Raw genomic sequence first — 72,089 nt, 5'->3', positions numbered from 1 at the left:
CTCTTTATGCTCCCAACCTCCGCCAGATGGCGTTCCTGAAAAAAGTCATAAAAAAGCGAAAGGTCTTTAACAAGGCCACCTATTACTGTGTGGTGACTTCAGCTTAGTTCCTGACAACAAAATGGACACAACTTCAGGGCCGAAGAGACATGAATCTCCTCTCTCACGTATAGATCTATTCGTAGCAGATAAATGATTATTACGAAAAATTTCAGCTTCAACAATCCACACTGTCACCTGGTCTGACCATTCTCCCATCAGCATTACATTATCAACCAAGCCATCTCAACGCCATTCGTATATATAGCGAGCTAACAATGTCCTCCTACAGGAACCCACCTACGGTACATCCCTCTTCCAAAGTCTAGAGAATTTTTTCTCCCTCAACTCAAATTCAGTAGCTGACCCTGCGACAGTGTGGACCGCTCACGAGGCGGTAATCAGAGGTGTGTTTATTCAATTAGGATCACGAGCAAAGAGAAGGAGGACACAGAAAATAGACAAAATTACAGCAGCCTTAACAACATCAGAAACTCTAAATAAAAAGAACCCCTTACCATCTCTTCAGTCAAAAATCTTACTAAGACAGGAACTACTTTCCATATTGTTAGACTCGTATGAAAAAAAAAACCAAGAGGAAAATGAAAGCCAAACTATACTCCACCGGGAATAAAGCCAACAAAGCCATGGCTTTGCGAGTCAATGGATGTCACCTTAAGTCCAAAATACACTACCTTTTCCAACCATTCACCAACGAAAAAATACTTAAAATACATCACAGACACATTAAGTCTGTATTTGTATAGTATATTGTATAGTAACCTATACAATATTCAAGATAATCAAAAAACACACCCACCCTCTCAAGAGGAAATCTAGAACTTCCTCAACCACATTAAACTAAACTACCATCATTGTCACAACAACAGCTCTCCACCCTCAATGATCCTTTTACCATCCCTGAGATCTTACAAGTAATATATGAACTGCCAGCCTCCAAATCTCCAGGCTGGCAAGAAGACCTTAACAAATTGGCTAATTTTGAATTCTCTTGGATGGGCAGACTGGTAAAGTTCAAGATGATGCCTCTTCCCCAACTCCTTTACCTCTTTAGAACGTTGCCTATCCCAATCCCATCCAGTTACTTTAAATCATTACTAGCCATATTCATATGGCAAGGGAAAAAAATCACGCTGCGCTCATGTGAAGCTTATAAAACACAGATTTGCAGGTGGAACTGGCTACATAGACTTCTATGACTACTACCTCACTTTGCTACGATCCCAGCTTAGGGAATGGTTTTTCCCCTCCCCTCCCCTACTACAATCCAGGGCAATCTTGAGGTGACCTATACCCTGAGACACTCACTGTACTCCTGGCTCACTAGTTTTTCTCTAGGAGCATGATCACCCACACATATGCCCCCCCCCTGTGAAGGCTTCGATCAAAGCATGTCCCTAACACACTCAGCACACTCCTCACACCGATACCCTTGAAATACCAATTAAAACTTTACATCACCTTATGGATTCAATATCTTTCACATCCTGGCTATCGAGAGGCATACCATACCTTAATGACCTCTTTGAGCTCAACACCCTCAAACCCTTCTCAACCCTTCAAAATAATTTTCTCCTCCCCAACTCAGATCTCTACAAATCAATCCATGTAAAGCACTGTATTTCTACATTTCCCACATGGCCATGTAATATTCCTTCCCCAGCCTGGATTTTCTTCACTGCCAGTACCCCCCTATGCAAAGGTATTTCGCTCTTTTACGCCCTCCTTCAACTAAGTCAGCCCCATTCCTTAGGTGGGAACAAGATCTGGGAAGTACATTCACTATCAAACAATGGACCATGGCCTGTAACTCCACAAATAAAGTCTCTACCTGCTCTACCCTTTGGGAACTCACCATCAAATTGACCCTCAGATGGTACCTCACTACCGCCAAAATATCAAAATTTGGGGGATCCTCAAATGATCTCTGCTGGAGAGACTGTGGCCATAAAGGAAACATTCTCCATACTTTCTGGGATTGCCCTAAACTAAAAATGTTCTGGACAACCATTTTCAAACTCATATCTGAAACATCTGACAAACATATTCCTCAAACACCCAGCCTAGCGCTTCCATCCTTAGAAATAGAAACCCTTCCACACACAACGCAATATATCACCACTCATATTTTATTGGCAGCTAAACTTTGTATAACTAGGAAATGGAAAGACCCCACCCCACCTACTACCTGGGAAGTAATTGACCTAATTCAACTCCACTACTCATATGAACAAATAACAGCCCTCCACTCAAACAGGGTAGATCAATTTACTCATAAGTGGCATCCATTGGTTCAGTGGAAAGCTTAAAATCTTTGATTTGATTTACACCGTATGTTGTACTCTGAAGAATGTCTAATGTTACTCCCTTTTCTTTTCTTTGTTATACTTCTTTGATATACTACATGTTGAACTATTTGTACTGGTATGCTTTGTAAAATCATTACTGTTATTTTTTATCTTTAATTGTAAAAAAACCACATAAATATTTATTGAAAAAAAAAGAAACTAAATGTCATTCAGTTAGGTTCTTCATTAGGATATGCGTTTAAAAGTTTCAACCTGTTAAGCTGAATGTATTCCTTTGAATTCCCAAAGTTTACATGTTTTCCATAGACTGAAATATTTCCTTATAATTTTTGTCTCACAACGTGTACATGTACCCTTCTATTTTCCTATTGTTATCGGTTACATACCATATGATTCCATATTAATGGTATATTGTATTGTATTGATATATTAAAATCACAAAACATTCTTAAAAAAGAGTTTAAAAGTTAGCCTTCTGCATTATTTCTGAGTAAAGCGGAAAAACACCTTGTAAAGACTAATACAGTATCCACGCTCTCTCCTCATTGGCTCCCTGGCTGTGATTGACAGCAGTGGGAGCCAATGTCTCAGCCAATGAGGAGGGAGGGTCCCCATCCAGCCAAGACTATTGTGAACATCGCTGGATCGAAGGAGGCTCAGGTAAGGATTCGGGGGCTGAGGGAGGGCTGCACACAGAAGGTTTTTACCTTCATACATAGAATGCATAAAGGTACAAAAACCTTCAGCCTTCAGAACCACTTTAAGCTTCAGTGGAAGCTGATTTGCTTTCTATGCAGATGCAGACCAGATCTTGCACCCTCCATGTAATGGATCAATCGGCACCCCTGACTGGGTACCTCCTCCATTGATGGATGCTCCTAGTGCTTCCTGAGGGCTCCAAGCACTCCACCAGACACCATAACCACCCTCAGACCCCACTAACCTCCGCAGCTTGGTTGGGGGTTTCACCGTCTCCTACCCACCCTGGACCTACGACAAGGCTCCACGTTCCCATGGGTGACACTCTCTTTCCCCAGAGAGAGCAGCAGGAACAAGTTCTTACACCACCAGTGATGGGTAATACTGTCACACTCTAGCTTTAGTAAATGAACCCCATTGTATACTATTCCAGACCCTCCAGACTTGAGTTATCATTCTGATGAAGTGTATATTGTTCATTGAAACATGTATCCCTTTATTACCATCATAGGCATATGGAGACTCGCTTCTGTAAAAATAGATTAAAGTAATTGATTAATATATAATTTCATTTGCTGGAAGGAATCCATATTTTGGGCAGATTTTGTTATGATCACTTTGCAAAGTGAATTTTCCCTTAACTTAGAAATTAAGTGATTGTAAAGTCTCCTTTTTTTTTTTTTTTTTTTTTTTTAAATAACAAACATGTTATACTTACCCCCTCTGTGAAGTTGGTTTTGCACAGAGCAGCCTGGATCCTCCACTTCTTGGGTCCCTCTTCCCTGCTCCTGGCCCCTCCCTTCTGTCAAGTTCCCCCACAGCAAGCAGCTTGCTATGGGGGCACCCGAGCTGAGCTGCAACTCCATGTGTCCATTCAGACACGGAGCTGTGGTTCAGCCCCACTCCTTCTCTCTTCTAATTGGCTAACTGACTTTGATTTGACAGCCGCGGGAGCCAATAGCACTGCGGCTGTGTCTCAGCCAATCAGGAGAGAGAGTCCCGGAAGGCCCGAGGGACTCGTGGACATTACTGGACAGAGATGGGGCTCAGGTAAGTATTAGGGGTGCTGAGGGGGGCTGCTGCACACAGAAGGCTTTTTATCTTAATGCCTACAATGCGTTAAGATAAAAAAACTTTCTGACTTTACAACTCATTTAAGTTAAATCTATGTGAAAAATTATATATATATATATATATACATATATATATATATATATATATATATATATATATATATATATATATATATATATATACACACACAGTATCTCACAAAAGTGAGTACAACCCTCACATTTCTGTAAATATATTGTTATATCTTTTCATGTGACAACACTGAAGAAATGACACTTTGCTATAACGTAAAGTAGTGAGTGTACAGCTTGTATCCCACATGGAAGAAAAATATATTTAAAATATATTTAAAAAAAACTTTTTTTATTTTTCCCAAATTTATTGGAAATATATTTGAAATGCTACAATTTTGGCCATATTCAATATATTTCTATATTTTTTTTCCCTAAATATATTGGAAATATATTTTTCTTCCATATGGGATAACAGTGTGAATTTGCTGTCCCCTCAAAATAACTCAACACACAGCCATTAATATCTAAACCGCTGGCAACAAAAGTGAGTACACCCCTAAGTGACAATGTCCAAATTGGACCCAAAGTGTCAATATTTTGTGTGGCCACCATTATTTTCCAGCACTGCCTTAGCCCTTCCTCTTGGGCATGGAGTTCACCAGAGCTTCACAGGTTGCCTCTGGAGTCCTCTCCCACTCCTCCATTATGATATCACAGAGCTGGTGGATTTTAGGGACCTTATGGTCCTCCACCTTCCATTTGAGGATGCCCCACAGATGCTCAATAAGGTTTAGGTCTGGAGACATGCTTGGCCAGTCCATCACCTTTACCCTCAGCTTCTTTAGCAAGGCAGTGGTCGTCTTGGAGGTGTGTTTTGGGTCGTTATCATGTTGGAATACTGCCCTGTGGCCCAGTCTCTGAAGGGAAGGGATCATGCTCCGATTCTGTATGACACAGTACATGTTGGCATTCATGGATGGTTCCCTCAATGAACTGTAGCTCCCCAATGCCGGCAGCACTCATGCAGCCCTAGACCATGACACTCCACCACCATGCTTGACTGTAGGCAAGACATACTTGTCTTTGTTCTCCTCACCTGGTTGCCGCCACATACAGTTGACACCATCTGAACCAAATAAGTTTATCTTGGTCTCATTAGACCACAGCAATTAAACTGATAACACTTAGTGGCGCTCTGTTTTTTGTTTTTATTTTCATTAGACCACCGGACATGGTTTCAGTAATCCATGTCCTTAGTATGCTTGTCTTCAGCAAACTGTTTGCAGGCTTTCTTGTTCATCATCTTTAGAAGAGGCTTCCTTCTGGGACAACAGCCGTGAAGATCACTTTGATGCAGTGTGCGGCATATAGGCTGAGTACTGACAGGCTGACCCATCACTCCTTCAACCTCTACAGCAATGCTGGCAGCACTCATACATCTATTTCCCAAAAGACAACCTCTGGATATGATGCTGACCACATGCACTCAACCTCTTAGGTCGACCATGGCGAGGCCTGTTCTGAGTGGAACTTGTGCTGTTAAACCGCTGTACGGTCTTGGCCACTGTGCTTAAGCTCAGGTTCAGGGTCTTGGCAATCTTCTTAGGGCCTAGACCTTTATGTAGAGCAACAATCAATTTTTCAGATCCTCAGAGAGTTTTTTGGCATAAGGTGCCATGTTGAACTTCCAGTGACCAGTATGAGCGAGTGAGAGCGATAACACCAAATTTACCACACCTGCTCCCCATTCACGCCTGAGACCTTCTAACACTAACGAGTCACATGACACCAGGGAGGGAAACTGGCTAAGGGATAGGGGTGTACTCACTTTTGTTGCCATCGGTTTAGACATGAATGGCTGTGTGTTGAGTTATTTTGAGGGGGCATCAAATTTACACTGTTATACAAGCTGTACACTCACTACTTTACATTGTAGCAAAGTGTCATTTCTTCAGTGTTGTCACATGAAAAGATATAATAAAATATGTACAGAAAAGGAAAGGGGTGCACTTACTTTTGTGAGATACTATATATATATATATATATATATATATATATATATATATATATATATATATATATATATATATACCGTATATATATTTTTCTTTATGATATTTAAAGATGCTATAGAAAACCAAAAATTGATGTTGGAAATTTTATTGGAGGGGTTGCCACCATACAGTTGTATGTATGGTGCATTGTATTTTCTACTGCAAAGTACTTACCCCTATAATATAGCAATTTACCAATAACATTTTTAACAAGCAGAGAAGACATATTGAGCTGTGCAATTTGTTTCCATGGCAAAAGCTTTGTAAACATAAAAGTATACCTACAATGTTTGTCACTGACCTCTGGTGAAAATCCATATGTGGTTACAATTTTACTGATATATAATGAAAAACACAAAAAGTATTAAATTACAGTTGTATATTGATTATTCAAATTGTGCATTGATGAATAAATTAATAAATGGTACAAATTAGAGAAAGGGATGTTCATTTTCTATTGCCAGAAGATATAAAAATATCTAACAGAAAAGTGTCTATCCTCACAAATCTAAAACTCACAAATATATATCTTTATACACATCTATATATAAGAAGCTTTCATTATTCTACAGAGAATATTCCATATCCCTCTGTGTTTATTTACACGCTTACAAATAAAAATGTCCCATAAACTAATTAATTTTGCTTGAGGTGATTTGAAAAAAAAAAAAAAAAAAAGAAAGAAAGAAAGAAAGAAAGGCAATTGATTTACAACAATAGAATTTTGGCAAACTTTATTGAATAATTTTTGTTCTGTGGTTAAGGAGATAGACAATTCCAGTTACTTCTTTAACCACTTGACCTCTGAAAGGTTTTACCCCTTTTTTTTTTGTGTGTAAATATTTTTTTTTTAAATTAAATGCATACAATGTAAGCGAACAAATGTACGAATACGGTAGTGCATTAACATAGTATAGGCTCAATGTTAATACAGAAAGTAGAGGCTGAACATAGCCTGGATCAGGGGAATTGGGAAAAATCAAGGGTCGGGATAGGGTTAGGTAAGGTAAGATAAGGATGTGGCACAGATATCAATATCAGTAATATACAATACAACATTAGAGCTTGGTTATGCAAGAGCCCAGAAGTTCCAGTGGTAATTGAAAGATTGTAGTTTCAGCTGGTTAATGGCAATAGCTTTTTCAAATTGATAATTTATCTTTAGCAAGGTAACAACATCCGATAAATTCGGAGCATCAGGTGTTTTCCACCTACGCAGAACAACTGCTCTAGCTGCAAGCAGGACATGCATGACCCATGGTCTGAACGTGACAAGTATTTCATCTATTCCCAGATGTAGCAATGCTAAAGCTGGAGATGGTGCCATCAAACACCCCGTGTGCGAGGACATATAAGAGAATACCTGGTTCCAGAAACTTCACAGTGAAGGGCATGACCATAGTGTGTGGAGCAAAGTGCCCACTTGGGAGCAATTCCTCCAGAACAATTGGGAATATCTTGGGGAGAAACCCGCCAAGCGAAAAGGGGTATAGTACCACCTATTCGTTAACTTGAGGGCCATTTCCCAGTGAGTGGCACAGTGGGAGTATTTATGTATCGCACTAAGCGCTTTCTTCTACTTGGTAACGGAGAAGGCCTTAGCTAGATCTTTGTCCCATTTGAACATGTGTGTAGTCTTGTGGAATGTCACATTGTCTAGTAATATATTGTAGTAATCTGACAGCTTGGGGGGCTTTTGTAAGGTCTTCGTGAATAGATCCCATATTTTCCCGTCAACTAGTATTTTGCACAGAGGGTTAGACAGAAGAAAATGTGTTACTCAAAGAATGTGATAAAAAGAATGGTACGGGAGAGCATATTTGTGAATCAAGTCGGAGACCGGGACCAACGAACCGGCACTGTAGAAGGAGTCAATGGACACAAGACCCCAGCGATGTAATTGGTGTATGGGGAGGTCAGGTACATGCGATTGAAGGATGGAGATCGGTAAGTTGATCTCAGGTAGAACATCCCTTAAATTAAGTGGAGCCGGAGAGCGACGCCACACCCTTAGGGAGGCTTGCATGGTAGGGGGGAAAGCTTGGAGATCCCATGCCTTCCACTTGTCGCTTAGGAGCAGGACCTTAAGGTCCAAGGTGGGTGCGATATCTCTCTCCAGGTCCACCCAGATCGGGTGCTCAGACGTGTGAAACCAGTGCCGTAATTGAGCTAGGATAGTGGCCCAATAATATGTTGGGATGTCCGGAATGGAGGCCCCCCCAAACTGTTTCTTCCGAACCAAGGTCGAGAAGGCGCAGCGTGGACGCTTACCCTCCCATATGTACGTCGTCATGGATCTAGATAGTTTAAGAAGGTGTGTCATTGGAAAATGGATAGGGAGTGCCCTGAATAAGTACAGTAGTTGGGGCAAAATAAACATTTTATACGCCGCCACCCTACCGCTCCAAGAGAGCCACAAGGGGCGCATACGGGAGATATCCGCGCTGATTTTTGTGCGAATTCTGGTCATGTTGGTCGACAACAGTCTAGCAGGATTAGCAGGAAGGTCTATTCCTAGGTAGTGAATACTATCCGAAGACCAAGGAATCGGGATAGATTGTGCGAGGGACTCTTGGGACCTGGAGGGGACTCCTATGTTGAGGACTGTGGATTTAGACACGTTCAGTTTGTAGTAAGATACCTTACTATATGCCTGAAGTGTGACATATGCGGCTGGGAGGGAAATGTGCGGTTGGGTAAGCATTAGGATAATATCATCCACGAATAGATTTATTTTGTGATGATATGATGGGAGAGGAAAGCCCATTATGTTAGGGTTGGATCGAATGGCCTCCGCCAGGGGTTCAATGACCAAATTAAAAATCGATGGCGAAAGGGGGCATCCCTGGCGGGTGCCATTCGTTATGTGGAACAGTTTAGATAGTGTACCCGAGGTATATACTTGTGCTGACGGAGATGAGTACAACGCCGTGATAGCGGATAGTATGGGGCCCTGAAAACCAAACTTTAATAACGTGGCTCGCATGTACCCCCAGTGGACCCTATCAAATGCTTTTTCGGCATCTAAGGTGAGTAGCACTGATGGAGTCTTGGATGTGTGGGCCAAATGCATGATCCCCAATATTCTCCTAGTAGCGTCTGACGTTTGTCTGCCTGCTGTGAACCCCATCTGGTCCCTATGTATAAGGGATGGCAGTATAGTTTGTAAACGTCTGGCTAGGATACGTGCGTAGATTTTAGCGTCGGAATTAAGTAAAGATATGGGGCGGAAGTTAGCGGGAGTAGTTGGGTCCTTACCTGGCTTAGGCAAAGTGACAATATGAGCTCCTAGTATGTCAGGTGGAAGCGAGGACACTTCCATGGCCTTATTGAACACCGCCGTTAGAGTGGGACTCGTAAGATGTGATGTCAATTGGTAGAATTCATTAGAGAAGCCATCCGGCCCAGGCGATTTACCCTTAGGCAGGGTAGAAATGCTAGATTGGACTTCAGTTAATAATATTGGCGAGTTCAGCGAGTGCAATTGGAATTCAGTAAGAGATGGCAGGGATACGGCTGCGAGAAATTGGTCAATTTCTGCCGCCGTGGGTTGATGTTCGTTTGGGTCTGAAAGATTTTACCCCTTCACGACCAGGGCTTTTTTTGCTGTTCCGCACTGTGCTACTTTAGCTGGCAATTGATAGGTCATGTAACACTGTACGCGGATTAAACTTATATCATTTTTTTCACACCAATAGAGTGGTTATTTGGTGGTACTTAATTACTGCTGGGTATTTTATTTTTTATTATAAAAATAAAAAAAGACCAAAAATTTTGAAAAAAAATATTTTGTACTTTCTGTTATAAAACATATCCAATAAAATAACATGTCCTCATAATTGTAGGTCAAAATGTATTCTGCTACATGTCCAACCAAAGTGTGTTTTTGGGGACCCCATATTTTTGGAGACACTAGTATAATTTTGATCGTGATCAAAATACTAATCCGTACAGACACTATACTAGCAATGCTGGTGATCAGCAATGTATAATGTGACTGGGATAGTGTGTGGGCAATCTGTGGCTAACTGACACTGGTTAAGGCAGTTATTAAGGGGTTAACTGTGTGCCTAACAAGTGCAATGTGTGTAATGTGTGCTGCTTTTACTTACAGATCTGGCTGCTTTTTCTCCCTGCAATTCAGGGAGAAGAAACAACCAGATCACTGTTCTGTGTATACAGAGTTCTTTGTTTTTGTAAACACAGAACTCTGTGTAGTGATTGGCCACATCCAATCAGCAGGATTCAGCCAAAATCATTGGCATGACAAATGCTTGCTGTGTCCAATCACAGCATGGGTCAGCAGGTCATGCGCCCAAAAAAACAGGAAATACCTGGCCTGGCTGTATCACCCGCTGACAGTAAAATGAAATGTTGTTTTTTTTTATGATTGTTGTATTGTCATTTTTGAAAAATTATAATAAAGAGATATTGAAATATAAAATTTAATGTTGGAGGGCGGCAACTGGGTAAGCTTACTGCTAAGTCGGTGGAACTGCTGCCATGTTGCAAAAGAACAGGTTTTTTACAGTTTAAAAAAGAAAAATCTTAGCTGACTTCATATAAAAATGCATAGTTTTTGTTTTTGTTTTTTTTTTTACATAATATTAGATTACAAAAAAGCTTACATAGCTATTTTATATATTATAGAGTTTTCTATGACATGCTGTCAAAAATAATAAATCGGGGCTATCAGAATAAAATTTCAAGATAAAATAATTTTATTTAAAAATAAATATATTTCTACTTTTACTAAGCTATTGCTTCCTTATAGTCAAAATTTAAAGGATAAGTTCACCTTTTGGGAAAAAAAAAAATAATAAATGCAAATATTTTTGCAGGGAAAAAACATGTGCATTTATTTTTTTTTTTTTTTCCCGAAGGAGCCTGGAAATTATTGCACCTGTGATCAGTGAATCAGGGGTACAATGTCAGGCTCTTGCAGGCAAGCCCTGCAGCTTTCATCCCATAACTTCATACAGGCTGACTGTTTACAAGCTATAGGGCTCGTGAATGAACTAAGAGAGTGCTCATCAGCAACCTCGCAGTTCATTTAGAACTTCAACCTGTCAGCCGTAATGGCTGATGGTAGTTGTAGTTAATGCCTTCACAGGAAACTGTGAATGAATGACACATCCGCGTGGGCGGAGCCCCACACAGCCATGCTGGTTTTGAATTGTGACAGTGCAAGGAGAAGATCCACGGCCTACTGTCATAATGAGGGGACAACTGGCTGCCAAAGCTGGAAAATGATACATGTTCCACCCTAAATACGGGAGGAACATGTAACATGTTCTAAAATGTTAACTAAAGCCCCGTACACACGTACCGATTGTCAGCCGAATGATCGGCCGTCTTTTGTCCAGGGCTGTCCTGTCAGTTGAAAAGTGCTAAAGACTGCACACAAATTTTTTCAGCCAACAACAGCCGACTGCAGAAGTGATGCCATGTGATGGTTAACTTTCCGTGTGTTTTTTCTTCCCTGAGCATGCCCAGTCTTGCTCATCTGCTGTTAGTCGGCCGAATTCTGTACTGACTGGCGAACAATCGGCCGTTCTGGTGACGGCCAACAAAAATTTTAAAGGCTGCACACCCGATTCTGTTCGGCCAAAAAGTCGCAGTCGGTTTTCGGAAGCATCATACTAACAAACCGACAATCGGCCGATCGTTCGGCAGCCGAATATTTACGGCCGACAATCGCTACGTGTGTACGGGCCTTTATCCTTTCACATCTTGAAACAGCGATGTTGCACGAGAGCCTCCACTGTCTGGGACTCTCCCTCCTCCTTGCCTGAGACAGCAGCTGCTGCCATTGTCTCCTGTTGCTCTCAATCAAAGTCAGTTAGCCAATGAGAAGAGAGGAGGTGGGGTCAAGTCATGGCTCTGTGTCTGAATGGACACACAGAGCTGCAGCTTGGCTCGGGTGCCCCCATAGCAAGCTGCTTGCTGTGGGGGCACTAGGCAGGAGGGAGGAGCCAAGAGCACTGGTGTGGGACCCGAGAAGAGGAGGATTGGGGCTGCTCTGTGCAAAACCATTACACAGAGCAGGTAAGTATGACATGTTTGTTCTTTTTAAACAAAAAATAACGAGGCCTTAATATCACTTTAAAGAGACCTTGGTACCAACTTATAAAATTGCAGGCTAAAACAAAACAAAAAAGTTGTTTATACGCTTAATTCCAGTCATTTCCTTTACATTAATTTCCATTTATTCACATGTAATATGAGTAAGCTCCAGTGGGTGGAGTGAAACACATTGAGGGTTTGGCCTGGCAGGGGTCCAGACTGAGGCTGCCACTTGTCCATATCCAGCAAGTCTTGTTCTGATGTGCGGCTCCTGGCATCTTCTGCTCTTGTCTGTCATTTTCTGGAGCCTGGGTGGGCTCCTTCCCAGCTAGCACTCCCAGCAGCAGGCACAGGACTACATTTCCTAGCAGCCTTAGTGGCTTACATATACAATGCCAAAATTAACTCTTCTGCGCTCAGGTGCTATGCTTAAGGGAAGAAACTGTGTCTTAGATTTTGTTGACAGCGCCTAGGATCTTGCTGCCCTCTCAGGACCATGGGTATCCACAAGTGCTAGAAAGACAATGAAAACAAGAGAAGGGCGCACCAACCTAGTGCAATTCCATTAAAAGGTTTATTGAAAGATAAAAAGCATCATGCATCATACTCACAAATGCATGTAGTAAATGCACTGCACAGGCATTTCAAAGCACTGTATAGACAGGTAGCCTCCAAGACATGGACATTTCCAATGCTGCAGGAAGGTCAGATGACATTCGTATTGGCTATGCTGATGCAATTCAAGGGAGAACCCTCTTCCTCAGAGCCAAAGACACAAATGACCCACTACACATATATACCTACAAACTGGAGCACCCTCATTAGTCAATCCTGCCCCTCAAACATCATCAGTGGAGTATATTATTCAATGGTCCAATTGCAGAGCAAAAATCATCATCTGTAACAGGATACACTATGCACTATGCCTTCAACATAATAATTTACAGTACAATTTACATGTGCCATATTAGTTTACATGTGATATATTAAGATACCAAGCATACTGTACATCTGTTCATATTAGGGCTATAGGCTCCCATCATTGTACCCACCATTACTTTCCTGGACAGTATCTCCGTTTCCTGAAAGGGTGGGTCCCATTAGTGCTGCCATTATTCACCAGCAAGTTTTAAATCATAAGTAGTGTGTGGCCACCTCAGCCACTATCCCAGGCTGCTTCAAACATTGTTGGCCTATACATCACTTCCATCATTCTAGAACCCACTTTAAACCCAGCGCGGGTAACTCATACCTCCATGCCTATAGTCATCACCGTCCTAGATGGATCAAAAATGTTCCTTTGGGCAAATTCTGCAAATTAATTTCAATATTTCTATATTGAGTTTTATGTAACAAACAAAGTTATCACCTTACACCAAGATAGAGTATAAGGTGAACACTTTGACAAATCGGAGACAAGTAACATAGAGAATCAACAATATAGTAGCAACATAACAGCAGCTTATAGTTCTATCATCATAAGTAATGCAAGGACTCTTAAGTTATTAGGGTTTGGATATAGGCAAATATAAAGGAAAGGGTTGCAGAATATTACAACATACAGAGATGAGATGATACAAACTTAACCAATAAGTGTTTTACCTTGAGTCTCATACCAATGTGCCCATGGCTGCCATAGAGGTGATATACATGAGTATGACCCATTTGTAGAGGCAAACATGTTTTCATAATGAAAATGAAGATGTGTAAAGTGGGGTACACACTAGTAGAAAATCTGCCGAAAATTCCCGTCCGAGGTAAAATCGTACGATTTTCGGCTAGTGTGTACACAATTTTCAGCAGCCGATGCTGACATTTTCAACAAGAAAAAAACGGAGGGACAAACACCAAAATTTTTATCGTCCATCCCCAGATGACCAATTTTCGTTTATGTGTATGTAGTATGTCCTTGAAAAATCGGATATGAAAGATTGCGCATGATCTGAAGTTGCTGATGACCCAGAAGTCTAGGAATAATGTCTCAAAAAAAAAAAGTCAGACGAGAAATTCCGTGAACATTATGCACTGTCAACTAAAAAAGGTTATGACCACTGACCATGAGAGAAAAAAATCTGAGGATATTTCGTCCGATTTTTGTCAAGTGTGCCTTATTCTAAGCCAGTGGTTCTTAACCTTGTTGGAGGTACTGAACCCCACCAGTTTCATATGCGCATTCACCGAACCCTTCTTAATTGGAAAAATAAAATATGATTTTTTCAAATTCAAAACATAGGTATATATTATTTTAGGTATATATGACCAGCGTGCCCCCTTTCAATGCACAGTGACCAGCGTGCCCCCTTTCAATGCACATTGACCAGCGTGCTCCCCTTTCAATGCACAGTGACCAGCGTGCCCCCTTTCAATGCACATTGACCAGCGTGCCCCCCTTTCAATGCCCAGTGACCAGTGTGCCCCCTTTCAATGCACAGTGACCAGCGTGCCCCCTTTCAATGCACAGTGACCAGCGTGCCCCCTTTCAATGCACAGAGACCAGCGTGCCCCCTTTCAATGCACAGAAACCAGCGTGCCCCCTTTCAATGCACAGAGACCAGCGTGCCCCCTTTCAATGCACAGAGACCAGCGTGCCCCCTTTCAATGCTCAGAGACCAGCATGCCCCCTTTCAATGCAGAGACCAGCGTGCCCCCTTTCAATGCAGAGACCAGCGTGCGGCATGCCCCCTTTAATGCAGAGATCATTCGCTATTGTCACACAATGGGTGGGCTCATGGCGCACTGCTCTGCGCCCTGGGTCCACCCTTTCCTACTAGAGTCAAATTGTAATAGGCGGGGAGTCGGGGGCTGTCTGGGAGGCGGAGGCCTGGAGGAGAAAGGGGTGACGTCACTGGTTGCTAGATGCTAAGCGGCTCTAGCCTAGCAACCAGTGCAGTGTGTGGGCTCCGGCCACCTCCCTGCAGAGAGAGAGCGCCGACAGAGGACAGAGAGAGCAGCAGAGCGGTCAGCGGATCAGGAGGATGATATACTGAATCCCACCACTGTGTGTGTCATCATGAATCATATGAGTCGGGTGTGCCTCCGCCGAACCCGCGAGGCTGACTCACCGAACCTCTGGGGTTTGATCGAACCCAGGTTAAGAACCACTGTTCTAAGCACTTCAGAGATTGTAGGAGGGGAGGCAGATTTCCAATTCCGTAATAGTGCCAGTCTGGCTGCCAATAAAACACGCGTAACTACACATTGTAAAGAGTGAGGTATATGCTCTAATCCTATGTTTAGAATGGCTAGGAGAGATAGAAATTGGTATGGATGTGATTGGCAATAGAATACTAATTATAGTGGGCCAGAATTTAGCCAGACATTTGCATGCCCATAATTGGTGAAACAATGTACCTATTTGGCCACATCCCCTTCTGCAAATGGTGGAGGAAAGGGGATAAAATTTGGAGATACAGTGGGGAGTTAGGTAGCAGCGTTGTTGTAATTTTTGTATTAATTCCCATAAGTTTACATTCCTAGTGGCCTTATAAATGGATTGAATGCATATTCCCATTGATTGTGTGTAAAAGTCGTCCCTAGGTCAAATGCCCAGGCTAAGAATGGGGGTGACTTTTAAAATGTAGTTTTATCCTATAATAGTGAGTAGAATAGTGATATCCCCCTTTCAGTTCCTTGCTTGTCTGGTAATAACGTGCAGAAGTGCATGGGAGGTGACAGAAGAATAAAGGGTTTTGATGGAAGTATGTTGCGATTTGTAGGTAGGTGTAGTAATCTTTGTGGTCTATCTGATATTTATTTTGTAGCTATGGAAAAGTTTTCAGGGACTAATTTATAAAAAGATCAAGAACCACAAAATTCCTTTGGGGATCCTGTGGTCCATTGAAATGTTAGGGATTATTAGATTACATACCGATACTGGTATGGGGAGGTTGGTCACCCGATCAGTATTTGGTAGGGTGTGCAGGAGTTTCCACACAGATAGTGATTCTAATATAGTGGGCGATGTTTGCAGTGCTTTTGTTGGTTTGACATAAGCTGATAGTAAAAAGGTTAGAAGATTCTTATTAGGTATTAATTCAGCCTCAATGTTTGCCCAAAGGGAAGTGGGTGGTTGGGCATTGGGCAAACCAACCTTTAATTTGGGCAAGTACAGTAGCTATATAATAATCTTTAATAATCTTCAATATGCCCAAGACCCCCCCCCCCTTCCGGTGTTTATTAGGCTTACTAAATGCCCAGTGAGCTTTTTCCCCCTCCAGAGATGTTGATTAAGTATGGATTGTAGGGAAGAAAAGTAGTGGTTAGGTACTGGTATTGGCATTGTTCGAAAAGGGTATAACAATTGAGGTAATATAAGCATTTTAAATGCTGCCAGTCTACCTGACCAAGAGAGTTTGTCAGGGGCTTACTGCTGTTTGCAGGCGCACTGGTAACCTTCCTGCCGCAAATCCGCGAATGCCAATGCGCATGCATGTACGCAAACGCTTGAGTGCATGCGTGCACAAATTACCATTGGTTCCAAACGGCCTTTTTAAATGCAGCAGCCACACTGAGCCTTTGCTGTTTGATCTTCGGCTTTTCTGTGTCTCCTGTGCCCATACCTGTTGTTTCCTGATCATCTGATTCAGCTTACCTTTGACCTTGATTACCTGCTGCCCGCCCTGACCCCGGCTCATCTTGACTACACTTCTGCCTTACCCTGATCTGTTTATCCGCTATTGGACTTGGACTTACTCTTCGCCTGGCTTGGGAATTCTGAGGACCGCGGCCTGGTGCTAGCACGTAGCCGAACCCATCTCCACCATCAGGAGCCCTGGTGAACAATGGCTAGCTCTTAGACCCTGTGCTTCAGGTTAACCTGTGTCTTCCTCCAAGGTGTCCCATCCCTGGATTCCGCATAGCATTCTGGGCTCTCTATCAGGTGAGAAATCCCTCTACGCATCAGGCTCTGCTATGTCGATCCTGACAGAGTTCTTGTTGAGATAGATGAGTTAGTGCAGCTTTTATCCTTGTAATGAAGGGTAGATCATTTTCTTTAAATATTTTTATTTCTTCAAAAGGCGGACAAAACGAAGTACAGAAATACAGCAAAAGATAGTAAATAGCATAAGGTGGCAATAAACACCAACATAAATATATCCAAAACAGTGCAATAACACATAATGTACAGTAAGGCTTAAAGGTGATCGTAGCAGAGCACTTGAGGTAAGGGTATAAGCCTCCAAGGCACAATAGGGAAGACACCGAGCAACAAGGCTTAGGCACTGCCAAGGTAGTAACATCCGATCCATCCTCACCTCATTTTCCTTTTTCCTCATGGGTTCCCCTTTTGGATAGTGTCCAAGAAGGAGCAAGAACCAGATCATTTTCTTTAAAGAGTAAATCAACTGATCAGGTGAGCACCACTCCTAAATCATTATTACCATTGCCTTTCCATGTTTAAGATCATTGGGATTGTAATTTTTGTTTAACATGGTGATCTATTCCAAGATCTAATATATAGGATTTAGTTGCATTCACTTTATAATAGGACACAGAGTTGAACAATTGTAAAGCTTTTTGTACTGCTGCCAGAGATGATTCTACCTTAGTGAGCATCAATATAACGTCATCAGCAAAAAGGCTGATAACGTTATTGCAATTCCCAATCTGAATTCCGGAAATATCAGGATGAGACCGAACATATGTGACTAACGGTTCAATGGATAAATTGAAAATGAGGTGCGAGAGTGGGCAGCCTTGGCCTGTGCCATTAGTAATTAAAAAACGGTTTTGACAACATGCCTGTTGTGTATACATGGGCAGAAGAACAGGTATACAAAGTTATTATTGCGGACATTATAGGCCCATCAAATCCAAATTTCATTAAAACTCTCGAAAGGTAAGTCCAATGTTTCCTGTCAAACACCTGTGTCTAATGCTAGAAACAGAGAAGACGTTTTCGATTTTTTGGCAAAATGGAGGACATTTATAACTCTTCTAGTGGTGTCTGATGTTTCTGTGCCTTTGTTAAACCCAGACTGATCTGGGTGTATCAGAGTGGGTAATATGTCAACCATTCTAAAGGCTAAGAGTTTGGCTTAAAGTTTTCGGTCTGCATTTAATAGGGAATATTGACAAAAATTTTAGGGAGTGGTGGGATCCTTCCCTGGTTTTGGCAGTTTAATAACGAGAGCATTGAGCATTTTGTGGGGAAAGTAAGAGGAGGCCACAGCAGAGTTAAAGATTACATTTCAAATAAGGGTTCAGTATGTATTTGAAAGTCTTGTACTATTACCCTACAAAGCCATCTGGCCCCGATCACTTGTTGTTGGGGTGCGAATCAATGGCTTTATAAATCTCTGTCAAAGGGAATGGTGTATCCTAACTGTCTAGCTGGATTGACGTTAATTTTGGCATGTGTAGTTGGGCCAGCAAGTTATCTATATCTGGTAGAGATGGTTGGTAAGTCAGTGGGTCGCTGTTGTAAGAGAGCTGTAGAAACGGCTGAATGTGTCCACCATCTCTTGTGACTGATGAACTTGTTGTCCGCTAACGGGATGAAGCAAATAGACGATTTTAGTTTTAGGTCTATATCCCTGCAAACGTCTGGCTAGGGATTTTCCAGATTTGTTGCCTGTTGCATAGTGCAGCATTTTCAAATGTCTAGTGCTGCTCTCCAAGTTGTTGAGCAGCAATAGGGTAGCTTATGTCTTAAATTGGTAAGTCAGGTACGTAAGGAATAGTCAGTGTTAGATTTCTTACCCTTCTTGCCCAGGTCAATTTTCAGCTTTTAGCGCTGTCACAATTTGAATGCCAATTACTCAGTCATGCAACACTGTACCCAAATGAAATTTTAATATTTTTTTTCACACAAGTAGATATTTATTTTGGTGATACAGATTATTTAAAAAAAAAAAAAAAATATATATATATATATATATATATATATATATATATACAGTATATATATATATATGTGAAAAAACTAATTTATACCCGCGCTTATGGAAAAAAAAATAACTAAATTATAAATCTCCAAGTGATCAAATGGTGTATAAATTCAGTGCAAAGAAATAATATATTTATAAATGAGCAGCTGCTGCGACACTAAGAAAATCTTAGGAATGATATACAACACAAATTTAAAGCAGCGCTAGCCCTTAAAATTGTATAAATAAATAAATAAATAAATGACACTAGGTATCTCCTAGGTAAAAAAAATGTGACACTCTCAAGTAAAAAATGTGGATATAAAATTTGGTTAAACAATTTTTAGAAACAACTATATATTAAATAATGTGAAAATTACAATATTTCAGTGCTAAAATACATATATAATTATAAAGAGCTGTGACATCGTGCTAAAGTCCATAAAAAATAACCCTTAGGTGATCAAAGTAAGGTGCTCCGGTGCCGGTTATACAATAAAAGTGCTCCAAGGTGAAAAGGTGCCCCTCTTGGTTCGCTACTCACCACAACGCCAATATTTAAGAGCCTCAACAGTATTGCAAATAAGCCTTGACACCAGGATAATTTCCTATGTACGCCTTTCACTGTATGTATGGGTCCGCTTGCGCATCCACCATTAAGAGAAATAAATGGCGTATATAGTGAAGTAAGTACGTAAGGTTTTATTTCTGCTTAGCAGCCAAATGCATACTTATAGCAAGTAAAAGATAATTAGGCATATACAAACAGTGCCTCGTGATTACGCCGCTCGGCGTGCGTTCCACGGACAGGAAGTGATGAACCGGAAATGACGTGCCGCTCCGTGCGTGACAGGAAGTGCGTCAACGCGTTTCGCCGTAAGTTTCGGCGTTTTCAAAAGGACTTACTTACGTACTTACTTCACTATATACGCCGTTTATTTCTCTTAATGGTGGATGCGCAAGCGGACCCATACATACAGTGAAAGGCGTACAGAGGAAATTATCCTGGTGTCAAGGCTTATTTGCAATACTGTTGAGGCTCTTAAATATTGGCGTTGTGGTGAGTAGCGAACCAAGAGGGGCACCTTTTCACCTTGGAGCACTTTTATTGTATAACCGGCACCGGAGCACCTTACTTTGATCACCTAAGGGTTATTTTTTATGGACTTTAGCACGATGTCACAGCTCTTTATAATTATATATGTATTTTAGCACTGAAATATTGTCATTTTCACATTATTTAATATATAGTTGTTTCTAAAAATTGTTTAACCAAATTTTATATCCACATTTTTTACTTGAGAGTGTCACATTTTTTTTACCTAGGAGATACCTAGTGTCATTTATTTATTTATTTATTTATACAATTTTAAGGGCTAGAGCTGCTTTAAATTTGTGTTGTATATATATATATATATATATATATATATATTTTGTTTCTGTTATAAAATCAGAGTATATTATTTAGTCTGTGTGAAAGTATAGTCTTCTTCAGCTTATGGCATATATTTTTGAAAATTAAATAATTCTGATGTACTGGCAGCCTTTCTCATTTATTGAGCCCCTAAAATACCAGTACAGTAAAAATACCCCACAAATTACCCCTTTTTTGAAAGTAGACAGTCTAAGGTATTTAGTAGGAAGCATGGCAAATTTTTTGAAGTTGTAATTTTTTTGTCACACTTTTTAGGAAAATGAAGAAATTGTATAAAATCAGTTTTTTTTACATACTGTCACCAGTGCAGTACAGCATTAGCAGCGTTGTGGTGGTCAGGTATACTGACTATTGAAGTATTAAAAAGAAAAAGATATTAAATCATTTTCGTTTTGCTTTTTCTAACTTTTTTTTTCTTTTTTAATATTTTTTTTTTCATCACAGTAGTTCAGTGTCACCATAGTCATAATTTATTTTGTTTACACTGTGATTGCTTATAGCAGTGATGTTCACTGCTATAAGCAATCCTTTTAAAAGTCATTCATTACAGCTTGCTTACTATTCATTTTTTTTAAAAAAAAAATATTTTACATTTTTTCTTTTTCTATGTATGCGAAAATCAATCCACTGGACAAAGTCTCTTAGATTCTCCAACAGGTTTCCTATTTGCTTTTATCAGTTCAATGCCCCAAACTCGAACTGGATTAATTGACCCATACAAAATATGCGTTTTCTTTGTAGTTTTACTTTATTCAACCTTATATTTTTAACAAAAAAATAATAAAACTCATATAGTGTAATACCTTCTAGGCATGAACTTTATTCTCCAATATGGTGCTCACATGTGTATAAATCAGCATGTTTTTCAAACCACCAAATGTGTCTCATGGCTTCTTCACTCCCCTTCAGTATACACTAAATTGTCAAAAGTATTGGGACACCTGCCTTTACACACACATGAACTTTAATGGCATCCCAGTCTCAGTCCGTAGGGTTCAATATTGAGTTGACCCAACCTTTGCAGCTATAACAGCTTCAACTCTTCAGGGAAGGCTGTCCATAAGGTTTAAGAGTGTGTCTATGGGAATGTTTGACCATTCTTCAAGAAGCGCATTTGCGAGGTCAGGCAGAAATGTGGTGTTGTGGAAATTTTATTAGGATTAGTGTGGACATTTTTCAGGGTGTGTCTTATTTAGATTGTCATTATGGCTCCTGTTGTCGGTTTGCTTGCAATACGCTCTGTAGAGTGTGTACGGGCGAACCGGAATTGAGGAAAGACTACTGAAAGTAAAAACCTTCCCTTAGATGTGTAGACGCGTACGCTCCACATAGACATCTCTGCCGGCAAACACTCCGTGCGCAAGTCTGTTTGCCGGTATAGATCTATGTGTATTGCAGTGCGGAGTCAATATCGTTTTAAAGTCTATCTGCCTTTATGAAGGGATACACACTCATGTCTTTCTACTGTGCCTGATCACCAAAGTGAAAACTGCATGGCTCTCTCCCTGCAGATAGCCTCACATCTATGGGAACAGTAGTATAATCCAATTATGCATTGTTCTCTGAAGCTTTGCTAAATGGGGATCACACTAGTAGTAGTGGCGGGAGTGCGTGATTGAGTTTGATCGGAACAGCGTTCACGGTTCTAAACGCTGGTTTCATTGTGCAGTTTTAGGCAGGAAGCCGTGCACACTATTTTTCTCATTCACGTTTGTGTACCCCACCCTTTTCTATTGTACATTAGAATGTATACAAGTGTGTCATTGGCTGATTCTATGTGAGTAACTTGTGTCATGTGACTGTACAATTGGAACTGATTGGCAGATGTAGTTTAGTCATCACTTCCTGTTGACAGTGGGCTAGAAGTCCTGGCTCACAGTCTCCGCTCTAATTGATCCCAAAGTTGTTCTATCGGGTTTAGCTCAGGACTCTGTGCAGGCCAGTCAAGTTCTTCTACCCCAAACTCCCTCATCCATATCTTTATGGACCCTGCTTTGTGCACTGGTCCAAAATATTTGGTGGAGAGGGGATTGTGGTGTGGGTTGTTTTTCAGTGGTTGGGCAATTTCCTGCTCCCAACTTTGTGTTAACAGTTTGGGTATGGCCCCTTCCCGTCCAACATCAGTGCCTGACTTAATTAATGTGCTTCTGGAAGAATGGTCAAACATTCCCATTGACACACTCCTAAACCTTGTGGACAGAATTCCAGAAGAGTTGAAGCTGTTATAGCTGCAAAGGCTGGGCCAACTCAATATTGAACCCTACAGAGTAAGACTGGGATGTCATTATAGTTCACCTAAGTGTAAGTCTACATTCACACCTGAGCGTAGCGTTTTTACCGCAATTTTTATCGCGTTTTTACCACGTTTTACAGGCTTTTTTACAGGCGTTTTTTGTGCAGGCGTTTTTAGATTGAATAGAGACCAATGGAAAACGCCTGTAATCTGCCCAAAAAGAAGCTCAAGTACTTTTTTGAGCATTTGGGCGTTTTGCTCACAGCGTCAAAATGCTCAGATGTGAACAGGGGCCATTGAAATGAATAGGATTTGTCTTGTTGGGCGTTTTGAGAGCTGATCCTAGAGCAGAAAAACTCCCCCAAAACGCCCCAAATTGCCTACATGTGAACGGAGCCTAAAGGCAGGTGTCCCAATACTTTTGGTAATATAGTATATTTGGGTACTGTAATCACAAATGAACAAAATAATCTGCACATGTCAATAACAAATGTTGTGGCTGGACGAGGTGCTTGGGAATCGTTATGGATAAATATAGATCAAGTGTTTTTATGTTTTACTTAGGACTTTTAGTTGGAAGATACTTGATTATAAATTAATTTCCTCAAAGCTTTCTTAATGTCTTCATTCCTCAAACTGTATATACAAGGATTTAGAAATGGAGTCAACACAGTGTATAGCAATGCTGTTGTCTTACTGAGGATATGTGTTTTTCCTTCATTTGGAATCATGTACGTAGCAATTAGTGTCCCATAATATAAAGACACAACTGTCAGGTGGGAGCTACACGTTGAAAAAGATTTCAGTCTTCCAGAAAAGGAGGATATTTTAAATATGGTTAAAACAATATACACATATGAAAATACTATAAGGAAGAATGGTAAGACAGCTGCAAGACCGCCCAACAAGATAGCTTCTATATGAGGCATAGACACATCTGAGCAAGAAAGTTCCATCAAAGGGTAAAAATCACAAAAAAAATGGTCAATTGTATTTGGCCTACAGAAATAGAGTTGAGTTATTCCATGTATCAGAATCAGTGCAACCAAACAGCCTAAGAGCCAAGAGGCAACAATTAATTGTATGCAAAGCATGTGGTTCATAATGGTGACATAATACAGAGGAGAACAAATGGCTAGGTAGCGGTCATAGGACATCATCGTCAGAATAAAACATTCAACTCCCTCCATAAAAATAAAAAAATATAGCTGAGTGATACATCCAGGAAAGGATATGAAGGCCCCTTGATGTAATACAATATCTATCATGAATGGGGAAATATCTGTGGTCAACAAGATATCCGCTATAGAGAGCTGAGTGAGGAAGAAGTACATGGGAGAGTGGAGAGTCTTGCTGATGGACACCAGTGTGATGATCAAAGAGTTGCCACATAATGCTACACAGTAGATGATAAGCAGAAAAATGAAGAGCAATACATTAAGTCTGCCCATGTCATGGAACCCCAGAAGGAAAATGACTGTGATGTTGTTCCTAGATGATGCCTTTGGGTTACAAACAAGCACACACAAAATAGTATTACAACCAATAATAACTTACTTTAGTTTTTGCTGCTAAGAACTGTGCTGGAATTGTTTGGTGTCGGGATTCTATAGCAAAAGCATGTGTGAGTAAAATAGTTTACATTCACTCCATCACATATTGATACAACCTTATCCTAACACATAGGGGTTAGTTAGTTAGTTAGTTAGTTAGTTAGTTAGTTAGTTAGTTAGTTAGTTAGTTAGTTAGTTAGTTAGTTAGTTCGTCCGTTCGTCCGTTCGTTCGTTCGTTCGTTCGTTCGTTCGTTTTAGTTTATTTTGAACAAGTAAAAAAATAGAAGCAATCATTCAATAGTAGAAAATCACAAAACAAAAAAAACGACTGACTTATTTAAAGTGGAGTTCCGGCCTATTTTGCAACTTTAGTGATTCCTTGAGTGCTCACTATGCTGATCAACAATTGGGCATTTTCAATTTTTTTCAGGGGTCCCTTACCTTATTTTCAGGGCATTTTTGATTGTACTTCCTCCTTCTCCCCCCTCTGTGGCCACGGCCACCGACATCACTTCCGCCTTTGCATTGCATCCTGGGAGCTGTTTATCATCACTCCCAGGAGGCTGGAATCAGGAAGAACTCCTAGAACACTCCCTGGAATCAGGAAGAACTCCTAGAACACTCCCTGGAATCAGGAAGAACTCCCAGAACACTCCCTGGAATCAGGAAGAAGGACACAGCAGATTACACTGCGGCTTCAGATGCCCACATCCAAGATGGCCGCGCCCAGATAGCGTTTTTAAAAGTAAGATTTTGACTAAAATCCAATATTATACACTTTGTAAGTATGAGAATAGCGGTTCTGTAAAGGACAATGGATTAGTATTATAGGCGTATCTTTAGTTGAAAAAGGTATTTGAGGCCGGAACTCCGCTTTAATCCTATCACAGGCGCTCTGTGATCATTCCAGAGAGAAGAACGGTCAGCTGTGTTTACAACAGCCGACTGTTCTTCTCTCTCTCAGCGGGGAACGATTGTGGGTGTCAGGCGGCAATCAGAGCCACCTGACCCATGCATCGGAGTCCGCCTGCCGCAGTATATATGCTGTGGGCGGTCCAGAGCCGGTTAAACTGGAAGTAAACTTCCTTCTTTTGCTTGGGACACTACACACATGGACTAAGGACATTGTTCTTGTGAGGAGTGCTGAGTAAGCAGTGCATACTTCCGATGTGCACCTCTTGTATATTTTACTAAATCTCTGCTTAGCATTTAAAATGTATAAAAAACTCCACCTATTTTCTGTCCATCATTCTGCTAAAATATATGGCTGCTAGAGTTTTAATATATCTAGCCCTGGAAGGATTTGCCCCCTTTCTAAACAGGCCCTATTTTGCGATTCGGCACTGCCTTACTTTAATGGACAATTGTGCGGTCGTGCGACACTGTACCTAAATAAAATTTAGGTTCTTTTTTCTCCACAAATAGAGATTTCTTTTGGTGGTATTTGATCACCTGTGCGATTTGTAATTTTTGCGCTATAAACAAAAAAATAGCGAAAATATTGAAAAAAAACAATATTTTTTTCACATTCTGCTATGTGACATTCCCAAAAAAAAAATTAAAAATCAAATTTATTTTCTGCTACATATTTTTGGTAAAAAAATTAGCAATAAGCGTATTTTTATTGGTTTGCACAAGAGTTATCGCGTTTACTAACTACAGGAAAGATTTCTGTCATTTTTATTTATTTATTTTTTTTTTTTACTAGTAATGGCGGCGATCTGCGATTTTGTGCGGGACTGCGACATTGCAGCGGACAGATCGGACCCCTGACTTACATTTTTAACACTTTTGGGGGGACCAGTGACATTACTACAGTAATCAGTGCTAAAATGATGCACTGTTACTGTAATAATGACACTGGCAGGGAAGGGGTTAACACTGTTGGTGATCAAGGGGTTAAATGTATGCCTCATGTTTACTGACGTGTGTGGGGGGAGGGAGTTCTGTGACAGAGGCAGAGATCGCAGGTTCAGCTATGCTGAATCCTGTGATCTCCTCCTGTCTGTCACTGAGAAGATCCGCCTGCTTTGTTTACATAAGCAGGCGGGTCTTCTCACAGTTTCTCTGAAGATCGGGAAGGGAAGCGGCAATCACCGCCTCTCCTCCTCCGGCCCGACTCCTACTGTGTCTAAACACAGCAGGAGCGTGCCTCACTATGACTAGGAGTCCAGCGAAGTAGGTATACATCGCTGGACCCAGGGGAGCCGCACTGCCGCCGTAATATTACTGTGAGCATTCGGCAAGTGGTTAATAAATGTAACAAAAAAAATTCTAATTTTGCTTCTTTGCCTGAGCTGCACTTATTAGACCCTTCATTCATCAATCTTGCCAGGTTCACTAATGCAGACTACATAACATATCTTCAAGTTATAGAGATGAGGAAAAGAGAACTTTTTCTGTAGTTCCAACCAGGGCTTTTTTTTCTCAGAAAATAGGTGCAGGAACTCAACCACGACCCCACCCCCACACAAAACCCCCGACACATACACCCTCAACACTGCATCAAATAGTGGGTATGGTCAAATTTCAATAATAGTGGGAGGGTCTTAAAGAGGCATTAAATACCAGTAGTGCATTATGTACAGAGTGCAGAGTTTGGTGGTGTTATACACAGAGTGCATAGATCAGGGGTGCTCTATGTGCAGAGTTCGGGAGTGCGCTAAACACAGATTGCAGAGTTCAGGGGTGCACTACACATAGAGTGCAGAGCTCAGCCTTCTTCCACAGCTGCTTACATATGCATCTCCCATCCACATCTCACTTTCACCCTTCTTCTTCTCTAGTACCTCTCCGCACACTGTGGGTGGCTCCGCCTCTCTTATTTGCAGGGAGATCATCCAGTGGGGGTGTCGGTATCCGCACTGCACCCCGGGCACATGCATCTCCCTTGTCCCCATCCTGCACTTAGTGGGAGCCACTCAGGAGTTCAGATTTATGGAAGCCATTGGGAGACAGGGATGTGACACATTTAGGGAGGCACCTCACTGACTTCATCTAACGATCGCAGTCATTACTAGTATTACTAGTACTACCTGATGCTAGGGGGCGAGCGCACGCCACCGGCGGCGCGCTTCCGCCCTCACTCATCAGCAGGGACTCCGATGTACAGTTCAGGTGGCTCTGATTGCCACCTTACACCCGCGATTGTTCCCCGCTGAGAGAGAACGGTCAGTTGTTGTAAACACAGCCGACCGTACTTCTTCCTGGAATGATCATAGAGCCCCTGTGATCCTTCTATATAGGATCACAGGTCTCTGAGGTCATTTCACAAGCCACGCCCCCCCAACAGTTAGAATCACTCAGAGATGTATAGTAACTAAGTAGAACTACTTCACTACTGTACTTATGTACCGAAAGGCGATATCTGTACTTTCCTAGAGTAGAATTTTTTTCTTCTACTTCCACTTTTACTTCACTACATTTTTTCAATGATTTCAATACTTCTACTCCGATATTTTTTTTTTGTGCTGCATAGTTACTCGTTACTATTATAAAAATTACCACTGCCAGAACAGTAGATGGCAGGTTTCATGAAGCTCGAAACATGTGTATTATCAGCGCATACGAAAATAAAAGCTACTGTATGTATAAATAAAAGCTGCATTTGAAATAATAAAAAACAATATGATGTTCAAACTTTTGACTTCTTTCTTTAATAACTACATAACGCAGTACTTGTACTTTTACTTTCAGTACTTGAGTAGCAATTTATTTTCAAAACTACTGGTACTTTTACTTTCAGTACTTGAGTAGCAAAATTTTTTAAAAAACTACTTGCAATACTTAAGTACAAAAAATGTTGAATACTTTAGTACTTCTACTCAAGTCACTTTTTGTTTGAGCACTTACACTTCTACTCAAGTCACTTTTTGATCGAGCACTTGTACTTTTACTCAAGTATGGGTTTCGAGTACTTTATACAACTCTGGAATCACTCCCCTAGGCTCACACTTAACCCCTTGATCCCCCCTGGGTTAACCCCTTCCCTGCCAGTGTCATTATTACAGAAGCAGTGCATATTTATAGCACTGATTACTGTAGTAATTAATGTCACTGGTCCCCCCAAAAGTGTCAAAAATGTCAGTTAGGGGTCCGATCTGTCCGCTGCAATGACGCAGTCCCACTAAAAATCACAGATCGCCGCCATTACTAGTAAAAAAAAAAACAATAAAAATTACATAAATCTTCCCATAGTTTATAGACGCAATAGCTTTTTTGCACAAACCAATCAAAATTGCGATTTTTTGTTACAAAAATATGTAGCAGAAAACAAATCGGCCTAAAATGTTAAAAAAAATGTATTTTTTTTTTTTTTTTTTTTGGGGGGAATGTCATATAGCAGAGTGTGAAAAATATTGTTTTTTTTCAGGAATTGTTCCTCTTTTATTGTTTATAGCGCAATAAAATAAAAACCGCAGAGGTGATCAAATACCACCAAAAGAAAGCTCTATTTGTGGGAAAAAGAGGACATCAATTGTATTTGGTTACATCATCGCACGACCGCCCAATTGTCCATTAAAGTAAAGCAGTGCCGAATCGCAAAATATGGCCTGATCATTAAGAGGGCAAATCCTTCCGGTCCAGAAGTGGTTAAGATAAAAATAACCTTCTCTATGCAGCAGCCCCCCACCCCCCCAGGCCCCCTAATACTTACCTGAGCCCCATCTCGATCCAGCGACATTGTACAAGAGCCTCAGCTGTTCGGGACTCTCCCTCCTCATTGACTTAGACAGCAGTGGGTGCCATTGTCTCCTGCTGCTGTCAATGAGCCAAAAGTCAGTGAGCCAATGAGGAGAGAGGGGGCGGGGCCGAGCCACAGAGGTCAAGTGGTAAACTATAAGAATATATCTGGAAAAAGTAAAAGATTATTACCATGCTAAATGTCCAAAAGCCAAAAACAGCAGCCAGCACAACACTTGAAATGGTGCAAACGGTAAACAGCATAAATAATATGTGCAGCGCTAAACATGATTGACATAAACTTATAATAATGAACCTAGTAAGGTAACATAAATGGGCTAAACCAATAGAGAAAAAATATTAAAAATATCAAAATATAAAGATGTGATAAACAGACACACAATAATTCAAATATCAAAAATGATGAAACAAAAATGGTGTAAAAAATGTCCTTATTACCACAATGAACATAAAACCAAAATTCTCCAAACAATGAATAAAGACAAAATAAAGACCAGGCCAATTTTCAGCTTTCAGCGCTGTCGAACTTTGAAAGACAAATGCACGATCGTGCAACACTGTACCCATATGACATTTTTATCATTTTTTTTCACACAAATAGTGCTCTCTTTTGGTGCTATTTAATCACCGCTGAGTTTTTTATTTTTTACAAAAAAAAAAAAAAAAAAGACAGAAAATTTTGAAGAAAAAAGAAATGTTTCTTAGTTTCTGTCAGCAAATTTTGTAAATAAGTAATATTTTTGCTTCAGTGATGTGTGCTGATGAAGTGGCACTGATGGGCACTGATTAGGTGGCACTGAAGGGCACTGCTTAGGTGGCACTGATGAGGAGGCACTAATATGCTGCACTGATGGGCACTAATAGGTGGCACTGATATGCGGCACTGATGAGTCCTGCTAGGCAGCACTGATGGGCACTAATGAGGTGGCACTGAAGGGCACTGCTTAGATGGCACTGACGAGGAGGCACTAATATGCTGCACTGATGGACACTAATAGGTGGCACTGATATGCGGCACTGATGAGTACTGCTAGGCAGCACTGATGGGCACTAATGAGGTGGCACTGAAGGGCACTGCTTAGGTGGCACTGATGAGGAGGCACTAATATGCTGCACTGATGGGCACTAATAGGTGGCACTGATATGCGGCACTGATGAGTACTGCTAGGCAGCACTGATGGGCACTAATGAGGTGGCACTGAAGGGCACTGCTTAGGAGGCACTGATGAGGAGGCACTAATATGCTGCACTGATGGGCACTAATAGGTGGCACTGATATGCGGCACTGATGAGTACTGCTAGGCAGCACTGATGGACACTAATGAGGTGGCACTGAAGGGCACTGCTTAGGTGGCACTGATGAGGAGGCACTAATATGCTGCACTGATGGGCACTGATAGGTGGCACTGGTGGGCACTGATAGGTGGCACTGATAGGTGGCACTGATGAGTGGCACTGATAGGCAGCAAAGATGCACTGACTGGTATCCCTAATGGGCACTGATTGGGGTCACTGATGGGCACTGATTGTGTTACTGATCGCCACTGATTGGTGTCACTGATGGGCATTAATTGGTGTCACTGATGTCCACTGCTGGGGCTATATTGTAATCAGGGCACCTGGTCATCCTTTCAAGGAGAAAATGCTTATTGGCTCTCCTCATTACACACTCTGACAGTGTAAGGCGTGGAGCGCCGATAATCTGCACTTCCTCATATACATGTGAACGGCTGTGATTGGACACAGCCAATCAAATGGGTAAAGAGGTGCGTCATTGTCTTTACCAAGATTGGGGTCACGCTGTGTCCTAGAACACGTTGCGGCCGCGATCACTGCACTGCAAGAGCAGCCATTCTGGGGCGCTGTCATATGACGTTGTCCCAGAATGAGAGCCGCAACGCTCCGCCGTCATAAAGCAGAGTTACTCCGGGCATGCCTGTCCACAGTATGTTCCCAATAGGGGGGACAGGTATTGCTATTTCATGTCTGATAATTCCAGACTTGGGTGCATTGCCCTTTTCATTTGGCTTAGCCTAGCACTGGTATTCAATCGTATTTGGTTACTCTCTAGGTTCTTTATGTTAAGTTTTACACAGACCTCCATTTCTAATGTTTATTCATATCTGTTTCATGGATGTACATCTGTATGTTTAGGTATAATTCCTGTGTTTATTTTGTTCATTAATATGCTCCTCTTTATTATGGAAATTCCTTCAATAAAAATGCATGTTTAAAAATAAATAAATAATAATAATAAAAAAATAAATAAATAAATAAAAATGACATAAATCTTTCCCCTAGTTTGTAGAAGCGATATCTTTTGCGCAAACCAATCAAAATACGCTTATTGGGATTTTTTTTTTACCGAAAATATGTAGCAGAATACAAATTTGCCTAAAATGATGAAAAAAAGTGATTTTTACTTATTTATTTATTTATTTATTTGGGGGGGATGTTATATAGTAGAAAGTGAAAAAAATATTGTTTTTTTTTTTTTTTCCGGAATTGTCGCTCTTTTTTTGTTTACACCGCAAAAAATAAAATCGCACAGGTGATCAAATACCACCAAAAAAAGCTTCTGTTTGTGGGTAAAAAATGACATCAATTTTATTTACAGTAGGTACAGCACCGCACGACCGTGAAATTGTCCGTTACATTAACGCAGTGCCGATCACAAAAAATGGCCTGGTCATTAAGGGGGCAAATCCTTCCGGTCCAGAACTGGTTAAAGTTTGCCCATTTTCTCCATCTGTTTGAGAAGCACTCAACCTGTTCCTCATCTCTACTGCCTAGATACTCCATATTATTAATCGTTCTTGTTAATTAATATTTTCAAACACTAGTTTATGACCTGAAACGGTGTTTGTAATCTATTTTTTTTTTTTGTGATTTATTAAACCTGAATGCAAAACTCTGCCTCCATTTTTTTTTAAATCAATCCAACAAACCATTTTTTTTTAAAAAGTGAAAATCAAAAATGCTGCAACTTCTCTAATCAATTTATATCTCTTTTTATAAAGTAAAGTGCACATTTACACCTGCTGGCCAATAAAAGAAAAAAAAAAAAAGGGAAAGACCCACTGCTTTTTGGTATTCTTCAAATTATGCTTATGTACCGTATATACTCGAGTATAAGCCGACCCGAGTATAAGCCGAGGCCCCTACTTTTACCACAAAAAGATGGGAAAAATCATTGACTCGAGTATAAGCCTAGGGTGAGAATGCAGGGCGGCAGGCATGGCACAGGAGAATGCAGGGTGACTGGCATGGTACAGGAGAATGCAGGGTACTGGCAAGGTACAGGAGAATGCAGGGTACTGGCATGGTACAGGAGAATGCAGGGTACTGGCAAGGTACAGGAGAATGCAGGGTACTGGCATGGTACAGGAGAATGCAGGGTACTGGCAAGGTACAGGAGAATGCAGGGTACTGGCATGGTGCAGGAGAATGCAGGGTACTGGAATTGTGCAGGAGAATGCAGGGTACTGGCATGGTGCAGGAGAATGCAGGGTACTGGCATGGTACAGGAGAATGCAGGGTACTGTCATGGTGCAGGAGAATGCAGGGTACTGGCATGGTGCAGGAGAATGCAGGGTACTGGCATGGTACAGGAGAATGCAGGGTACTAGCATGGTACAGGAGAATGCAGGGTACTGGCATGGTGCAGGAGATTGCAGGGTACTGGCATGGTGCAGGAGAATGCAGGGTACTGGCATGGTACAGGAGAATGAAGGGTACTGGCATGGTGCAGGAGAATGCAGGGTACTGGCATAGTGCAGGAGAATGCAGGGTACTGGCATGGTACAGGAGAATGCAGGGTACTAGCATGGTACAAGAGGATCCGGGGTTGTGGGCATACTACAGGAGATGCAGTGCTGTGGGCATGGTACAGGTGGACCATGCCCGCAGCACTGCATCCCTTGTAGTATGCCCGCAGCCCTGCATAATGGCAAGTAGTGCAGCTGTTTCACTTACCTGTTCCAGAGGCGCCTTCATTTTAAAAATGGCGCCGCCCGGCGCCGACACGTCATTGCGCACGCGCCGCCGCCGCTCGTATACTTTCGGCTATTCCCGGCCTCTCCCGAGCGGCGGCGGCGCGTGCGCGTTGACATGTATGCGCCGGGTGGCGCCATTTTTAAAGCTTAAACACGTCGGAGCGGCCAGGGACTTTTTTTTTTTTTCTTGACTCGAGTATAAGCCCAGGGGGACGTTTTCAGCACAAAAAAATGTGCTGAAAAACTCAGCTTATACTTGAGTATATACGGTATTTATTTCTAAAGCCTAACAAACATGTTCTAAAACTAAAGGTCTTCGATGGTATATTTAACATACCAAAGGGAGAATAAAAGAGAAGTTCATTGTTAGGTTTTACATACACATTAAAGCAAATATTGCCATAAAAAAAAATCTGAAATAGGCGCTCACTGAAAATGCACTTTACCTTACTTTTTAAAAATAGTATCTACTTTACCAGTATCACATTATCCTTTAACCACTTACCACATACTAACGTATATTTACGTCGGCTGACTTTGCGTGGTTATACCGGGATGATGCCTCTAGCTAGAGGCACCATCCTGGTACCGTGGTTTAGAGCCGACGGTCGGCTTTCCATCGGTACTGACCGATGCGGCTCGGGAGCCGCTCGATCGTTACGCGGGTGAGCGGGAGGGGACGTCCCCCCCCTCCCGCCGCCTTCCGTGACTTTACTCGGGGCTCCCGTCCCACCGGGAGCCCCGAGCACCCAGCCGGCACTTCCGCCGGCTGGATTGGGCCCCGATCAAAGCCTAAAACGGCTTTGATCGGGTCTCCGATGACGTAACACGGAGGCGGCGTCCATGACGCCACTTCCGGGTTACTGTGCTGCAAAAGGCGGCAAATTTAAAAAACGGCTGTATGCAAAAACGCTGTTTTCTGCATTTTGCATACATGGAAGTGTAGTGGAGGGGTTTGGGGTCTTTTAGACCCTCAATCCCTCCATAAAGTGTACCTTTCACTACATATTGGTGTCACAAGGGATGTTTACATTGCTTGTGACAGCAATAAAAAAGTTAAAAAATAAAATAAAATTAATAGTAAAAAAAAAAAAAAAATGTAGCTGCCCCCGTCACCGTTAGCTCGCGCACAAAAAAAAACGTTTACGGAAGTCGACCTGCGAATGAAATCGCTGTTCAAACCACACATGTGAGGTATCGCCGCGATCGCCAGAGCGTGGGCAATAATTAAAAAAAAAGAGCTACACTCTAACTCCAAACTAGTAACCGTTAAATAGATTTAAAGCATCGCCTATTGAGATCTATATTGACCGTAGTTTGACGCCATCCCACGGGGGGGGGGGCGCAATTTTAAACTGTAACATGTTGGGTATCTATTTACTCGGCGTGACATCATCTTTCACAATATACAAAAAATGGGCTAACTTTGCTGTTTAGTATTTTTTAAAAGCAGTGAAATGTGATTTTTCTAAATTTTCCCAAAAAAATGGCGTTTTAAAGACCGCTGCGCAAATACCGTGTGACAAAAAATATTGCAATGACCGACATTTTATTCTCGTCAGAGTCTTTGCTAAAAATATATATATATATATATATATATATATATATATATATATATATATATAATGTTTGGGGTTCTAAGTAGTTTTCTAGGAGAAAATACTGGTTTTAACTAAGTGTCCGAAATAGGGCTGGAGCTTAAGTGGTTAAAACATTAGGATGTCAGAACATTTTGGGAGGAACATTTTAGATTGGATTCCTACATTTCCATGCACCTTTTTATGTGTTTTGCAAGCATTGTCATGTGCTTCTTTCACTATCAAGAGACCCTGCAAAGCATAGGTCAAAGATTGGGCAACACAAACCAACACTAAGATAAAGATGTGAAAAAAAACGCCATTTACAGTAAAACAATGGCTACCTTATGTACATATATTGATATGTGTTAACCACTTGCTGAACACCAGCAGTACATATACTGTAGCAGGTCGTCTCTGTCCCGCGAAAAGGACGTAACTGTAAGTTGCTTCACAGGACCACTAGTGTGGGGGCGCGCGTGCTACCGGAGGCTCGCGTGCGCGCTTATTCACCACAGGGGGAGCCAATCAGCCGGTCCAGCAGCTGCGATTGCCGCCAGGCACCCATGATCGATCCCCTTGGAGACAGAGCATCGGTCTGCCATTGCAAACACGGCAGACCGCTGTTCTGTCAGCAATGAACACAGGGCTCCGTATTTAGGAACACAGATCTCTGTGTTCATTCAGTAAATACAACCCCCCCCACAGTTAGAAAGCACCGTAAAGAAGAAAATTGATGCTCCTGCGCTTGAGGGGTTGTTATACAACTTGGTTTAATTGAAACAGCTGGTATTGTCATCATTTCGGCTGTGCTGCCACTCTCAACAGGTCGGGGAAACTAGAGCTCTTTTTAGAGTTTTCTTCTTTTTAGAGTTAGAAAGCACCCCCTAGGGACACATTTAACCCTTTGATCGGCCCTGGTGTTAACCCCTTCCCTGCCAGTGTCATTATTACAGTAACAGCGCATATTTTTAGCAATGATTACTGTAGTAATGTCACGGGTACCCCCAAAAGTGTCAAAAATGTCAGTCAGGGGTCCGCCGCAATGTCGCAGTCCCGCTAAAAATTGCTGATCGTTGCCATTACTAGTAAAAAAAAAATAAAAATGACATAAATCGTTCCCCTAGTTTGTAGACGTGATAACTTTAGCACAAACCAATCACTATACACTTATTCGAGCTTTTTTTTTTTTTTTATCAAAAAAATGTGGCAGAGTACATATTGGCCTAAAATGATGAAAACATTTTATTTTATTTATTTTATTTTTATTTGGGAATGCTATATAGCAGAAAGTAAAAAATATTGTTTTTTTTTTTCAGAATTGTTTATAGCACAAAAAATAAAAATCGCAGAGGTGATCAAATACCACCAAAAGAAAGCTCTATTTATGGGGAAAAAAGGACACTAATTTTTTTTGGGCACAGCATCTCATGACCGTGCAATTGTCAGTTAAGATAACGCAGTGCTGAATCACAAAAAATGGCCTGGTCATTAAGGGGGAAAACTTTCCAGTCCAGAAGTGGTTAAATCACATAGCTGTAAATGCACCTTACAAAATCATAATTATTACCTAAAATCACCATGAGAAAAGAGTGGAAAAACATATGATAAATAAAGGGAAAATAAAATACACTTACACTGTTCAATAATGATCCATGATTTTGATCCATAATTGGCTTATTTATTTTCTGAAATAAGCCAGCACACGCATATATATATATATATATATATATATATATATATATATATATATATATATATATATATATATATATATATATATACTGTATAATAAATGTTAAATGTTAAAAAGCTTTTGTGGTCATAAAGTAAAACTATATTTGATTAATGAAAAAGGCAAAAAGGCTTAGAGCTGGAACAAAGAGGAAAAAAGAATAAAATGCAAATAATAGATTTCATACCATCTAATTAGTACATAATAAATATGAATTTCCCTAAAAATATATAGTAATAATGCTTAATAGATCTTGCTTGACAAAGAAGAAACACATTTATACACAATCCATGTATAGAGAATGAATAATCCCATAGAGAGTAAACAAAACCCTTGGGTGCCTATGCTTGGAAAAGTAAAACTTACACTTTATTAAAAGTTAACTTTTTCCAATCAGTTCTTTTCTTATAGTTACTTACAGCTACATAATCAGTAATTTTAAATGGAATATGTCACCAAGTTATTGTACAAACAGACTTAGGCTTGGTTCACATACAGTATCTCACAAAAGTAATTACACCCCTCAGATTTGTGTAAATATTTTATTCTATCTTTTCATGTGACAACACTGAAGAAATGACACTTTGCTACAATGTAAAGTAGTGAGTGTACAGCTTGTATAACAGTGTAAATTTACTGTCCCCGCAAGATAACTCAACACACAGCCATTAATGTCTAAACCGCTGGCAACAAAAGTGAGTACACCTCTAAGTAAAAATGTCCAAATTGGGCCCAAAGTGTCAACATTTTGTGTGGCCACCATTATTTTCCAGCACTGCCTCAAACCACTTGGGCATGGACTTTGCCAGAGCTTCACAGGTTGCCACTGGAGTTCTCTTCCACTCCTCCATGATGACATTATGGAGCTGGTGGATTCCTCTTTGCAGGCTTCCTAGAAGAACTCATAAATCAGCTCTTAACCAAAGTTTCAGATTATTGAAGCCTTGTCAGAGGAAATGCGACAGAGAGGAGGCGTGTCGCGCCGCCACGTACGTCACCTATCGCCTGATCTGCAGCCGGGCATGGGCAACAACTTGGATACTCTTGCAACTTTCCCCGCATATTCTATGTAAGTGCATTACCTTTTTTAAATACATTTTTATCAGGGGTATCACACTATTGTCTGCCTTTGGTCTTTTGCCCTCATATACCATCTCGGGGAGTACCAAACCAGCAGAACACACATAGTTTGCGGAGGAGACCACGGATATCCGACCCAGGAGAGGGGAGACTCATTCAGGATCATTTTTTCTCTGCGCTTTGATACACACTATCTGGTAAGAGGCACATTTGTATCATCGCAGAGTGGTATTGCAGTGGAAGTTTTCCTCCTCCCCCATTGGGCTATTTAATCTGGTTCCGCACCCACTTAATTTACTTTTGGTAAGGAGGAAATCCTGTCGGTGGTGGGAATCACTATTTACATCAGAGATACATCACTGGAAGTTGAATTTTTAATATTTACACTACACAGTATGGTGAAGATTATACAATTTGGACTTTGTGGACTATTATTGGTTTTTGCACTTGTTTGATTTTATTCAATCTTTGCACTGGACCACGTTCACTTTTGGTTCACTGAATATATGCACCTTGATGTGATTGCACGATTCTTTCATTGTGATTTATAGTTGTTATTTTGGTCATTCATGCACCTATATTTTTCAAAATTCATGTATAGAGAATGAATAATCCCATAGAGAGTAAACAAAACCCTTGGGTGCCTATGCTTGGAAAAGTAAAACTTACACTTTATTAAAAGTTAACTTTTTCCAATCAGTTCTTTTCTTATAGTTACTTACAGCTACATAAGCAGTAATTTTAAATGGAATATGTCACCAAGTTATTGTACAAACAGACTTAGGCTTGGTTCACATACAGTATCTCACCAAAGTGAGAACACTCCTCACATTTTTGTAAATATTTTATTATATCTTTTAATGTGACAACACGGAAGAAATGACACTTTGCTACAATGTGAAGTAGTGAGTGTACAGCTTGTATAACAGTGTAAATTTGCTGTCCCCTCAAAATAACTCAACACACAGCCATTAATGTGTAAACTGCTGGCAACAAAAGTGAGTACACCCCTAAGTGAAAATGTCCAAATTGGGCCCAAAGTGTCAATATTTTGTGTGGCCATCATTATTTTCCAGCACTGCCTTAAACCACTTGGGCATGGAGTTCACCAGAGCTTCCCAGGTTGCCACTGGGGTTCTCTTCCACTCCTCCATGATGACATCACAGAGCTGGTGGATGTTACAGACCTCACGCTCCTCCACCTTCCATTTGAGGACGCCCCACAATTGCTCAATAGGGTTTAGGTCTGGAGACATGCTTGGCCAGTCCATCACCTTTACCCTCAGCTTCTTTATAAAGGCAGTGGTTGTCTTTGAGGTGTGTTTGGGGTCCTTATCATGTTGGAGTACTGCCCTGTAACCCAGTCTCCGAAGGGAGGGGATCATGCTCTGCTTCAGTATGTCACAGTACATGTTGGCATTCATGGTTCCCTCAATGAACTGTAGCTCCCCAGTTCCGGTAGCACACATGCAGGAAGTGTGTGGTGTATGGTATCAACACTGACAGGCTGACCCCCACCCCTTTAACCTCTGCAGCAATGCTGGCAGCACTCATACATCTATTTCCCAAAGACAACCTCTGGATATGACGCTGAGCACGTGCACTCAACTTCTTTGGTCGACCATGGCAAGGCCTGTTCTGAGTGGAACCTGTCCTGTTAAACTGCTGTATGATCTTATAGCCTAGGCAATCTTTATGTAGAGTAAAAATTATTTTTTTCAGATTCTCAGATAATTCTTTGCCATGAGGTGCCATGTTGAACTTCCAGTGACCAGTATGAGAGAGTGAGAGCGATAACACCGAATTTAACACACCTGCTTCCCATTCATACCTGAGACCTTGTAACACTAACGAGTCACATGACACCGGGGAGGGAAATCAGCTAATTGGGCCCAATTTGGACATTTTAACCCTAGGGGTATACTCTTTTTTTTTGTACTTTTTTGTACTTTTTTTGCCAGCGGTTTAGACTGTGTGTTGAGTTATTTTGAGGGGACAGCAAATTTACACTGTTATACAAGCTGTACACTCACTACTTTACATTGTAGTAAAGTGTTATTTATTCAGTGTTGTCACATGAAAAGATATAATAAAATATTTGCAAAAATGTGAGGGGCGTACTCACTTTTTTTTAGATACTCTATATGCGAATCTGATGTGTTTTTAACCGCAACATGTGAATGAGACCAGCTTTCAATGCTGGTTCACACATGTCCGGGGTGGCCATAGTCCATTTCTGAAAAGGGTTTTTTGCGATTTTGTGTTGGTTTAGGTGTGAATTCAAATAAAAATTTGCACCTGAATCAGTGAACATAACCGCAGCCAGACATTTGGGAACCTAGCCTTATAGTAATACATTAGAGTATCATGCTTTTGCAGTATAAGGGTCCTGTTTAACCAGCTCAGCTCTCACCCTTGTACACTTTATATGTACCGGAGCAATTTTTACATCTCCTCTATGGGCCACCTATTCAGCAATAACTTTGTCATGGCTTAAAGTGGTTCTAAAAGCTGAAGGTTTTTTACCTACACGCATTCTATGCTTGAAGTAAAAAAAAAACTTCTGTATGCAGCTTCCCCTAACACCCTAAAAACTCACATGTGCCTGACCTAGATCCAGTAAGGGCCGCTTATAAGGCAGTACAAACAGTCCTGTTTTACTGGGCACAGGCCCCATCAGCTAAACAGGGGGGCCCAGAGTAGCTTTATTGTTCAATTCTGCCTAAATGAATCCATGGATTTTAATAGACCACACCCTCACTCCTACTTGCTTGCCAGGGCTTAAATAACTTTTCCCTGGGCCCCATCAGGTTAAAAGAAGGGCCCAGGAGGTGGGAGCAGACTAGGGACTTTTTTTAACATTTTTGAGGTGTAGGCAGATAAAGTCAGTGCTGCTTTTCCACTGCACCCGTGTGTATTGTTTCCCCAATGGGACCTGCCTTTGGTTATGGAGTATCTATATGACCTTCTCTTTCATGATAATCAAAAGTATTCATTATAGAATCTGTCCATCTTCATAAACAATAGGTAGGCCACGCAGGGTCTGGTGGAACAGCTCCTGTGAACAGTGAGGAAACTGAGACTGTTTATATGTCAATGTTTTATTTTGGAGTATCTGGATGACTCTCTCTTTCATGATAATCAAAAGTGTTCATTATGGAATCTGGATCTTAACACAGCTGGAGGATTTGGGGGAGGGATACTCTGAATGAATATACCCCCAGAAGAAGACCTTCGGTCGAAACGCGTAGGAGTTTTGTCAATATGTCAATATGTCTTGTTGTACATGAGCGATTTATTTTACTATCTGTAACCTTGTGCACGTTTGATGTTTGTTGAAATAATAATTTTTTTGTATTAATGATTCTGTGATGTTATTATAGCATATTGATTTTTTTACTCTCATATAAGAAAAAGATAACTTTTATATACTTTTGCATCTACACTTTCCATTATACCTCTTTGGTATCGCAATGCCCCTTTCCCGGATTGCTAATCCCATTTGGGATTGATTTTTTCGTGTCTGATTTTGGGAAAGATACCACATTTTGTAGTTTAGAGTGTATTCTTTCTTGGGGAGGGAGATTTGGGTGAGGGATGCCATACTAGGAGGAGAACCTATTTAGATCCATACGATTAAGCCATACCTGTGGTTTGATGAGTGCTCTGTTCACTATTACTGCCCTGGTTCCCTATACTGGTATTGTATGTACATTGACTTTTGAGGATGGCTTAGTTCTATTTTCTTTGCTTGTGTCCATCACTTACCTGTGACCTCTGGGGGGTTCTAATGTATATAGCTCTAAAATAAATCGATTTTGCTTAAGGGATGCCATCCATACCTATAATATGTATAGATTTGATTACACACCCATCTGATGTTAATCTATGGACTTTCTGAGTTTATGGTTCCCTGTGTGGTATATCTTACCTAGGACATTTTCTCCGGCTGACACCATTCATAGCATTTGTATATCAGCACCTTCTGCTCCTGAGGAAGCGAAAATATGTGAAACATGTTGAACATCTTGTGAAGGAGTGGTGAAACACTCTACTATTTATATTATTTGGATCTCCAATTTGTAATTGTATATGTTGTGTGACTAGATATGGGCCACCACCCTTTATACTTTAAGGGTTCAGAATGCTGCTATGTTTTTCAATGTTTTTGGGCTTCTTTTTTGTATTTTAATTATACTCAGTTTGGTTGTGCATATAAACTCCATGAACTGCGGTGCAATTATCCCCTTTGGCCATTTGCATAGAATATCTTGGTATGGGGCACAGATGTATTATTGGTGTTAACGAGTGTCCACACTACCATCTGGTGGTTCCTCGTTTATCTATTTTCAGTTTTTTGGTAAGTACCCTGTGAGCAATATGAGGGCTCTTGACACTTCGCTCTGCATATGCTGTTATGACATTGCTGTTTTTATAGTTGATATAAATTGTTGAACAGATGCATCTCCTGTAATAATTCTCTTGAAGAATGGCGTCTACCAGAAACGCGTCAGTTTCAATGGCAACAGTAAAAATTCTAATATATGCATCTATACACATGATGTTTGTATAATCAAGGCTGTATATTTTTAGTATGTTTTTCTATGTTCCCTTTCTGGAATAAATGTTTTTAAAAAATATGTTATAATAAAGGAATATGTTTTAATCTATATGTTTGGTGTTCTGGTTGTCCTTTAAAATACCAATTACATATGGCGGTTTCAATTTTTTTCTAATGCCAAAACATTCACACTAACTTTTATATTAATTCTCCTTCTAGCTCTAACTCTCACCTTAGTAATAACCCTGTATGTAGTTGTAGTCCCCAAAATAAAACTTGAGGGTATTTAAAAAAAATTCCCTGAGCCATTTTCCCTGCAAAACTGCATGTTAGCTCATTCTGTGTGAATATCAGCAAAATCAAAAGCTACAAATACTGCATTATGGCCATTAGATGGCGCTGAAGATTATAGTAAATAAATATTTACTATGAGGATGGATATTGAGAACCCTCTCGCTCTCTGTAGCCCTAACTCTAACCCTCTCTCTCCCGGTATTCCTAAATCTATGCCCATTTATAGACAATGTGCAGACAGGGAGAGATGATAATCAGTGCTTTAATTATCAGTGCATACAAATCAAGGATGCCCACTACAGCCCACCAGGGAGGCCTACTAGAGCCCACCAGGGGTGCTTACCCATACACACCAGAGCTGCCAAACAGTGCCCATTAGTAACAACGGGTGCCTTCTCATCAGTGCTGCCTATTGGGGCCTATCAGTGCCACCCATTATTGCCCATCAGTGCCACCCATCAGTGCCCATTAGTGCCCATCAGTGCCGTCTATAAGTGCCCATCAGTGATGCCTATCAATGCCCATCAGTGCCACCTATACATGCTCATTAGTGCTACCTATCAGTGCCACCTACCAGTGTCCATCAGTGCCAAATATGAGTGCCCATCAGTGCCACCTATGAGTGCCCATCAGTGCTGCATATCAGTGCCACCTCATCAGTACCAATCAGTGCTGTTTATCAGTGCCCATCAGTGCTGCATATTAGTGCCTCATCATCAGTGCCTGACATAATTAACCTGACATCCTCATGTGTCTCCTTTAGCTGGTCTGGATCCACTTCCCCATCTGAGCTGACATGACCTGACTTTCTATTTCTCTCCTGCCTTCCTCTTACCCCTCCACCTGAGCTAGAGGTAGTGGTTGTGAGAGTGTGAGAAAAACACTGGGCCCACCTCCAGAGAAACCTTCTTGGGAGGATGGGCCTTCTCTAGAGGTAAGTTCCTCCAAGCCAGAGCTTTGGGTTGTTGGCTGCCCAGCAGCTTCACAGAAGGATTTAGCTGTTGCCAGCATTTCCGTCTGAATAGATGAAAGAAATGTCTTCATCAAGGCTGAAGCTTCTTTCCCCGCTAGCTTATTAATACACTTATTAGAGGATCTAGGCCCTGCTGAGGCACAAGGCTGTTTATCAGGGGCCTCCTGGGCTCAGCTGGGGATCTCTGTAAAAAAAAAGGTAGAGCATACCTGTGACTCACCCTTTCTTCCCCCTAACTGTGGGCTTACACTAAAGGGTGGGAGGGTAAGGCAAGTAGAGGGAACCCAAACAGTTCAGGATATCCCTCTGGTAACCTGGGCCCCTCACCCCCCTTCCCTCTTCCCCCAAGGGGGGTTACTCACCAGGCCCCGACTTGGGCTTGCCCGCAGTTGCTGTCACCATTCCTTCCTTCTGTTGCATGAAGTGGTTGGGTCAGTCCTGGGCTGCTGGTACCGCTGTTCGCTGGTATACCACACCGATTGCTTCCCACGGCATTGCTCTCTGCTCCACTCCTCCCCACGCTGCTCTACCACCATTTTTAGCAGGGCTTCTGGGTCGTGCTGCTCCTCTGACGCCACCCACTTTCTGTGATGTGGCTGCAACCTCTGCTGTGTTCAAAATTAGGCTTGAAGTGCAAGCCCCTCCTCTCCAGCAGAAAATGGTTTACAGGAAGGCGAGGAGTACCAAGAGAGGAGCTGACAGCGGTATCTTGCACTACAGCATTGGCGTCACATTTCCCTGTGGCCACAACACTGGTGCAGCCTTAACCACTTGCCGACCGCCGCAAGTACATATACTGCGGCGGTCAGCACCGGCCAGGCAAAGTGACGTACCGGTACGTCACTAGCCTGTCACTGGCTTGTGAGCCAATAGTGGGTGAGCGCACGCCCGATGAGGCGCGCGCCCGCCCCGGCTCATTTCCTAACAAGTCAGTGCGCGTGACCGGCGGACCCGATGTCCGCCAGTCACTCGCGATCATTCGCCGGGAAGGGAGAAAGGCAGGCGGCTAATGTAAACAAGCCGCCTGTCATTCTCCCCTGTGTAAAAATGGAGATCAGACGGTTCTATTATGTAGGACCGTTGATCTCTGTTTTTACACTAGTAGCCATGTCCCATCACAGTTAGAAACACGCCCCTAGGACACACTTAACCCCTCACTCTCCAATACAGTTAACCCCTTCCCTGCCAGCGTCATTTTTACAGTAACAGTGCATATGTATAGCACTGATTACTGCAGTAATGTCACTGGTAACCCCAAAACTGTCAAAAATGTCAGTCAAGGGTCCGATCTGTCCGCTGCAATGTCGCAGTCCCGCAAAAAAAATCGCAGATCGCCGCCATTACTCGTTAAAAAAAAAACACCAAAAATGACAAAAATCTTTCCCTTTGTTAGTAAACGCGATAACTTTTGCACAAACCAATCAAAATACGCTTTTTGTGATTTTTTTTTTACCAAACATAGGTAGCAGAAAACAAATTGGTCTAAAATGTTAAAAATTTTTGATTTTTACATTTTTTGGGGGGAATTTCATATAAAGAAATGTGAAAAATATTGTTATTTTTGCAAAATTGACGCTCTTTTTTTGTTTATAGCGCATGATCAAAAAATCGCACAGGTGATCAAATACCACCAAAAGAAAGCTCTGTTTGTGGGAAAAAAAGGACGTCAAATTAGTTTAGGTACAGCGTCGCACGACCACGCAATTGTCCGTTAAAATCACGCAGTAAAAAATCGCAAAAAAAACCCTGGTCAGGAAGGGGGTAAAATCTTCCGGGGCTTAAGTGGTTAAGGCGACCTGTGAGAGGATAAGCCTGCAGGTTAGTTCAGCCCTCCCCGGCTTCCCTAAACCTGCCTCAACAGGGAACCATCCCACCCTCCCCGGTCATATGGTCACAAACATAACAAACATTTTGCCGAAGGGAGAAACACAGTCAATACTGGGGGAACAATAGGAAGGGTGGGAACTTATAACACGCTGAAGAGAAACATTTTTATCTAGGTTGCTGTAACTGTCATCATATGCAGATCAAATCTCATCCTTTTAAGCTGCAGATGAATGAAACAGAGTAGATATGAAATTAAAATGATTGTAAATATTTCTCAATCTCACATCTAAACTGTGTATTTTTTTGACAGTAGCAGCCTCTTAAGCTGCTGTATTTGCACAGTAATTTCTAACTGTCATTTTGACAGCCGGGAATTGCTGGCAAGCAAAGCAGGGCACAATAGAAGGGCATAACACACACAGCTTGTGCATGACCTGTGTCCACGTGTTTAATTTGCTCAAGACTTCATGACCAGTGCTGAATGGTGAGGCTTTTGTTCCTGGAAGTTAAGCATAAGTACTGTAGCTTTCCCTACAGAGAGATAAATACTACCCAAACTTTTACACTTACCCTCATACTAATTCTTCATGAGGCTTTGCCTCTTACCCTTCTAATTATTAACTCTATATGTAGCCCTAAATCTAACCCTTACACTTACACTCCCTGTAGTCCTAATTCTCTCCCTTCCTGTAGTCCTAACTCTAACCATCTCCCTCCCTGTAGTTCTATCTCTAACCCTCTCCCTCCATGTAGTTTTATCTCTAACCCTCTCCCGCCATGTAGTTTTATCTCTAACCCTCTCCCGCCATGTAGTTTTATCTCTGACCCTCTCACTGCCTTCAATTTAACCAATTGCCCTTCGAAGATTTACCCTTCTTCATGACCAGGGCATTTTTTTGTGATACAGCACTGCATTATTTTAACTGACAATTGCACGGTCGTGCAAATGTTTTTACCACAAATAGAGCTTTGTTTTGGTGGCATTTGATCACCTCTGCGGTTTTTATTTTTTGTGCTAAAAACAAAAAAAGACAGACAATTAGAAAAAAATATATATATATATATATATATATACTGTATATATATATATATTTTTTTTTTTTACTTTCTGCTATAAAACATATCCAATATTTTTTTTTTAACCATTTTTTTTTATCAATTTAGGCCAATATGTATTCTGCTACATATTTTTGGTGAAAAAAAATCTCAATAAGTGTATAAGTCTACATTGATCGGTTTGCGCAAAAGTTATACAGGATATTTTTATTTATTTATTTATTTATTTTACTAGTAATGGCGTAGATCAGCGACTTATAGCGGGACTGTGATATTGACAATCAGACACTGACACTTTTTCGGGACCAGTGACACTAATAAAGTGATCAGTGCTAAACATTAGCTTTGTCACTGTACTAATGACACTGGCTGGGAAGGGTTAACATCAGGGGCGATCAAAGGGTTAAATGTGTGCCTAGCCAGTGATTCTGTGTTCTGTGGGGCAGGTTCTTTTACTAGGGGAAAACATGGATCCATGTCCCTGCTTTCCCGGAGCACCAAATCCATGCCTTTCCCACCAACAGAATGGAAATCTTCCTTGTTTACAGCCATTCTCCCTTGTACTGAAGGATCGGCAGGTGTTGGTGTTGGCGGACATCCAGTCCATGGTGGAGGGGAGGGTGGGAACCAGCGCTATGGATGAGAACTACCAGGCTTGTGAGGTAATTAGGTTGCAGCCACCAACCGTCCCCTAAGAAACTTAGAGGCTGAGATATAATGTGGGGGTGAGAAGTTGGAAACGGCGCTACCTAGCGCATGTGCAAAATGCGGGTGAGATAGAGGAAAAAGTGCTTAGTGCGTGATATATAGTGCAGACATAGATTGTGCAAATCTTATGCTTGTGAAAGATTCCCAGTCACTGGCTAAATATAGACAACTTAAGCCAAATATTGAAATAAGTGTGTATAAGGTATGGTAGTTACAAGTAATAAATAGTGTAGTAAAATAATTTCCAGTAAATAGGTAGTGAGATCAATAATTAATATAGTGGTAAAAATGATAAAAGCAATGGTTAATTAATAAAAGCAGTGAGGATACTAGTGCATACCTGCTGTGTAATATACCTCCAATCTGACCACAAGAGGTCGCACTTACCATTTAGCAACAAATGGTATATATGGGAGCCAAATAGGGTATGATCAAACTTTCTCAAACCTTTTCCCCAATCCGTCCTTGCGGACCGATGGATCCCATCTGGGTGTAAAGGGGAGAAAACGAACCTCTTAGTGTGGCATATAAAGGAGGATTTCCAAAGGGCTAGTAGCACCGCTCCCGTAGACGTCCTATGACGAAACGTACGTAGGGCGGAACCCAACGTCACTTCCGGTCCGCAGCTCGCCTCAGTTTGGAATGCGGAAGCTTCCTCGGCACAGTCTGCACCCGTCTGATATGATCTGCTGCATCCTAAGCGTGAGTTACTACTAGCCCTTTGGAAATCCTCCTTTATATGCCACACTAAGAGGTTTGTTTTCTCCCCTTTACACCCAGATGGGATCCATCGGTCCGCAAGGACGGATTGGGGAGAAGGTTTGAGAAAGTTTGATCATACCCTATTTGGCTCCCATATATACCATTTGTTGCTAAAGGGTAAGTGCGACCTCTTGTGGTCAGATTGGAGGTATATTACACAGCAGGTATGCACTAGTATCCTCACTGCTTTTATTAATTAACCATTGCTTTTATCATTTTTACCACTATATTAATTATTGATCTCACTACCTATTTACTGGAAATTATTTTACTACACTATTTATTACTTGTAACTACCATACCTTATACACACTTTTTTCAATATTTGGCTTAAGTTGTCTATATTTAGCCAGTGACTGGGAATCTTTCACAGGCATAAGATTTGCACAATCAATGTTTGCACTATATATCACGCGCTAAGCACTTTTTCCTCTATCTCACCCGCATTTTGCACATGCGCTAGGTAGCGCCGTTTCCAACTTCTCACCCCCACATTATATCCAGTCCATGGTACAGGTCGATCAACTCTTGCTGTGAAAAATATCTGCAGGAGTGGGCCGCCAGGGGGAGGGGGCTGCCAGCGGCATGCATGCACGCCCTCTACCCAGAAGTGTTGAATCATGTACTAGGTACGTGATCCAGCGCAGAACTGCCACTTTGCCGCATATATATAAGCTATATGGCCAGGAAGTGGATAATATAGAAATGAAAGGCAAAACATTTGTGTATGTATATATCATAAAAACTTTTTCCTTTTCTCATAAGTGATAACATATCCACTGTTGACATTTGCATAAGGAGCTTAGAGAGCTGGGGGATGAGAAACAACAGGACATTTGTCTTACCAGTGAATATCTGCACAGGGGGGGGGGGGTGTCAACACAAGTCTTATCATTGGAGGAGAGCAGACTGATTTCCTGTTATAGCTAGAGAACTGACCATGCTGTGCTCTCTTGCTTTCTGTAGTCAGTTTTTATTAGGAAAGCAGAGGGACTGGCAAGATCACCCAGGTATATCACACAAAGGAAGCAATACAAAGAGAACAGGATACTTTCCCATACAAGTACATGGTACAGCACCCACATATCAGGAATAGGAAATGTTGGGTTAACATTATCTTTAACCAGTTCGACTCCAGAGCAATTTTTTTTTATTTGTCGCATACATGGAAATCCTTATTTTTGCAATAAAATTACATAAACCCCTAGAACATAATATATTTTCTGAAAGCAGAAGCCCTGCGGAATAAAAAGGTGATAGTTGAAAATTTTTGTTTTTTGTTTTGATATTTGCACAACTGTTTATTAAACGCACATTTTCCAGAAAAAATATAATAAAATTAATTTTGGTGCAAAATCATACCATATAATACCCATTTTTTGTTAAAATATAAAAGATGAGGTTTCATCAAGTAAATATATACCAAACATTCCATGTTTTGAAATTGCATGCGCCTGCAATATCGCCAAAAACGATGGTGCCCAAAAATCACCATAGGTAATGCTTTAAAAGCCTTTACATCTCATCAGTTTAGAATTTACTAGTAGCTCTTGTGCTAGAATTATTGTTCTCACTCCGATGTTCGCGGTGATATGTCATGTGTGGTGTAACCCCGGTTTACATATGCGTGCACACCCTGGGCTTGTGTATGTGTTTGCTCAGGTGTGTGGGGCAGCATGGGTTTTGGCAATTTTTTTTAATTTTTAATATATTTTATTATCATTTTATTTAATTTTTTTACTTTTTTCTTTTATTATTTTATTTATTTTTACTTGATTGCTATAACAAGGGGTAATAAACCCCTATGTGATAGCATTGGGCAGGTTACAGGCACTCTTTATGGAGACATTAGGGGTCTAATAGACCCTCAAAGTCTCCCTGGCCCTTCACATAATTTAACCAAGCACAGATCGGCTTGGTTAGATGTGTCCCCTGGCTGTACTGGCCAGGAAAGGGTGCATCTGAAACCAGACGTAACATCACATAAGGGTCTGGTAGGGATTTTGGGGGGGGGGGGGGGGCACGCACTTTCTTTTTTTTAATGTTGGACCCAATGCCGTTTTTTTTACTGGCACTTTTTTTATTTAGCTGTCAGCAGGGAAACCTATTGACAGCCAATGACTCATCGGTTGTTAAGGATGCTGTGGCCGGCTTCCTGGCCCCGCTCCTTAATAACCAGCTTACACTGCACCCTGATTGGGCAAAGCTTTTTGGTGATCAAATACCACCAAAAGAAAGCTCTATTTGTGGGGAAAAAAGGACATCAATTTATTTGGGTACAGTGTCGCATGACCGCGCAGTTGTCTGTTAAAGTAACGCAGTGCTGAATCCCAAAATATGGCCTGGTCATTAACCACTTTGCCACTGAGTACCGTAGTACTACTGCGGCAAAGTGGCTCGTTATCGTCTGACGACGTAGACCTACGTCGTCAGACACTCCCCCTTGTGGGTGGCGCTCGCGCGCCGTCGGAGGCTCGCTCCCGCTGTATTCAGTCACAGCGGGAGTCGGGCCAGGGGAGGAGCAGCGGCGATCGCCGCTGCTCTGCCCCGATCGTCGGGGATCTAGTGTGGAGATCCGCCCGCCTGTGTAAACACAAGCGGGCGGATCTCTGAAGTGACAGGCAGGGTCAGATTGCAGGGTTCAGCATAGCTGAACCCTGGATCTGTCCTTGTGTCACTCAGTCACCTCCCCCCACACACGTCAGTAAGCACCAGGCATACATTAACCCCTCCGTCTCCAATAAAATCAACCCCTTCACTGCCAGTGTCATTTTTACAGTAACAGTGCATATTTATAGCACTGATTACTGTAGTAATGTCACTGGTACCCCCAAAAGTGTCAAAAATGTCAGTCAGGGGTCCGATCTGTCCGCCGCAATGCCGCAATGCAGATCACCGCCATTACTCGTTAAAATAAAAAAACAGCAAAAATGACAGAAATCTTTCCCTTAGTTAGTAAACGCCATAACTTTTGCACAAACCAATCAAAATACGCTTATTGTGATTTTTTTTTACCAAACATAGGTAGCAGAAAACAAATTGGCCAAAAATTTAAAAAAATTTTGATTTTTAAATTTTTTGGGGGGGGGAATTTCTTATAAAAAAATGTGAAAAATATTGTTATTTTTTCAAAATTTACGCTCTTTTTTTGTTTATAGCGCAAAAAGTAAAAATCGCACAGGTGATCAAATACCACCAAAAGAAATCTCTGTTTGTGGGAAAAAAAGGACGTCAATTTAATTTGGGTACGGTGTCGCACGACCGCGCAATTGTCAGTTAAAGTCGCACAGTGTCGAATCGCAAAAAGTGGCCCTCACGTAAGACAGCAAAATCCTCCAGTGGTAAAGTGGTTAATAACCAGCTTACACTGCACCCTGATTGGGCAAAGCTTTTTGGTGATCAAATACCACCAAAAGAAAGCTCTATTTGTGGGAAAAAAGGACATCAATTTATTTGGATACAGCGTCGCATGACCGCGCAGTTGTCCGTTAAAGTAACGCAGTGCTGAATCCCAAAATATGGCCTGGTCATTAAGGGGGCAAATGTTCCATTCCAGAAGTGGTTAACTATTTCTTGACAAGGCTACAGTCAAATGAGGGATGAGTGAGAGCACTGCTGTTTTGGGTGGACGTTATATGAGGTTCTCCCATTTATGCGCCTCGTGCATGCCCTTGGGGCTGTGCTGCAGTGCAATCTGTCACCTGCTGTGTCTGATGACAAACCTGGCAAGCCCCAGTACCTTGCAATTGCTGTGACCAAACAGAGCAATCACATGGCAGTTGCACACAATGAATGCCTTTCAATCATAGCCATTCATTGTGCACTATTGTGAAGATCTCTGTGATTGGTCACAGCGATCACATGGCACAGACAGGCCCAATTTTAGTGCATCTGTACCATGTGATAACTGTAGCCAATCACATCTATCATAAAAGTACTCAATAAATGGCTGTGAATGAATTGATGGCATCCATAAAAAAGATTACTTACAACAGTGATCATCGCTGTTATAAGCAATCACAGTGTAAAAAAAAATTCTGATTACTGTCCCAGAGTAGTAAAGTGGCACTATGGTAATACTGCAATGCACCGTTCACAGTATGTTAAAAAAAAAAAAATGAAAAAAATAAAAATATTGTAAAAAGTTGTAAAACAATTAAAAAAAATTAGAAAATTGAAAAACATGTAGTATTATTGTTATTATTATTATTTTTATTATTATTATTATTATATATTTTTATTCATTTTTTATTACATACTATCACCAGTCAATATCCCTGATCACCGCCACGCCAGTTTTACGATGATGCTGATCCCCATAATTAGTCTCAGAGGGGCAGGAGCCCGGGCTGAAGTTGTCTCTCTTCACTCTCACCTAACATATTTGGACGTGTGGCACTGGGGACCCCTCCTCTCCTCTCTTCAGTATACAATGATGCTGTACTGCTCTGGTGATAGTATGCAAAATAAAAAATGTGGGGGAAAGGTCTTGACCATGTATGGGCAGAATACCAGAAAAGCCTCTTTTGGTGCAGTATGTTGATAATGTAGAAGATTTGTTTTAAAATATGTATGCACTTATGTTTAAAATCACTTGTATATCAAAATTTTTGGGTTTCACTTCCGCATAACGTCACTTCCGGTCCGAGTCTGCCTCCGCTTGTGCCCTGCACGCTACATCCCGGTCATGTGACTTGCCCCCCTGATGAAGTCACATGCCCATGATGCAAGGTGGGGGTACGGGAGGAGGCAGATGTAATGTCATGCGTAAATTGTGATTGTGCAACAAAAAAAGTCTGTTCCTTATTTATGTTTGTGAGCTTTGATCATATTATATATGTATGAAAAACAGAAGAAATAGGAAGGAGATCTTAACAAATGAGTCTCTACTTGTTCTAGGATTTTACTGCTAACACATCCTCTATTACAAGACACTGAAAAATAGTTAATTCCCTACCAAAAAGAGCTACTAAGACTTTAGAGGTACCACACCAATTTAAAAGTAAAAAAGAATGTTTTATTGTACAAAACATTAAAAATAAAAAAATTAAATATGAATGTCAGGCATTCAGATATTGTATCAAAACACAATACAATTACTGATCATGCCAGCATATTGTTGGCGCTCCCAGTTTATCACTAAGAGGATCTCCCATAGAATTATTATTCTCTGACCTGTTTTGCAGGACACAAGCCCACTTCCTCAGGGAAAACTTGCATAAATCTCTGCCGTAGGTTAGCATTACATGTAACTTGTTCCCAAAAATTGAAGGATCGCAGCTGCCATACTTGAGAAGCAATAGGACTTCACCAGTTACTATGTAAAGACATTACTAATGTTGGTCCCAATACTCCATAGCTATCTCTCAGACAATCTTGAGTGTCCAAAAGCAAAAGGTACCCCAACCTCAATGCCAAAGAATTAAAGTGATTGTAAACGATCACCTTATAAAACAACCCATTTAGTTTAAAATACAAATGAAAGGCAAAACATTTTTGTATAGATATAAAAAATATATAAATACCTTTTACTCTTGTTTATAATTCCCACATTCCCTCTGTCCTCAGCTGCATAAGAGCTGGGGGGGGGGGGGGGAAGCAGCAGCACACTAAGCTTCCCAGTGAATGGCTGTGCAGCAGGGGTGTATCAGGACAAGTCTGATCATTGGGGGAGAGGACACTGAGTTCCAAGCATAGCCAGAGAACTAACCATAGTGTGCTCTCCTCCTTAGTGTGGTCAGTTTTTATTAGGAAAGCAGAAGGACTGTCAGAAACACCATGGATTTCACACAAAGAAAGCAATACAAAGATAACAGAATACTTTCTTATACAAGTACATGGTACAGCAGACACATATCATGAATATGAAATGTAGGGGTAACAAACACTTTAATCTCATATATACAGTAAGGAAAAAAGTATTTGATCCCCTGCTGATTTTTTACGTTTGCCCACTGAGAAAGAAATTATCAGTCTATAATTTTAATGGTAGGTTTATTTTTACAGTGAGAAACAGAATACAATCAAAAATATCCAGAAAAACACATTTCAAAAAAGTTATAAATTGATTTGCATTTTAATGAGTGAAATAAGTATTTGATCCCCTATCAATCAGCAAGATTTCTGTCTCCCAGGTGTTTTCTATACAGGTAACAAGCTGAGATTTGGAGCACTCTTGCAAAGGGAGTGCTCCTAATCTCAGCTTGTTAAACGTATAAAAGATAAATCAGATTCCAATCTCTCCACCATGGCCAAGACCAAAGAGCTGTCCAAGGATGTCAGGGACAAGGTTGTAGACCTACACAAGGCTGGCAGGGGCTACAAGACCATCGCCAAGCAGCTTGGTGGGACAGTGACAACAGTTGGTGTGATTTTTCGCAAATGGAAGAAATACAAAATAACTGTCAATCTCCCTCGAGCTGGGGCTCCATGCAAGATCACCCATTGTGGAGTTCCAATTATCATAAGAACGGTGAGGAATCAGCCCAGAACTACATGGGAGAATCTTGTCAATGATCACAAGGCAGCTGGGACCATAGTCACCAAGGATACAAATAGTAACACACTACGTCGTGAATGACTAAAATCCGGTCCCCCTGCTCAAGAAGGCACATGTACTGTACATGCCCGTCTGAAGTTTTCTAATGAACAGATCAATGATTCAGAGGAGAACTGGGTGAAAGTGTTGTGGGCAGATAAAACCAAAATCAAGCTCTTTGGCATCAACTTGACCCACCGTGTTTGGAGGAGCAGTGGATGAGGAGGAATGCTGTCTATGACCCCAACAGTATCCCCACCATCAAACATGGAGGTGGAAACATTATGCTTTGGGGGTGTTTTTCTGCAATGGGGACAGGACAACTTCACCACATCAAAGGGATGATGGATGGTCCCATGTACTGTCAAATCTTGGGTGAGAACATCCTTCCCTTAGCCAGGGCATTGAAAATGGCTCGTGGATGGGTATTCCAGCATGACAATAATCCAAAACACACGGCCAAGGCAACAAAGGAGTGGCTCAAGAAGAAGCACATTAAGGTCCTGGAGAGGCCTAGCCATAGAAAATATGTGGAGGAAGTTGAAGGTTCATATGTGGAGGAAGTTGATCATATGTGGAGGAAGTTGAAGGTTCGAGTTACCAAACGTCAGCCTTGAGCCCCGGTTCACATTTGTGCGAGTGCCGGGTTCGTATGTAATGTCGGCATTACATGCGATCAGCTGTGCGGTGCGAGTTTACAGTTTACAGTTTTACAGTTTGTATGGCTAAATTCGCATCGCACCCAGAGCAAACACGCACAGGAGGCATTTTTGCAGCCGCATCAGGATCGGATCGCACAGCGGTTCACACTTGTGCGATCCCATCCTGTGCGAACTGCACGATCGCACTGCGATATGCGATCAAACTGGGGGTGTCGTTAAGATTACATTGACGCCCCCAGCATATCGCATATGGCAGTGTGAACTGCCGGGGGTGCGTGTGCGATGCGGGAACAGGCTGCGAATTCGCAGCCTTCCCGCACTCGCATAAATGTGAACCGAGCCTTAAACCTTAATGACTTGGAGAGGATCTGCAAAGAGGAGTGGGACAAAATCCCTCCTGAGATGTGTGCAAACCTGGTGGCCATCTATAAGAAACGTCTGACCTCTGTGATTGCCAACAAGGGTTTTGCCACCAAGTACTAAGTCATATTTTGCGAAGGGGGTCAAATACTGATTTCACTCATTAAAATGCCAATTTATAATTTTTTGAAATGTGTTTTTCTGGATATTTTTGTTGGTATTTTGTTAAAATAAACCTACCATTAAAATTATAGACTGATCATTTCTTTGTCCGTGGACAAACGTACAAAATCAGCAGGGGATCAAATACTTTTTTTTCCCTCACAGTATGTATATTTACATTTGTAAAACTTCAATAAAATATATTTTTAAAATATGCTTGTGGGGTAGTTATTGTTTTTACATAGATACAAATGAAATAAATAAAAAAATAAATAAATGTCAGTAGCAAATGCTATGCTTGGGCAGTGTTATGGGCAGTTATACATCATACTGTTTTTAATGTTTAATACAAGATTTTAAATAGTATTTTCCAAGCAAAACTGGTGAAGCATATGTGAATATGTGTTAAGAAAAAAAAAAAAAATACAAATGAATTGTGAGTCCCAAGTGAAAGTGAAGCATCCAAATTCATATAGGTGATTGCAGGTTGCAGATAGATCCCCACACCAGCAGAATGAGAAATGAATGCACTCACCGGAGGGTATGGACCCAAATTACCATATAGCAAATGGGTCATACAGACTGGATAATGATCATAGGTATCCCCACACATAGCTGGATCACCGGATGTTCGAATAGGTGGCCATGAAGTCTTGAATGAGGATGCATTTATTTCCCACTCAGATGTACATGTGTAGGGATAAGCCAGACAACACGATCATAGTGTAAAACCGCTTCAAAAATGTATTAAAATAAAGAAGCACACTTACAATCATCCATGAAACAGCACAGGGAATACAATCAGATGGCAAATATAATTGTCTGACGCGTTTCGTCACAATTGACATAATCATAGGAAGTTGTCGTTTTTTTAATATAATTTATGTGGACAACTTATGTCGGTTGATGTGCTAGCAGCTTGTTGTTAGTTTGGATGTTAGCGCAGTTTGGAAACTTTTTTTCTACAGCATCTTACAAGTATTGAACTTATTCTCTCTGGAGTAGAGACGCTTGAGAGGGGATATGATATCAATGTACAAATACTGTACTGGTACATTAGCATAGGGAACAAACTTTTCAGAGAAATGGAATTCAATAAGACACGTGTACACTCACTTAAACCAGAAGAAAAGCGTTTTAGCCTTAAACTGCGTAAAGGGTTCTTTAGTGTCAGAGCAGTAAGGATGTGGAATTCTCTTCCACAGGCAGCCGTATAAGCAGGGGGCATTGATAGTTTCAAAAAACTATTAGATGGGCACCTTAAAGACCACAACATCGAACACCCACACACACACACATCATAGGTTGAACTGGATGGACTGATGTCTTTTTTCAACCTCACTAACTATGTAACTATGTAAATAGGAAGCTTTTCAGTTATTTGTGAGTTTTTTTAAAGCTTTCTTAATTTCTTCATTTCTCAAACTGTATATGAAAGGATTTAGTAAGGGCGTAAGCACAGTGTATAGCAGCGACAATGTCTTACTGAAGATTTTCATCTGTCCTCCCTTTGGAATTATGTACGTGGCAATTAGAGTCCCATAAAACAAAGACACAACTGTCAGGTGGGAGCTACAAGTTGAAAATGATTTTTTTCTTCCAGAGTTGGAGGATATCTTCATTATGGCCAAAACAATACACACATATGAAATTACTATCACGACAAACGGAAAGATAGTTTCAAGGATGCACATTAAGATGGCTTCTATCAGACGCATAGACACATCTGAGCAAGAAAGTTCCATCAAAGGGTAATAATCACAAAAAAAATGGTCAATTGTGTTTGGCCGGCAGAAGTATAGTTGGGTTATTCCATGTATCAGAATCAGTGCAACCAAACAGCCCAAGAGCCAAGAAGCAATTACCAATTTAATGCAAAGCATGTGGTTCATAATGGTGACATAATACAGAGGAGAACAAATGGCTAGGTAGCGGTCATAGGACATCATCGTCAGAATAAAACATTCAAATCCCTCGATAAAAATGAAAAAATAGAGCTGAGCGATACATCCAGGCAAAGATATGAAGGCCCCTTGATGTAGTACAATATTTAGCATGAATGGGGAAATATCTGTGGTCAGCAAGATATCCGCTATGGAGAGCTGAGTGAGGAAGAAGTACATGGGAGAGTGGAGGTTCTTGCTGATGGACACCAGTTTGATGATCAAGGAGTTTCCACAGATTGTCACACAGTAAATGATAAGCATCAAGATGAAGAGCAATACATTAAATCTGTCCATGCCATGGAACCCCAGAAGGAAAATGACTGTGATGTTGCTCTTAGGTGATGCCTTTGTGTTACAAACAAGCACACACAAAATAGTATTAGAACCAGTAATACCTTACTTTAGTTTCTGGTGCTGAGAACTTTGCTGGCCTTGTTTGGTGTTGGGTTTTTTAGACTAAAAAAATCACTAAGGGTTAAAGCGTATGTAAACCCTGACAATTTAATCTGCTATTTAAAAATTACAAATTTAAAGGGGAATTTTTTGAAGAGCACTTGCCATGCTCTTAATTACATGTTGATGCCATTTGCAGCACTCTAGCCCTTTCCATTGTTTTTTTAGAGGCATTTTAGTGCCTAAAAGTTCGGGTCCCCATTGACTTCAATGGGGTTCGGTGTCCGGGTAAAGTTCGGAAAAAGTCCGGGTCACGGACCCGGACTTTTTTTTCAAGTTCAGCCGAACCCGCCGAACACGGACATCCAGGTGTCCGCTCAACTCTAGTCCTGACATGTTGGGTATCTATTTACATAAAGCAACCTCTTCTTTTATATTTTATCCAAAAAATGGGATAATATATTGTGTTTGAGTTCACTAAACTTAACATTAGTGCAGTTTCTTTACTAAAACGTGTTTGATACCACTGAGTTAATATTGTGTGACATAAAAAATTGCAACTTCAACCATTTTATTCTCCAGGCTCTCTGCTTTCAGAAAATATGTAACGTTTAGTTTATTTTTATTTTTATTTTTTTAAATCTTAATAATTTTATTCAATATAAAACAGAGCCTAAAATCCGTACCCAGGGGGGTATTAACAAAACATTCGGAGGGGGGGGTTTGGGGGGTTTTAACCAGACTTTGGGTATAAAATGTGCAAGAAAATGCAAAAGCAGCTCTGGCAATTAAAGGGTTCCAATATGGAGACATGTGCATGTATCAGAAAGATGTACGCCATTTTTGTGTGTGTGTTTTTTAAATTAAATTATAAATGAATTTTCTAAAACAGAGAATGAGACTTTCAAAGCGTTCTCTGGTGGATAATCACCAAGGTGCATTCATTTCAGACAGGAGTGTTAGGTTCCCCATCAGTGAATATTTGTGAAGGTCCCATTCTCTGCTTCAAATATAGACCCCTTAATCTCTGCCTAGCACTCTGACAACTCCCACAACATGGGGGGGTGGGGGTTCTATTGTTCACAGAGGTAACGAGGAACTATGTAAATGATACAACACTAATTTTGAAACAATTTTGTTTCCAGTACTACATATAACAGTCACAAAGAGCCCTGTATAAAAATCAGGATGGCCACGCTTCAAAAGTGCCCAAATAATTTCAGGAATGATGATACCCCCACTTGGAGAATTGCCCCACCCTGAGTCGCCATACTGTAACCCAGACGCCTCCACAGAATACCCAAGCCCCAAAAACCAAGAGGGCCAAGATTGATCTGAAGGGTCTAGTATGAATTTTAAGGAAAACCCCACTTGGAGAATTGCCCCAGCCTGAGTCACAATACTGTAACCCAGATGCCTCCACAGAATTCCCAAGCCCCAAAAACCAAGAGGGCCAAGATTGATCTGAAGGGTCTAGTATGAATTTTAAGGAAAACCCCACTTGGAGAATTGCCCCAGCCTGAGTCGCCATACTGTAACCCAGAAGCCTCCACAGAATACCCAAGCCCCAAAAACCAAGATGGCCAAGATTGATCTGAAGGGTCTGGTATGAATTTTAAGGAAAACCCCACTTGGAGAATTGCCCCAGCCTGAGTTGACATACTGTAACCCAGACACCTCCACAGAATACCCAAGCCCAAAAATCCAAGAGGGCCAAGACTGATCTGAAGGGTCTGGTATGAATTTTAAGGAAAACCCTACACATCAAAAAATTGGTGTGTGGTCTTAAAAATTCCACAGATCTAAGGGGGACACAAAACTTGGGAAAAAAACATGGGGTTCCCCAGAAATCAATACCAGACCCTTAGCAGAACAGATAACCTGGCTGGCAAATGTGCACCCCTACTGAACTTTATCAGACCACAGGCCCTCAACATGAGGGGTACCTTGCCAGTGAGTACCTCTCTGGCAAAGCACCTTGTTCCTACGTTGATGAGGACAAGAGCCTCTTCCCCACAACCCTGGCCCAGTCTGTGAGCTTACTAGAATCTGAAAGCCACCTTTAACAATAAAATGGATCCCAAATACCAGCTTCCCTTCCCCCCATGTAAATGAGTAAGGAGGACATAGTATCGCTACTCATGTACAAAAAGGTAAACAGTAAAAATAAAACACTCACACAGTTTTTGAAAAGTCTTTTATAAAAAAAAGTCCTACAATGTACATCCACCATCAATCACATCATCCAACTATGCAGATCCACATCAATTATAATGCTAATCACCCTCTGACCAGCCAAAAGAAAGAAAAAAAAAGATAATGTGTGCGGGGTCCTAATGGTTACTCACCTATGACTGATGGCTACAGGGATAGTTGACTAGGTATAAATAAAGAATAAGGGTCTCCCACTGATGTCATTGACCAAATATAGATATGACCATTCAGTGCCTTTGAACCCATCCCTGGTAATAAGACAATTGTTGGCAGTGTCCTCTGCATTATCACTGTCAACCCTTACTGAATTCTATGCTTGTTCTAGAGGCCGTCAACCACTTGACCTCCAAAAGGTTTTACCCCCCCCCTTCCTTCATGACCAGGCCATTCTTTGAAATACGGCACTGCATTACTTTAACTGACAATTGTGCAGTTGTGCAATGCTATACCCAAATAAAATGTGTATTTTTTTTTTTTTTTCGGGCAAATAGAGCTTTCTTTTGGTGGTATTCCATCACCTCTGCAGTTTTTATTTTTTGTGCAATAAATAAAAAAAAAGCGACAGTTCTGAAAAAAAAAACATTTTTCACATTCTGCTATATAAGATTGCCAAAAAAAAAAAATTAAAAATCAATTTTATTTTTTTACATTTTAAGCCAATTTGTTTTCTGCTACATATTTTCGGTAACAAAAAAAATTGCAGTAAGCACATTTTGATTGGTTTGCGCGTCTACTGACTACGGGAAAGATTTATGTCATTTTTATTTATTTATTTTTTTTACTATCAATGGCGGCAATCTGCGATTTTTAGCGGGACTGCGACATTGCGGTGGACAGATCGGACCCCTAACTGACATTTTTGACACTTTTGGGGGGACCAGTGACATTACTACAGTAATCAGTGCTAAAAATATACACTGTTACTGTAATAATGACACTGGCAGGGAAGGGGTTAACCTAGGGGTGATCAAAGGGTTAATTGTGAGCCTAGGAGAGTGTTTTTTAACTGTCTGGGGGAGGGGCTTTTGAAATGATCACAGAGACCTGTGATCCTATATAGAAGGATCACAGGCGCTCTGTGATCATTCCAGGGAGAAGAACGGTGAGCTGCGTTTACAACAGCTGATTGTTCTTCTCTCTTAGCGGGGAGCGATTGTGGGTGTCAGGCAGAAATTGGAGCCGCCGACCCCGTGCACTGGAGTCCCTGCTGCCGAGTGCGGTGTGGCGCGTGATCGCCCCCTTGCTGCAGGTGCGCGACCGATGTACAGCTACATTGGTTCGCGCAGGAGGGGCTGCCTGCTGCAGTATATCTGCGGTGGGCGGTCCTTAAGTGGTTAAAAGTAAAAAAAAGTCCAACAATTTTGAAAAAAAAAACAATATTTTTTACTTTCTGTTATAAAACAACCAATAAAAAAAAAGTAAAAAAATCAAATTGCTTCATCAGATTAGGCTAAAATGTATTCTGCTACATTTTTGGTTGGTACTGGTTGGTACTGTAGCCAATCACATCACAGCCAGGGTAGCGGGACTGCGCAGGCACACTCCCTACCCCGGCGCGCAGATCACGTACTAGGTGTGTAATCCAGTGCAAGTGGGTAAACTGTTACTAAAATCTTTAAAAAAACAAAAAAAAAAACATGTTATACTTACCTGCTCTGTGCAGTGGTTTTGCACAGAGCAGCACCAATCCTCCACTTCTTGGGTTCCTCACCGGTGCTCCTGGCTCCTCCCTCCTGCAGAGTGCCGAGTGCCCCCCACAGCAAGCTCGCTCCTGAGCTGTGGCTCTGCTTGACCATTCACACACTCACAGGTGGCTCTGCCCCGCCCCCTCTCTCTGCTGATTGGCTCCCGCTGTAGTCTCAGCCAAAAGGAGGCAGAATCCCTGAAGTGATGGGGCACTCATGCACATCGCTGGATAGAGATGGGACTCGGGCAAGTATTAGGGGGGATGCTGCACAGAGAAGGTTTTTTAAAACGTTGAGCCTTTACAACCACTTTAACCACTTGCCGACCAGCTGCCGTGGTTTTACAGCAGCAGGTCGGCTCTGTCGCTTTGCAGGACCGCTAGCAGCCCATGCCTATTCACCACAGGGGAAGCAAATCAGCGGGTCCGGTGGTCAAGATTTCCGCCGGGCACCCACGATCGCTCCTTGTGGAGACATGATAACGGTCTGCCATTGTAAACATGGCACACCCCTGTTCTGTCAATTATGAACACAGGGATCCTGTGTTCCTCTTATTTAGACATAGGTCTCTGTGTTCATGCAGAAAGCCCATCCCCCTCACAGTTACAAAACACCCCCTAGGGACACATGTAACCCTTTGATCGCCCCTGGTGTTAACCCCTTCTCTGTCAGTGTCATTATTACAGTAACAGTGCATATTTTTAGCACTGATTACTGTAGTAATAACACTGGTCCCACCAAAAGTGTCAAAAATGTCAGTTAGGGGTTCGATTTGTCCGCCAAAATGTTGCAGTCACTCTAAAAAAATCGCTGATCGCTGCCATTACTAGTAAAATAAAAAATAAATAAATAAAATGACATAAATCTTTCCACTAGATGGTAGACGTGATAACCAATCAATAATCGTTTATTGAGATTTTTTTTTTTACTAAAAATATGTAGCAGAATACAAATTGGCCTAAAATTATGAAAAAATTCGATTTTTTTTTTTTTTTTTTTATTGGGAATGTTATATAGCAGAAAGTAAAAAATATTGTTTTTTTTTTCAGAATTGTCTCTCTTTTTTTGCATATAGCGCAAAAAATAAAAAACCGCACAGGTGACAAAATATCACCAAAAGAAAGTTATATTTGTGGGAAAAAAAGCACATGAATTTTTTTAGGATACAATGTCGCACGACCACGCAATTGTCAATTAAAATAACGCAGTGCCGTACGGTAAAAAATGGTCTGGTCATTAAAGGGGAAAACTTTGGGGGGTTTGGGGGGTTTTAACTAAACTTTGGGCATAAAATGTGGAAGAAAATGCAAAAACAGCTCTGGCAATTAAAGGGTTCAAAAATGGAGACATATGCATGTATCAGAAAGATGTATGCAATTTGTGCGTGTGTGTTTTTTAAATTAAATTATACATTTATTTATAAAACAGAGAATGAGACTTTCAAAACGTTCTCTGGTGGATAATCACCAAGGTGCATTCAATTTATACAGGAGTGTTAGGTTCCCCATCAGTGAATATTTGTGAAGGTCACATTCTCTGCTTCAAATATAGACCCCATAATCTCTTCTTAGCACTCTGACAACTCCCACAACCTGAGGGGGGGGGGGGTTTGTTGTCCACAGAGGTAACGAGGAACTATGTAAATGATACGACACTAATATTGAAACATTTTTGGTTCCAGTACTCCATATAACAGTCACAAAGAGCCCTGTATAAAAATCAGGACGGCCACGCTTCAAAAGTGCCCAAATAATTTCAGGAATGATGATACCCCCACTTGCAGAATTGCCCCAGCCTGAGTTGCCATACTGTAACCCAGACGCCTCCACTGAATACCCAAGCTCCAAAAACCAAGATGGTCAAGATTGATCTGAAGGGTCTGGTATGAATTTTAAGGAAAACCCCACTTGGAGAATTGCCCCAGCCTGAGTTGCCATACTGTAACCCAGACGCCTCCACAGAATACCCAAGCCCCAAAAACCAAGATGACCAAGATTGTTCTGAAGGGTCTGGTATGAATCTTAAGTAAAACCCAACACATCAAAAAATTGGTGTGCAGTCTTACAAATTCCACAGATCTAAGGGGGACACAAAACTCAGGAAAAAAGCATGGGGTCCTTCAAAAATCCATACCAGACCCTTAGCAGAACAGATAACCTGGCTGGCCAGGAAAGGGGGGGATATGTGCACCCCTACTGAACTATATCAGACCACATGCCCTCAACACGAGGGGTACCTTGCCAGTGAGTACCTCTCTGGCAAAGCACCTTGCCCCTACGTTGATGAGGACAAGAGCCTCTTCCCCACAACCTTGGCCTAGTCTGTGAGCTTACTAGAATCCGAAAGCCTCCTTTGACAATAAAATGGATCCCAAATACCAGCTTCCCCTCCCCCCATGTGAATGAGTAAGGATATAGTACCGCTATTATTTCACAAAAAGGTAAACAGTAAAAATAAAACACTCCCACAGTTTTTGAAAAGTCTTTATAAAAAAAAAGTCATAGAATGTACATCCACCATCAATCACAACATTCAACTATGCAGATCCACATCAATTATAATGCTTAACGCCCTCTGACCAGCCAAAAAAAAATAAATAAATAAAAGTTGATGTGTGCGGGGTCCTAATGGTTACTCACCTATGACTGATGGCTACAGGGAAAGTTGACTAGGTATAAATAAAGAATAAGGGTCTCCCACTAATGTCATTGACCAAATATAGATATGACCATTCAGTCCCTTTGAACCCATCCCTGGTAATTAGACAATTGTTGACAGTGACCTCTGCATTATCACTGTCAACCCTTACCGAATCCTATGCTTGTTCTAGAGGCTGTTTACCACTTGACCTTCAAAAGGTTTCACCCCCCCCCCCCCTTTCTTGACCATGACATTTTGTGCGATACGGCACTGCATTACTTTAACTGACAATTGTGCAGTTGTGCAATGCTGTACCCTAATAAAATATGTTTTTTTCTTCGGACAAATAGAGCTTTCTTTTGGTGGTATTCCATCACCTCTGTGTTTTTTATTTTTTGTGCTATAAAAAACTGCGACAATTCTACTCTAACATAACCAAAAAAAAGCAACAATTCTAAAAAAAAAAATATATATATATAATTTTTCACATTCTGTTATATAACATTGCCAAAATTTTTTTTTAAAAATTAAAGTTTTTTAACATTTTAGGCCGATTTGTTTTCTGCTACATATTTTCGGTAAAAAATAAATTGCAGTAAGTGTATTTTGATTGGTTTGCGCAAAAGTTATCGTGTCTACAAACTACGGGAAAGATTTTTGTTATTTTTATTTATTTATTTATTTTTTACTAGTAATGGCGGCGATCAGCAATTTTTAGGGGGACAGCGACATTGCGGCAGACAGATCGGACCCCTAACTGACATTTTTGACACTTTTGGGGTGACCAGTAACATTACCACAGTAATCAGTGCTAAAAATACACACTGTTACTGTAATAATGACACTGGCAGGGAAGGGGTTAACCCAGGGGCGATCATAGGGTTAAATGTGAGCCTAGGGGGGGGGGGGGTGTTTTCTAACTGTGAGGGGGATGAGCTTGTGAAATCAACACAGAGACCTGTGTTCCTACATAGGAGGAACACGGGAGCTCTGCATTGATTCCTGTCAGAACAACGGTCTGCCGTGTTTACAATAGCAGACCGCCGTTCTCTCTTCAAAGGGAGCGATCGCGGGTGCCTGGCAGCAATCGCAGCTGCTGGCCCCCGTGGATCGTCTTGCCCGCTGGCATGTTTTTTTTTTCTCTGTATCCTTTTTTGGCTGGCATTTATTTATTTTTGGGGCCCTTTTTATTTTCTTGATATTATTTATTACAATTGACATTTGAAGTGTTTATTTTCCTTTTTTGGTTGGCATTTGTTTATTTTTAGGTCCCTTTTTATTTTCTTGATATTATTTATTACAATTGACATTTGAAGTGTTTATTTTCCTTTTTGGTTGGCATTTATTTATTTTTGGGGCCCTTTTTATTTTCTTGATATTATTTATTACAATTCACATTTGAAGTGTTTATATTCCTTTTTTGGCTGGCATTTATTTATTTTTGGGTCTCTTTTTATTTTCTTGATATTATTTAATACAATTGACATTTGAAGTGTTTATTTTCCTTTTTTGGTTGGCATTTATTTATTTTTGGGGCTCTTTTTATTTTCTTGATATTATTTATTACAATTGACATTTGAAGTGTTCATATCTTTATTATATGTCGTTAAATATTTTATTTGTAGATTCTACTTGCATGGTTCCACCACTTATTGTCTACTTTATTGTAATCTTCTAATTTTGTTTCTGTACTTATTTCTAAATTTAACAAAATGTTTTAAAAGAATGGTCCTTTGATAGGAATATTTAACAGACCACACTGGAACACATGAGTGAATTTCATTGTTAGGCCCCTTTCACACAGTAGGTCCGTCAAACGGACTCAGCTTTTCTCAGCGGGGGATCGAGCAGCCGACCCCCCGCTGAGCAGAAGGATGACAGCTGTGTCTCCGCGCTGTGTGCGGAGACACAGCTGTCAGTTCCCCATGCATCTCTATGGGGGAAATCGGGTGAGAACGGACCGTCGGTCCGTTCTCACCCGATCCGATCCGATCCGCTGGACGGATGGAAAATAGGGTTTCCATCCGTCCAGATTTGACGGATCGGATCGGGTGTCAGCGGACATGTCTCCGCTGACATCCGATCCCCCATAGGGGGGACCGTCCAGATCCGCCAAAAAAACGGACAGGCGGATCTGAACGGTCCGCCTGTGTGAAAGGGGCCTTAGGGATTCTTTACACTTTAGAGCAAATGTTGTTGTAAGAAATCAGAATAAGACACTTACTAAAAAAGCACTGTATCCTATTAAAAAAAATGGTATTTAATTTACTAATACTGAATTTTCTTTTAAAATATAAGATGTAAGAAAATCTTTGGAGGAAAATGTGAGGCCGGATTCACACCTTTCTAGGCATATTGTCATGTGATTTTTACAAGAATTGTATTCTATCAATATCAGGAAACCTCATAAAACATGGTAATGCATCAAAAATGTGACCTTGAACTTTTTAAAACAACAGCTAACCTGTGTACATGTATTGCTGATTCTTAAAATGCATAGCTGTGAATTACTCCTAAATTATTTTGACTGGTAACTTTATCCCAATGACAGGAGAATATAAACATACCGTATGTTGAATAAATGGAAAATAAAATGCACTTACACCATTTAATATTAATCTATGATGTTGATCCATATTTGTTTTTCAAAAATAATCCAGCACCTATAAGGAAGATGTAATTTTTAAAGTAGTACATGTAAAAAAAATAAAATATGATGTATAATAATAAAAATGTTAAAAAAGATATTTCACATAGTTTCCTTTAGTGTTCTACATGCAAACCATGAACATAAAATGAGTGGAAAAAAAAGAGAAAAAAATAGGTTGCTTTTGCTTGTATCTGTACAATATATAAAATGATGCATCTTACTCAAATTGCTAATCAGTACTGTTAAATAAACCCTGTCTAACAAAGAAGAAAAATACATACACAGTCTATATATATATATAAAAATGAACAATCCTATAGGGAGTAAACACAACCCTTGGGTGCCTATATTTGTAAAAGAAAAACATTATGCTGGATAAAAGTAAAACTCTGGTTATTCAGCAATAACTTTATCACTACTTAAGATAACAAAGTTTTACATTTATCTTTTTTAAGGAAAACAAGGTGTCCTTTTGGTGATAGTGTCTTGCAATTGTTTTTTTTTTTATGCAATTCACAAACAAAAAGTATCTTTTTTTTTTCCGTGAACATCAGTGTTAGTTAAAAATTGATATTGTTACTGTAGATATAAAGTATACATTTTATTCTATAATGTGTCCTATTTAAAATGTAAAAGCATATTATTCTCATTCTGGTACAAAGAACTGCAATATATATATATATTAAAAAAAAAAATATATATATATATATATATATATATATATATATATATATATATATATATATATATATATACATATATACAGTGCCTTGCGAAAGTATTCGGCCCCCTTGAACTTTTCGACCTTTTGACACATTTCAGGCTTCAAACATAAAGATATAAAACTGTAATTTTTACACAAATCATGAAGTGGAATGACATTTATTGGATATTTCAAACTTTTTTAACAAATAAAAAACTGAAAAATTGGGCGTGCAAAATTATTCATCCCCCTTAAGTTAATACTTTTTAGCGCCACCTTTTGCTGTGATTACAGCTCTAAGTCGCTTAGGGTATGTCTCTATCAGTTTTAAACATCGAGAGACTGAAATTTTTGCCCATTCCTCCTTGCAAAACAGCTCAAGCTCAGTGAGGTTGGATGGAGAGCTTTTGAGAACAGCAGTTTTCAGTTCTTTCCACAGATTCTCGATTGGATTCAGGTCTGGACTTTGACTTGGCCATTCTAACACCTGGATATGTTTATTTGTGACCCTTTCCATTGTAGATTTTGCTTTATGTTTTGGATCATTGTCTTGTTGGAAGACAAATCTCTGTCCCAGTCTCAGGTCTTTTGCAGACTCATCAGGTTTTCTTCCAGAACGGTCCTGTATTTGGCTCCATCCATCTTCCCATCAATTTTAACCATCTTCCCTGTCCCTGCTGAAGAAAATCAGGCCCGAACCATGATGCTGCCACCAACATGTTTGACAGTGGGGATGGTGTGTTCAGGGTGATGAGCTGTGTTGCTTTTACGCCAAACATAACGTTTTGCATTGTTGCCAAAAAGTTCGATTTTGGTTTCCTCTGACCAGAGCACCTTCTTCCACATGTTTGGTGTGTCTCCCAGGTGGCTTGTGGCAAACTTTAAACAACACTTTTTATGGATATCTTTAAGAAATGGCTTTCTTCTTGCCACTCTTCCATAAAGGCCAGATTTGTGCAGTCCTATGGACTGATTGTTGTCCTATGGACAGAGTCTCCAACCTCAGCTGTAGATCTCTGAAGTTCATCCAGAGTGATCATGGGCCTCTTGGCTGCATCTCTGATCAGTCTTCTCCTTGTATGAGCTGAAAGTTTAGAGGGACGGCCAGGTCTTCGTAGATATGCAGTGGTCTGATACTCCATCCATTTTAATATTATCGCTTGCACAGTGACCCTTGGGATGTTTAAAGCTTTGGAAATCTTTTTGTATCCAAATCCGGCTTTAAACTTCTCCACAACAGTATCTCAGACCTGCCTGGTGTGTTCCTTGTTCTTCATGATGCTCTCTGCGCTTTAAATGGACCTCTGAGACTATCACAGTGCAGGTGCATTTATACAGAGACTTGATTACACACAGGTGGATTCTATTTGTCATCATTAGTCATTCAGGTCAACATTGGATCATTCAGAGATCCTCACTGAACTTCTGGAGAGAGTTTGCTGCACTGAAAGTAAAGGGGCTGAATAATTTTGCATTCCCAATTTTTCAGTTTTTTATTTGTTAAAAAAGTTTGAAATATCCAATAAATTTCGTTCCACTACATGATTGTGTCCCATTTGTTGTTGATTCTTCACAAAAAAATTTCAGTTTTATATCTTTATGTTTGAAGCCTGAAATGTGGCAAAAGGTCGCAAAGTTCAAGGGGGCCGAATACTTTCGCAAGGCACTGTATATATATATATATATATATAATTTTTTTTTTGGCATCTATATATATTTATATATATGTGTGTGTATATATATATATATATATATATATATATATATATATATATATATATATATATATATATATATATATATATATATATATATATATATATATATATATATATACTGTACATATCACAAAAAACAAAAAAAACTAAAATATTAATGAATTGAAAAACAAAACCAAATGAAAAAAAAGTCAGCAGGAAAATAATAGTTAAGGGGCGATGGGAATGAAATAGTTAATCAAGACTGATTAGGGTAAGCTAAGAGTTAATAAATAGAAAAAAAATACAGTATATACTGGAGTATAAGCCGAGTTTTTCAGCATGTTTTTCATGCTGCTTTTTTTCAGTCATTTTAAATGAGGGTACACCCCAAAAGAGTGAGAAAGATCAAAAATATAACAATGGCTGGGTAAGGTCGGTATCCATCTCTATTCTGCACAAGGTACGGAAAAGTCCTGTGGGATCCATGCCTGGTTCATTTTAATGAACGTGAGCTTGTCCACATTGTCTCTGGACAGGCAGCTGCGCTTGTCTGTGATAACGCCCCCAGCCGTGCTAAATACACGTTCAGATAATACACTGGCTGCAGGGCACGCCAGCACCTCCAAGGCGTAAAGGGCAAACTCAGGCCATGTGCCCAATTTGGAGACCCAGAAGTTGAAGGGGGCAGACCCGTTATTCACTACATATAGGCGTGTGCACACATACTGCTCCACCATGTTGGTGAAATGTTGCCTCCTGCTAAGACGTTCCATATGAGCTGCTGGATCTGCTGTTTGTTGTGGCGTGCTGACAAAGCTTTTCCACATTTCGGCCATGCTAACCCTGCCTTCTGAGGTGTTGGCAGTGCCCTGGTTGCGTTGGCGACCTCTTCCTCCTCCTCCTCCTCTGCCTTGGCCTTATGCTTCCACTGTGGCCCCGCTGTCAGGTGGGAATGCCAGCAGCATCGCTTCTACCAGCGTGCGCTTGTACTCACGCATCTTACGATCGCGCTCCAGTGAGTGAATTAAGGACGGTACGTTGTCCTTGTAACCGGGATCCAGCAGCGTGGCCACCCAGTAATCAGCACAAGTTAGAATGTGGGCAACTCGGCGGTCGTTGTGGAGACACTGCAGCATGTAATCGCTCATGTGTACCAGGCTGCCCAGAGGCAATGAAAGGCTGTGTCCTCTGTATCCCCCCAGCCACGCACCAGTGATGGCCATGAGCTGGCCTGGGTGCCACCCTGCTGTAAACATGGTTCCATCTCCTCCTCCATCTCCTCCTCCTCATCCTCCTCATCCTCCAGAACCCTCCCCCTGCTGGACAATTGTGTCCCTGGCGTTTGTGTGTGCAGAAATCCACCCTCGGAGCTACTTGCGAATGACTGCCCTGAAAGCCTTGGAAATGTTACCTCTTCATCCTCCTCTTCCTCCTCCTCATCCTGTGCCACATCCTCTTCCATCATCGCCCAAATCATTTTTTTGAAGGAGGCATAGAAGTGGGATAGTTAAACTGAGAAAGGCGTCATCGGCACTGGCCATGTTGGTGGAGTACTCAAAACAGCGCAACAAGGCACACAGGTCTCGCATGGATTGGTTATTGGTGGTGAAGTGGTGCTGTTCCGCAGAGCGACTCACGTGTGCGTGCTGCAGCTGAGGCTCCACTATGGCCTGCTGCTGCTCGCACAGTCTTTCCAGCATGTGCAAGGTGGAGTTCCACCTTGTGGGCACGTCACATATGAGGCGGTGAGCGGGAAGGCCGAAGTTACGCTGCAGCGCTGACAGGCGAGCAGCAACAGGGTGAGAACGCCGAAAGTGCGCACAGACAGCCCCCACTTTCTGCAGCAGCTCTGACATATCGGGGTAATTTTAAAGGAACCTCTGCACCACCAAATTCAGCACATGCGCCAGGCAAGGGATGTGCGTCAAACCGGCTAGGCCCAGAGCTGCTATGAGATTTCACCCGTTATCGCACACCACCAGGCCGGGCTTGAGGCTCGCTGGCAGCAACCACTCATTTGTCTGCTTTTCCATGCTCCTCCACAACTCCTGCGCGGTGTGTGGTTTTTCCCCCAAACAGGAAAGTTTTAAAACTGCCTGCTGTCGTTTACCCCTGGCTGTGCTGAAGTTGGTGGTGAAGGTGTTACTCTGACCGGATGAGGAGGCGGTAGAGGATGAGGAAGCGGAGTAGGAGGAGTTAGGAACAGGAGGCAAACTGAAGCACCCTGCAATCCTCGGTGGTGGAACGACATGCGCCAAATTGCTATCCGCCTCAGGCCCATCCGCCACTGCATTTACCCAGTGTGCCATTAGGGAGATATAACGCCCCTGACCGTGCTTACTGGTCCACGTATCGGTAGTTAGGTGGACCTTGCTGCAGATGGCGTTGCACAGTGCACACCTGATTTTTTCCCCCACTTGGTTGTGCAGGGAACGGATGGCTTGCCTGGAAAAGTAGCGGCGGCTGGGCACGACGTACTGTGGGACAGCCACTGACATAAGGCTTTTAAAACTGTGCGTCTCCACCAGAAGGAATGACAGCATTTCAAAGGCCAATAATTTTGAAATGCTGGCATTCAGGGCCAGGGATCGCGGGTGGGTAGGGGGGTACTTCCTCTTCCTCTCAAGTGTTTGGGAGATGAAAAGCTGAACGCTTCCACGGGACATTGTGGAGATGGTTGGTGACCCAGGTGGTGGTGTTGCTGACAGATCCTCTGTTTGCGGGGTAGCAGGTGCCGGTATCACTACAGAGGTGGATGAAGAGGCCGAGACTGCAGCAGAAGAGGAAGCAGGAGGAGC

This window comes from Pelophylax lessonae (genome assembly GCF_965119305.1).
Source record: "Pelophylax lessonae genome assembly, chromosome: 4".
Lineage (NCBI taxonomy): Eukaryota > Metazoa > Chordata > Amphibia > Anura > Ranidae > Pelophylax > Pelophylax lessonae.
Note: the sequence above shows the minus strand (reverse complement) of the source record.